Source organism: Oreochromis aureus, linkage group 15 (assembly GCF_013358895.1).
Source record: "Oreochromis aureus strain Israel breed Guangdong linkage group 15, ZZ_aureus, whole genome shotgun sequence".
Taxonomy (NCBI): Eukaryota; Metazoa; Chordata; class Actinopteri; order Cichliformes; family Cichlidae; genus Oreochromis; species Oreochromis aureus.
Genome location: NC_052956.1, coordinates 41,194,650 through 41,266,738, shown reverse-complemented (window position 1 = coordinate 41,266,738; position 72,089 = coordinate 41,194,650). Strand labels below are relative to the sequence as shown.

The 72,089-nt window shown below is 42.7% G+C and overlaps 2 protein-coding genes across 3 annotated transcripts; one reads left to right on the top strand and one right to left on the bottom strand.

The window, feature by feature from the left end:
- The first annotated feature begins 25,482 nt into the window (after positions 1-25,482).
- On the top strand, positions 25,483-69,140 carry LOC116319559 (NACHT, LRR and PYD domains-containing protein 5-like). The gene is made up of 11 exons (XM_039598470.1): positions 25,483-25,539; positions 36,236-36,339; positions 36,660-36,870; positions 37,040-37,227; positions 38,401-38,503; positions 38,792-38,843; positions 56,991-57,164; positions 57,429-57,602; positions 58,053-58,099; positions 58,263-58,268; positions 68,914-69,140. The coding sequence occupies exons 2-11, from the start codon at positions 36,271-36,273 to the stop codon at positions 69,138-69,140; spliced, it is 1,251 nt and encodes a 416-aa protein (XP_039454404.1). The 5' UTR covers positions 25,483-25,539; positions 36,236-36,270.
- Positions 48,848-56,991, bottom strand: LOC120433181. Of its 2 annotated transcripts, XM_039599033.1 has the most exons (5): positions 54,056-56,991; positions 49,758-51,491; positions 49,585-49,654; positions 49,416-49,449; positions 48,967-49,042 (listed from the first exon to the last, which is right to left on the bottom strand). In XM_039599033.1, exons 2-5 carry the CDS (start codon positions 50,688-50,690, stop codon positions 48,982-48,984), a joined length of 1,098 nt encoding a protein of 365 aa, XP_039454967.1. In that variant the 5' UTR covers positions 50,691-51,491; positions 54,056-56,991; the 3' UTR covers positions 48,967-48,981. The 2 variants fall into 2 exon arrangements, with proteins under 2 accessions (XP_039454966.1, XP_039454967.1); XM_039599032.1 differs by lacking the exon at positions 49,416-49,449 and having other exon boundaries at positions 48,848-49,042.
- Positions 69,141-72,089: the final 2,949 nt, after the last annotated feature.

Genomic DNA, 72,089 nt, shown 5'->3' with positions numbered 1-72,089 from the left:
ATCCCACATTTTCTACTCATAAAATGTTCACTATTTTCCCAAAGCATATCCTTTATTCCCACAATTTCCCCTTTAATTTGGTGTACAACTTCTTTTCAACCCCAGCAATTTATCTTCTAAACAGAATTCAGTTCATTTTACTCCTTTCTTTAGAATTAACAATCTCTGCCTCAGTTTTACCATATCTAAATTATCAAACAACCCCAATCGTTATAAAATCCTAGTAAAACCCTTTCACATTAAACAAATTAAATCTTAAATCCTCTCTTTTTGACACATCTCATGTGGCAAAAACTCAACATGCTCCACCCAAGCTTAACAAATTAAAAGGAAAAAAGGTTAGTCATTTCATTTCCCAGAACAGCTCAGCAATTCTCCTCTCCGGTGTTTTGCTTTAGCCCTGAAAACCTGTGTTTAAAGAACAAAATCAATTTAATCATCATGTCAAATCTTCTCCAACTCGTTGCTCCATTGAACTCTGGATCCTTGGAATTTCCTGAAAACAAAACCTGTAGTTTACATTTCATACTCAACTCTCCCTTTATGATCCCGTCTATGTCATAACAAAAATAAACTTGAACAGAACAGTTATTAATCCTGAGTTACCTCAGTTAATGGTAACTTGAATCTCATCAAACAATGTTTCCCTTTTAGCATTTAGCATTCTCCCAACAATATAATGTAATCCCATAATCTAACCCCGTAAAAGAAATTTTCTCAAAGCAAACATCAGCATCCCAAAATCAGCCTCCCCAGATTTAAGTCTCCCACTTGTCCTGCCTATGGCAAAAGCAAAACAAAGCATCCTCTTTCTTTTCCTCACATGATAAATCTGTCCACATTTATTCATTCCCACCTTAGTCCAGTCACTCACATTCACTCACATGCATTCACACATGATATTTTTGCTGATCTGCAGCCTCCTGCGCACGTCATCAGATGCTCCACATCAGCAAAATGAGCTCAATCATTCGTTTTATTTCGTTTTCCTGTTTAGGAAAATAGTTCTCTATACTTTTGACTGGATTGAATCGATACAATCCATTTTTAGACAGAGACTTGCCGCCAATCAGTCTCTGATTGTAATCAATTATAATTCTGTAAAGCCCACCTGATTTTCGTACTTGGTAATTTTGTCAGCGCCGTCCGTTCACTCTCTTCCAGGCCTGCTTAGAACAAAAATGAAAAAAGAGAGCTGATTATTAGCTCCTCAAAGTACAAAACAAAATCACCTGACAGGTTTTTTCTAAGTGCACTGTTATAAAACTATGGGCCCTTTTAGACATGTCCATGTTTATCAAAACTCCCTCTATTAAAAATAAAACAACAACCTCAAAAATCTTCAACAATCTTAAATTTCACCCGTTCAACACACGAAAACCTCGTCAAAAGATCAAAGACCGTTTTCATTCAGCACAAGATAAAAACCAATTTCAACCACATATCATCCTTAAATTATAAATTTCCTGTCCAAATCTGCCCCTCTGAACAGACCTGACCACCGTAATCAAATATCCTGATACTTTACCATTATATATTTCTCCCAATACTCTTCAACAGCCACTGCTCTCTCTTGAACTGAACCGAAAGCCTCCGACACACACGCACACAGGAAGTGTCTTTGTCACTCACTCACTCCAGCTAATTTGCATAAACCCACAGCTCAACAGCCAACTTAACAAGAGAATAATACATGTTTAAACTTTATCACGTTATTGAATTATTTTCATTTTCTTTCTATACTAATCACTTACTTTGATAAATCAGTGCAAGAGCACTCCTGAGTCACTCTTATAGACACTTTTCTTTTGTTTTTGTTTTTTCCATAACTCACTCCCTTGTCATACAGCTTCTTTTGAGTTATTCCACAACCACTCTATTTTATCCAAGTGTGTTTTAAGTGTATTTTCTTCAACATTCACACCATTTTAACACTCATGTAATTAGCAGGCTGATTTAATTACATATGTTTGTGTTCTTTGCCAAGTTTTAATCACTATCTATGCATTACTCTTCATGAGCTTATCTCTGTAAGGTTAGTGCCTTTTCTGTTTGTATGTGTGATTCTTATAAATGTCTCTTTATGATCTTTGTGATCTTGTAAATGTTTCTTTTGCAGTGTTTCAAACTCCTTTTGACAGGGTGTGTTTTCTCTCTTTGGCTCATCACTGGTCATTGTGAATGACATTTCCCCTTCGTCTGTGCCCAGTGGCCTTACCTGTTAAATCCGTCTCCTCCAGTGACTCCAAGGTCACTCCGGGACTTAGGTTCGAGCAATCGTGACTGCGCCTTGCCTTAGGTTGTCCCAGGGTTTCGAGGTGGGATCTTACCCGTCATGGGCTGTCCAGCCTTCCATGCCCGCCTACTACAGGAGCCAACTGGGCAAGGGTGTTATCAGATCTAGGGGACACACTGGTTCTGGAAATTAAAGGAGTGTAAACTGCTTTCTTTATTAAACTTTCAACAATAATTTCACATGTAACAGTTTGTGTACGTGCATTTTCAATTCATTAATGTAATTGTTAGTTCCTGTATTTATTTCTCTCAGTCTGTCTCTTTTCTAAAACCTGTAATTAATATAATTTTATTACTTTATTACTTTTTCTTAAAACATGCATTCGCTTCATCTTCTTAGAGTTTAACTCATCTGTCTATTTCTCTGGGTGCTCCCCTGACATCATCAGTCACACACACACCTTCCTCTCACACACACTTTTAAATAGAGCTCTTCCAAACATCAGGACAACTAACACTTCTCCACGGACAGGACCATTCTTTAGGTCAGTTTTATAGCATCAGTCACCCAATAATCTCTTAACTGGGCTTCCCAAGTACATATACTTATGTATTTTCAATCGGAAAAAATACACTCAACCTGTCATAACATCTCTCATGGATTTCTTGAATTAAAAGCACTTTCAAACTTTAAAACATCCTACTTTTCCTCACACAAGAAATATATTTCATACCCCTTTCTTTCATACACACTTTTAAAGGTTCTAACCTCTTTAGTCATTCAGTAATCGTCTCACACACTGCCTTTTCTCTCTCAAACTGCCATTTTCCACTCACTCAGACAAATCATGCAGAGTCACTCAAATCAAATACTGACAGCATTCACACAGTTAAAATCACACAAAATACGCTTTCATACGAGTATTTTGGACATGCCTTCCATGATCAGAAAGAGCAAGTCAAAAGAAAAAGAAAAAGAAAACTGAAACCTCTCATCATCCTCGCAGCTTCTCCCCACACACACATAACTGAAAAATAAAACACACCAACATTTATGGCTCACGAAATGTACATCTATCAAAATTCAGTCATTTACTATACATCCACACTAATATATTCACACTGTATTTACACTCTCATAATAAGCTCTTATATACAGGCATTTAGCAAAAAGCTCTCAGTCCTCTCAAAATTGAAACCACCCTCTCTGCGCGTCACTGCTGCTCATTTGCATTTACACACACAATCAGTGCACTTCCGGCTGTGCATGACTGACACAGAGACTGATCCTACTCATAGATCTCATATTTTATATTACAGACGTCTTAAATTACAACTGCACAGATTTTTTTTTTAGGCCTCTTAACACCTATATAATTTTGATAAATTTACGTAACGGCTCCAACCGATAAGTCCTAGACTTTTTTGCTCAATTCACCGGACCAGCTCCAACCGTTCCGTCCACATTTCTAGCCCTAACTTAATTTACAGGTAGCCAAAAAAGCGCAAATAGGAGACTCTAACTCCTAGCAATTTCAGAGGTTCCCAAGTTCTCTCCCGCTGTCGACGGTACTATCCCTACTGTCCTAGTAGGCCTAAGGTCAGCGTCCTGCCTTAGTGCAAGCGTTACCAAGGAGAAAATGCGCTTCTTAACAGACGCCGCTGTCGTTCTACAAAGATTTAGAATAATTTGAACCAACCATCTACACTCCCACACAGGAGTAAGAATCAGGCAGACCTATCCTTGTGGACATAGGGGCTCCAACCCACAAAATGACCATCACAAAATAGAGTCCATGACCCATAGGGCTCCAACCCTCAAAACAACCAAATTCCCTAGCACACTAAATTAGCAGCTCCCACTGCTTTAATTCTCTCAACGGCTCCGACCGTTCTTAATTCTCTCAGCGGCTCCAACCGCTTTTAACTTTCTCAGTACTGTACTTTATTACTTTCATTATCACCAAAATCAAAACAGACTTTCCCCAGTAATTTTCAGTGAGTAGACTTTAATTTCTCATGTCCAATCTGGCACATTTTGGACAATTCAACAGGTATGTGCCTTACCTTTTGTTTAAGCCGGCTTATGTCCACTCACTTCAGACCACTGACTCCTATCTGCCCATCCAATCACCACAGACCCTGGATCTCTCCATCTACACCAAAATTAATTCCCTCTCTTCACCGGAACGAGCCCCCAAATGTTAGGGTTCAATGTTGAGAGAAGAATCCATAAAAACCACAGATCCAGGCGTGTGCAATTTAGACGGCATTTTAATGAACACATGTGTGAGTTCAACAACCCAATCAGTGTTGAACTGAACTTACAATCATGAGACAAGGTTTTATATGGGTACAATAACAAAGCCCCCCTCTTTTACAAAAATAGACAATAGTACAGCTTACGTCAATCCGAACCACAAAATGTTCCCTGACCTTTAACATTGCTCTAAAAACATTGTCTTCGGTCGGTGCTTCCCCTCTTCGCTGTCGCCGTCTGGTGCACTTCCTCTAAGTACGTCGGCACACTTCTGCATTTCTGTGTGTATGTGTCTGCAGTGTATGCTACGTACGTGTCATGACCTCTCACTATTTGTCTGTGTGTACGTGCAGAGTTTGCATCTGCTTTCTGAACCTTAGTTGACCTCAACTTAAGCAACCAACCAGGCTAAGGCCATCCTGTGTGTAATGATCTTGACTTATATGTGAAATATATAAACAACTGTTTCAATCTACCACAACTGCTTAAGGCTTAATCCGCAATAAATGCATACTAAACACCCTTGCACTTAAACTTCTGGCTTCAGTTTCACTTCTGCAAAACATGCTCTGCAGACGCGTTTTGTTTCCTGTCTCATTTTGGCACAGAGAGTATTTTCTTGTCTCTGCCCTCTACACAGAGATCATAAAAGCATTAATAACTTTTAAATTATAGATTCAACTCAACCCTTTAAAATGGTTCTTCTTTGGACCTGTAATAAAGGCTATAACCATATATTTGAACATCTGAATGCATCTAAATGCAACCTCACTATTAATACTGAAATGTTAATGATGATTATAAAAATAGCAGCAACTAATAGCAGGACAATATTTCTATTCCTGACCTAATGATGCTGCCTAAGGGAAGCATGTATAATGTAAATAGAATTGGTCCTAGCACTGAACCCTGTGGAACACCATAATTGACCTTAGTGTGTGAAGAGGACTCTCCATTTACTTGAAGAAATTGAAGTCTATTAGATAGATATGATACAAACCACTGCAGCACAGTACCTGTAATACCTACAGCATGTTCTAATCGCTCTAATAGGATATTATGATGAACAGTATCAAACGCAGCTGTTAAGAGATTTTTACATTTACTTATGTAACCCAGTGAGTTTACACGACTCAGTAATGCACTACGACATGTTATTGTTAATTTTGATTCATCATTACTCTGTTAATCACAGAGTTGAGCTAAAGTAAATCAATAATAAAGGATAAATAATATAAATATAAAAATAAAACCCCAAAGACTATATTTAACACCCCCTACTGGTTAGGAGGTAACAAGCCCCGTCTTCCCCTGCTCTGTACCGTCACTTGTGCTCAGACACAGAGAGACGGAGGTGCACGAGACCATCGCTGATTTTCACCGCCAAGCTTGTTGCTGGAAAATAACTATTAACTTGATAAATTGAGCAAATATCCATACCGGAGATCTGCATGGACCTTGGAGAAACGGACCTGATCTGTTGTGAACATTTTGGACTTTGAAACCACCGCGGTGAGTCGGAAGCTGTTAAGCTAACCTTGAAGCTAAAAAGCTAACAAGAAGTTAACGGGAATATAATGGCCCAATTTCAATGTTGTAGATCTGCACGGGTGCGGATGAAGCAGACAAGATCCTCTCTGAGAGTTGAACATTAGAAGCGTGCTGGTGAGTTAAACTGGGACTGGGCGAATCAGGCTAATTGAAAAGCTAACTAGCCTAATGCTCATAGCTGTAGCTGACCACGTTTTCACTGTGGGAGAACACACGGGGTTTCTCACGGAGTTCAGCTACTCTGAGCACTCAGCTTGTGTGCTGATGATGGTTTAGTATTACTTGTTGAATATTAAATGCACTAAAATAAGATGATGGGATAAGTTAATTTTGATCTTAAAGGTTATGAATCTATTTTATTTTTTTGTTACATTTGATGCTTGAGCGACATTATATAAATGTCCCTGCATATTCTTATTGTGCCAATGCCTTACCACATACTGTAAAACTACAGCCTGTGGGCTTTTGTGTACTTTTTGGTAATTTTATTTTGTACATTGACTGTAATTAACATATTGCTTCATTGCTATGCAGTGCAAAGCAATGCTCCTGTAATTCAGTTAAAGGGGCAGTACTATAAAAAATAATCTACCATAGTTCATGGTTTATTTATGATTTCTGATAGAAATGTGCACCTTGATGATAGAATAAGCTGATTGTGATTTAAAGATTGCATTCATGATTAAGATGCACTGTAGACTATAGTTAGAAATTAGAATTAATGTTTTGTGCTTGTTTTGTTATAGCACTTACATTATTTACATATGGCCATATATATCATTAGAGTGTGAATTGAATTAGTAATAGCCCTGTTGTTTACAGGCTAGGTTTTTTTGTGGGATCGTGAGACCTGGATTTCTTCCTGACGAGGAAGATGGCGAGCCTTTCCCTTTGAACCGAACCACAGCCATTCTGAGTTGGCCCAGAAGGGCAGGTTGCTCTTCTCTCACGAACAATTGCAACAGTGCGGTAGGACGAAATCGCACCAGTCACAGACTTTTGACCTTTTGGATTTGACTTGACTGAACACTGACTATTAAGCCGGCAAGACTGACATATCGGAGCTCAGATAAGATTCTGATTGTTATTATTAATGCTGTCACTGTATTTTATTTTTATGTTTTCATTTCTGTTTATGAAGTGCTGTTAAATTGTTGCTAAATAGTTTAATACAATTCGAAGCAACTTTACCTGTGGCTCCAGTCATTCTTCTCTACGCAACTCACTTTATCCCTCCTACGAATCTAGCTATTGGCCCATTCTCTCCATCTTACTTTAACTTCCCCTACCCTATCCTGTACTTGGCTACACTTACTTTGATAACCTTTATTTTGCTTAAGTATAATTTCTTGTGAGAACATGTGTCTGTAACCTACAGATTAAGGAACAGAAGCATGCGTAAGGAAGCCTAACCATATCTAGAGATGTTTTTCTATTACGTATGCTCCACCTAGAGATGCTGTGTAATCTATTCTCTGCTATAAAATAAAGAATGGACTGAGGCTCTGCGCGACTTGCTTGTGTCTTGCCACGCAGTAAGCTTCGCCCGTGTACACGAAATAAACTGAGTTTGTGTTTCTTGCTCTCCTTCCAGGTTTTCCTTTGACATATCTCTTGGTCCTCCGAGCCGGATTGGAAACAACAGCTGATTGAGCTGTGACTCCAAACCACAGACCCTCAGTGCATCCCGACGTCGGAAAAGACCCCTCAGGCAGAGATATGTGGGGAGGACCAGACCCGCCTGGTCCTAGTGCCAATGTGTTTCCACTAATAGCAGTACCAAATCCAAGGTTTGGCCAACCAGTAGGAGAGGGAGGAGAAAGGGATAATAATCAACAACAGCTCGTTTTCCGCCCGTGGTCACAAAAAGATAGGCAAAATGTCCTAAAGGACGTCCCACCACTGAATGAGGGTTTCATACCATGGAGAGACGCTGTGGAAATGATTAGAAGACAGTGGTATCTCAATGGTCATGAAATGCTCCAAGTCATACAGGATCTCCTAGGCCTAAAAATAGGAACTGTGAGGGGGAACTTCACAGGCTCCACAGACGAAGGGGTAGCTCTTTTGCCAGGAAGCAATGAACTAAATCAGGCACTAAATGATATGAGCACATTAGAGTAAGACTAGCTCCTAGAGCAGATTATTGCAAAATAGCAGAGGTAAAGCAAAAAGAAGCCGAGACAGCCTCTGACTTCTTGGACCGTTTGCGTCCAGTCTTCAGACAACACTCGGGTATGATTTATGAAGAAGCCCCAGAGTCCCCATACCAACAGCAACTCAAAAATGCTTTCCTAAATGGCCTCCTGCCACCAGTTAAGTCTCATGTAGAAAAACATTGGGTGACCATGAGCACAGGCTCACTACCTGATGCACTGCAATATGCAGAGCATGCAGTTCGCGTAATAAAAAATAAAAACAAGAGTACAGGAACATTTACTGTTGACCCAGAGACAGGATTCATTGCCTTTTCAGGAGGTTATAATGGAGGAAACAGGCAGGGGCACAGGAGAGGAAATAGAGGAAGGGGAAGGGGAGAATACAAAGGAAAGGGTGGAGACAGATCCAAACGCCAGCACAAAGAAAGAGATAACACTTGCTGGCAATGCGGGAAAGAAGGACATTTTGCAAGGGATTGCAGGTCAGGAGGAGACAGAGAAAAGGACAAAAATTGACTAAGCCAAGAGCAGGGCAGTAACAACGGTGTTTTCAACGTCCAGAAACTGCTCTCAACTTCTGAAGAGAAACCCACACTAGTGATTCATGTAAATGGCCAACCTATGATGATGCTGTGTGACACTGGCGCATGTAAAACTGTACTAAATCAAAAACCAGCAGATTTAAAATTTTCAAATGACACCCTACTAGTCAAGTCTGCATCAGGTCATACAAGTGCTAAAACCCAACAGCACCACTACTCTTAGTGCACAGGGAAAGTGGAAGAAGTTGTAAAAATCAATGCATATTTGACCCATCATGTCCAGTCAACCTTTTAGGGAGAGATGCACTAGAAAAATTAAGAATTGGCGTAGTGCCAGGGTCACAGGGTATGCATGCAGAACTAATGCTAAATGAAGAACAGGAAACCAAAGAAAGTCAGATAAACTACAGCTGTGAGGGACAGGGAGAGCCCCACTATTACTGGACCCTAGATTTACCCCAATTGGAGCCGCTGCAGCATTTAGCTAGCCGATACCTGCCAGCACACTCGAAACTACTCGCTCCTGATGAATATCATAACACCCTAAGGTTTAAACGAAGCCCAGGTCCTGACCCTCTATATGATCAACAAGTCCACAGACTAGGCCCGCAGAAACTCACACTGCAACACCTTTATGTCACTCAAAGCGGCAACGCAGTATGCTCTGTAATACAGCCAGAAAAAGTACAAGAAGTAAACAGGATGCCAAAACCACATGTGTCAGTAGCACGTAACGAAAATACAAACTGGAAAGATTTAGGCCGCATTCTAAAACAAGTTGAAAATGATAGATATCAAAAAACTGAAGAAACATATGAAGGATGGCTCCAGGGTAAAAGAACAGGATGCATGAGATACACATTAGGGTGGGTACTCCCAGCGAAACCAGCAACCCATATGGTTGACTGTGCAGATGCACACATGCATGAAGCCAGTGAGGACTGATACACACTCTCTTTAGAGCAGTATCCAGAGCTGCAAGATCTGCCTGAAAGACTGTGGTCTACAGGACCAACAGATGTAGGACTAATTAAAGAAGCAGATCCTGTTGTAGTCAAAACCACCACCACATACAGACCCGTAAAACCACAGTACCCCCTAACAACAGAAGCAAAGGCAGGAATAAAACCAGTAATTGCAGATATGGAAAAAGCAGGTATCCTAGTAAAAACTGACAAAGTAACCTGTAACACACCTATTTTTCCAGTAAAGAAAGCAAACACGGGAAAATACCGTTTAGTGCATGATCTCAGGGCAATAAATGAAGTAACAGAGCAAATCCCACCTGTGGTAGCGAATCCACACACGATCCTAAATCAAGTGACACCTAAGGAACAGTGGTTCTCAGTTATAGACCTGTCAAACGCATTCTTCTCCGTACCACTGCATCCTGAGTCTCAACCCCTTTTTGGTTTTACCTTTGAGGGTCAGAAATACACATACACAAGACTGCCCCAGGGTTTTCAAAATAGCCCAACCTTGTATGCAGAGGCATTGAAAAAGTCCATGTCACTGTGCACACTCCCCGCTCCAGGGCAGTTCCTTTTGTATGTAGATGACATACTGATCACAGGGAACACACAGGCTGACTGCAAAGTAAACACCATGGCTGTGCTACATCACCTAGCTGAGGAAGGCCACAAGGTTTCACAACACAAGATACAACTGTGGAGTCCAAAGGTTACATACCTAGGACACACACTCACAGGGGAAGGAAAGACACTGTTAGACAGCAGAAAACTGGCAGTACAAAACGCTCCAAAACCACTCACAAAACAACAAATGATGAGTTTTCTAGGACTCTGCAAATTTCTGTGGAAGCTGAATACCGGAATACGCTTCCCTGGTTCAGCCCCTGCAAAACCTAATCTATGGTAAAAATCTTGCACTAAAAGACAAAATAGAGTGGACACCAGAAGCAGAAGGAGCATTCAGCAATCTAAAGCTTGCACTTCAAACACATACAGTTTTAGCATTGCCTGATTATGACAAACCCTTCTACTTGCATGTAGATGGAGGTGCAGGTTATATGAAGGCTGTTCTAACACAGGCCTTCGGGGAAAAACAACGCCCACTTGCATTTTATTCGTGTAAATTAGACTCCGTTGCATCGGGTCTGCCTACGTGCATGCAGGCTTGTGCAGCCGCAGCAGACGCAGTTAAAAAGTCCGCTGATATTGTTTTAGGACACACATTGATCATTAAAGTCCCACATGCTGTGACCTCCATCTTACTGCAAGCAAACCTGTCATACCTCACACATGCGCGACAGCTTTCCTATGTTGGCATTTTACTCTCACAGTCCCACATCAGAATTGAGAAATGTGGACAGCTAAACCCTAGCACACTACTTCCTACTCTGGAAGATGGTGATGCACATTGCTGCATAAAAAAGCTAGATGAAGAAACCAAACCACACACTGACATTTACAGTACACCACAAACAGGTTTCATAGATATTTTTGTTGATGGCTCAGCATCAAAAAATAGTCTAGGTCGAAACCGCGTAGGTTATGCTGTAACCTCAGTAGACAGAATAATAGAAGCAAAACCCCTCACTTCCTCCCACTCAGCTCAAAGTGCTGAATTGTAATACGAGCATGTGAATTACACAAAGGTCAAGACATAAACATACACACTGACAGTCAGTATGTTTTTTCAGCAGTACACCACTTTGCAAAAATCTGGCAAAATAGAGGCATGGTTACCTCCACAGGACATCCAGTACAACACGGAAATCTTCCAAAAACACTTTTAGAAGTAATAACTGTGCCAAGACAGCTAGCAATATGTAAATGTGCAGCACACCAAAGAGACAACTCAAACATAACAAAAGGCAATAACTTCGCAGATCAAGCTGCAAAATCAGCGGCACAACAAACTGTAGACACACTAATGTCAACATCACCCTCACAAATATCACTTGACGTTTTAAAGGATGAACAAAAAGCAGCTCCCACAGCTGAGCAAAAGAAATGGCAGAAATGCGGAGCACAACTAAAAGATGACTTGATGATTTGTGAAGGAAAACCAATACTTCCAAAATCTCTACACAAAAGAGCAGCCTTAGTGACACATGGAGTTACTCACGTGTCAACAGGAGGGATAGTAGATATAATTTCCAAACACTTCTATACTCTAAATTTCGAAACTTCAGCAAAAGAATTTGTCAGAACATGCATGATTTGCCAAAAACACAATGCACAAGGGAATCTCAGACCAAAAAGAGGTCATTTTCCCACACCACCTCATCCTTTCCACACAATCCACATGGATTTTATTGAACTAAATGAATGCCAAGGCTCAAAATACGCTCTAGTGATCATAGACGTATTCTCAAAATGGCCACAAATCTACCCAGTAAAGAAAGCAGATGCCATTTCAGTAGCAAAATGCTTATGTAACCATTTCATTCCAACATATGGCATCCCCACTCTGATAAGATCAGATAATGGGACACACTTTGTCAATGAGGTAATCAGCAAAGTCTCTGAAGCACTAGGATTCAGCATCAAAAATCACTGTGCTTATCACCCGCAAAGTGCAGGATTAGTGGAAAGAACTAACGGCACAATAAAACAGAGACTTAGAAAATGTTTGGAAGAAACAGGGAGACCATGGCCTGAGTGTATAGGCCTGGTAAAAATGTGGATGAGACTAACACAGGGTTCTCAGAAACTCACACCTTTTGAAATCATTCATGGCAGACCATTTCCACTGCCAATCACAAGTGAACCTTTAGATAAATCAATCAGAGAGACCACACTAGCAGAATGGATGTCGAAACTACTAGAAAACAAAGATATTGTTTTGAACAATAAACTGCCTTCTGAATCTTCTCCAGTATCTTGCAGGTTGAAGCCAGGTGATTGGGTCCTGATTCGAGTTCTCCATAGAAAGAATTGGAGCTCACCCCGCTGGGAAGGTCCCTACCAAGTGCTCATCACCACACCAACCGCCTGTAAGATAGCAGAAAGACCATCTTGGATTCACCAAAGCCACTGCAAGAAAGTGAGTGACAGCCTAGACTCATAGACTCCAGCACCCCTACCTTCTGATGATCTACCTGGTGAAGAGAGGGCTGATTGGGTATATCCCGCCCTCTACTTCTCGCCAGTAGTCTACTCACCCGAGGATCTAGGTGTGTTTGGCTGTCATGAAGACACTCGCCGTCCTAGCAGCTGTCCTCCTGCTCCTAGCAGGACTCCTCGCACTTTTCGAGGACAATAAAGAAGACAAACAACACCACCTACAGACAAGGTGGACACATGACAACTCACATCTTCGTGACATGACACAAGACCACATTCACCCATGGATGAATAACGCATGGTATCGCTACGTGCATGACAGAACCAAGGAGAGCCTAACAACACTGCGTGTTACGCCTGCTCCCACATGCCAAGCACCTCAACGCATCCCACCTTTTATGGAGACTACATGAACAAAACACAAGCCAAATGTGCCGCCAGCTTTTCGGGCGTTGGCTATCAGCATAATAAAATCACCATCAACGAGACAAGCTCTTCTACCATCTACTCGCTTAACTTCCTTAGTATCTTTCAGGGACCACCCCAACACGAGATAATCACCATTGAAGACGCTGGACTTGACAATGGAACGTGTGACCAACTTTTCTGGATCAACTTCAACATGACAAACCGGAACACATCCATTCACTTCCCAGTGTTCTTGGACCAAACCCCAGGGAAGAACCACTCCATGTGCTACCAGCAAAACAACGGTAACAGACCGCTTGGAAACACCACTAACTGTAATCAGACCGCTGGAAGTGGAGAAGGTGCCCCTGTGAACATGACCGGCCCCTCAAATGGCACTTACTGGGTCCAAGGAATGGCCTGGCTATGTGGACAACGTGCTTATTTCATACTACCCCCAGGCTGGACCGGAGTTTGTGCCCCCATCTTCATATCAGACCACACCTTCAGGATGACCGCTGTAAACACCACCCCAACCACACGACGGAAAGGAAGATCAACATCTCCAGGTATCCAACCACACGACCCCATGTATGGCAGTGATGTGCCCGAGGAATTCAAACTATGGACCACTGGACAGAAGGTCCTCCACTCACTGTTTCCGTGGGTTGGAACCGGAAAAAACATGTTAAGGATTGAAACATAGGATTATCGCTTTGGACTCTTTCTGAACACATCATGTAAAATCAACGACGAACAAAACCAAGAAATCGACGCTCTGCGCATTGCAGTAATGCAACACAGAGAAGTATTGGATATGATTCTCGCCGAGAAAGAAGGACTATGTGTCCTCTTCGACAACACCTGCTGTACCTACATCCCGGACAATGTGCATTCCTCAAACATGACTGATGCTCTGAATGCCTTAAGGCAACTGAAGGAAGCCCAAAGTCAGGACTATGTGAAAAACACCACTGACTGGTTCACCTGGCTTTTCAACGGCTCATGGCTACAAGTACTGAAGAGACTACTCATTGGAGTTGGAGTGTTTTTAATTTTGTTCTGCTTCTTTGCCACATGTATTATCCCATGTCTAAAAGCCATAATCAAACGAATGATTAACACCTCACTTGCAGCATATGTCAGTATTCCACTTGATTTAGAACCTAATGATGAGAGTGAAGATGAAAATGATGAAAATACCACTGTTTAAAATTATAACGTGAATATAACCATGTTTGACTAAAATCACATGCACAATGACGAGCTACTTGAAAATGCAGACAGCAAGAAAGTAGACTTTGATGTTTTAAGCATGTTTCATGAAGAAATAAAATCAGCAAAAACAGGAGGGAATGTTAAGAGATTTTTACATTTACTTACTTTGATAACCTTTATTTTGCTTAAGTATAATTTCTTGTGAGAACATGATGTGTCTGTAACCTACAGATTAAGGAACAGAAGCATGCGTAAGGAAGTTACAACGTCACACACGCTCAGGCAGAGACAGTTCCAACCTGAAGCTGATATGACAAAGGATACTAGTTCCTCTTGTCTTATGGATAACGGCCACTCATGCGATAACCATATCTAGAGATGTTTTTCTATTACGTATGCTCCACCTAGAGATGCTGTGTAATCTATTCTCTGCTATAAAATAAAGAACGGACTGAGGCTCTGCGCGACTTGCTTTTGTCTTGCCACACAGTAAGCTTCGCCCGTGTACACGAAATAAACAGTTTGTGTTTCTTGCTCTCCTTCCAGGTTTTCCTTTGACAGCAGCACTAAGGTCTAGCAGGACAAACATAGAGATGAGTCCACTGTCTGAGGCCATAAGAAGATCATTTGTAACCTTCACTAAAGCTGTTTCTGTGCTGAGCTCTGAAACCTGACCGAAACTCTTCAGATAAGCCATTCCTCTGCAGATGATCTGTTAGCTCTTTGACGACTACTCTTTCAAGGATTTTTGATATGAAAGGAAGGTTGGAGATTGGCCTATAATTAGCTAAGACAGCTGGGTCTAGAGATGCTTTTTAAGTAAAGGTTTAACTACAGCCACCTTGAAGGCCTGTGGTACATAGCCGATTATTAGAGATGGGTTGATCATGTTTAAGATTGAAGAATTAATTAATGGCAGGACTTCTTTGAGCAGTTTTGTAGGAATGGGGTCTAAAAGACACGTTGATGGTTTGGAGGAATTAATTATTGAAGTTAACTCAGAAAGATCAATTGGAGAAAAAGAGTCTAACTTAACATCGATGGTACTAAAAGTAGCTGTAGATAATATTACATCTGTGGGATGATTATTGGTAATTTTTTCTCTAATGATAAAAATTTTATTTGTGAAGAAGTTCATGAAGTCATTACTAGTTAACGATAAAGGGATTGTTGGCTCAGTAGAGCTCTGACTTTTTGTCAGCCTGGCTACAGTGCTGAAGAGAAACCTGGGGTTGTTCTTATTTTCTTCAATCAGTGACGAATAGTAAGATGTTCTGGCTTTCCGGAGAGCTTTCTTATAAAGCAGCAAACTATTTCTCCAGGCTAAATGATGATCCTCCAAATTTGTGACACGCCATTTCCTCTCCAGCTTACAAGTTATCTGCTTTAGGCTACGTGTTTGAGAATTATACCACGGAGTCAGGTACTTCGGATTTGAGGCCTTAGTTTTCACAGGAGCTACAGTATCCAGAGTCGTACGCAGTGAGGAGGTAAAATTATTAACAAGATAATCGACCTCTGTTGGAGTAGCGTTCAGATAGCTGCTCTGCTCTATGTTGGTACAGAGCATTGAAGATGATAACAGTGGGCGGATTATATTCTTAAACTTAGTTACAGCACTTTCAGAAAGACATCTACTTTGATAAAGTCTACTCTCCACTGCTGTGTAATCAATTATTGTAAATGTGAATGTTATCAGGAAATGATCAGACAGCAGAGAGTTTTCAGGAAACACTGTTAGATGTTCAGTTTCTATGCCATATGTTAAAACAAGATCTAGAGTGTGATTAAAGTGGTGGGTGGGTTCTTTTACATTTTGAGAGAAGCCAATTGAGTCTAATAACAGATTAAATGCAATGTTGAGGCTGTCATTTTTAGCATCTACATGGATGTTAAAATCACCCACAATAATTATTTTATCTGAGCTGAGCACTAAATCAGATAAAAAGTCTGAGAAATCAGAGAGAGACTCTTTGTAAGGCCCAGGTGGATGATAGATAATAACAAATAAGACTAGTTTCTGAGTTTTACAGCTGGGTTGGACAAGGCTAAGCATCAGGCTTTCAAATGAATTAAAAGTCTGTCTTGGTCTTTCGTTAATTAATAGGCTGGTGTGAAAAATTGCTGCCACACCGCCCCCTCGGCCTGTGCTTCGAGATTTCTGGTAGTTAGAATGACTCGGGGGTGTTGATTCATTTAAACTAAAATACTCATCCTCCTACAACCAGGTTTCTGTAAGGCAGAGTAAATCTATTTGTTGATCAATTATTAAGTCATGTACTAACAGAGACTTGGAGGAGAGAGACCTAATATTTAATAATCCACATTTCACTGTTTTACTCTTTGGTTCAGATGTGGATACTGTATTGTTCTTTCTTTGTGATTTTTATGTTTAAGTTGTTTATTGCTGGTTTTTGGTTTGTTTTTTGTCTTTTTGGGAGCTGACACAGTCTCAATGGAGATGGGTTTTGGGGGTAGCAGGAGGAGAGAAGCTGCAGAGAGGCGTGTAAGACTGCAACTCTGCTTCCTGGTCCCAACTCTGGATAGTCATATTTTGGGGGTTAATAAATTGGTCCATATTTCTAAAATGAGAGCTGCTCCATCCAAAGTGGGATGGATGCCGTCTCTCCTAACAAGACCAGGTTTCCTCCAGAAGGTTTGCCAATTATCTATGAAGCCCACATCGTTTCTGGGACACCACTCAGACAGCCAGCAATTTAAGGAGAACATGCGGCTAAACATGTCACTCCTGGTCTGATTGGGGGGGGACCAGAGAAAACTACAGAGTCCGACATTGTTTTGGCAAAGTTACACACCGATTCAATATTGATTTTAGTGACCTCCGATTGGCGTAACGGGTGTCATTACTGCCGACGTGAATTATGATCTTACTGTATTTACGTTTACCCTTAGCCAGCAGTTTTAAATTTCCTTCAATGTCGCCTGCTCTGGCCCCTGGAAGACAATTGACTATGGTTGCCGGTGTCTCTAGCTTCACATGTCTGAGAACAGAATCACCAATTACCAGAGTTTGACCCCGCGGGTGTGTCGCCGAGTGGGGAAAAACAGTTGAGACACATGAACAGGTTGGTGGTGTACCTGGGGCTTCAGTTTAAGACTATGCTTCCTCCTCACCGTCACCCAGCCGCCCTCTTTCCCCAGCTGCTTGGGGTCTGCCGGGGAACAGCTAGCGGGGCCTGCGCTATCTTCGGCTGCACCAGCTACAGGGGCCTGGCTAGCTACGGGTGAATGAAGGGTGCGAAGCCGAGTCTCCAATTCAGTAATCCTGGCCTCCAGAGCTGCAAATATGCTACATTTGTTACAGGTATCATTACTGCTAAAGGAGGCCGAGGAGTAACTAAACATCTGACACAATGAGCAGGAAAGTGCAGGAGGGACAGGTGAAGTAGCCATGGTGCTAATGAGTCGGCTATGAGCTAAGCTAAGCTAGCAAAACAGTACAGAGACAGTGAGTGAATACTTTAGCTATAAATTAGGTAGTGAGCACACAGAAAGGGTGAATCAGATGAAGCACGTTAAGATTATACTATGCAAAAGGGATGTATCAAAAGATTTAAATTAAATTGCTAAGCAGAAAAGCTACTCAGAAACACCACTGTTTCTATGAGTTCGCGGTCCCCGACACCGTACCGTTGCTGCGTGGGAGAAAATTTCCTGGAGAAATAGCAGCATGGGTGAAGTTTTCCATCTGGGCCATGCTGGGAAAGGACGGCGCCGGCGCCGACATCAGAGGCATCCACCTCCACCACAAAAGCTCTGGCAGGATCAGGGTGGAGTAGGATGGGGGCCGTAGTGAACCGGTGAATAAGGCCCCGGAATGCTTGTTGTGCACTTGGGGAGAGGCAGAAGGGTTTAGGCAGGTTAGCTGGTTTAGTGAGAGATGTCAGCGGGGCGACAATGGTGCTGAAATTTCGGATAAAGCGCCGATATAAATTGGCAAAGCCCAGGAAGCTCTGAAGCTGCTTAAGGCTGGAGGGCTGAGGCCACTGGGTCACGGCTTGGACCTTCTGCAGGTCCATGGTCAGGCCGTCGGAGGAGATGGTGAAGCTGAGGAAGGTGGTGGACTGCTGATGGAAAGCACACTTCTCCAGTTTGCAGAACAGCTGGTACTCGAGCAGCCTGTTCAGCACGGCCCTCACATGGCGAATATGGTCCATTTCGGTGTGGGAGTAGCTCAAGATGTCGTCTAGATAAGCAAACACCCACCGGCCTATCATATCACGCAAGACATCGTTGATCAGATGTTGGAAGACAGCAGGGCTATTGCAGAGGCTGAAGGGCATCACGAGGTACTCCCAGTGACCGTTAGGGGTGATGAAGGCCGTCTTCCATTCGTCCCCTTCCCTGATGCGCACCAAGTTGTAGACGCTGCGTAGGTCCAATTTGGTGAAGATGCAGGCCTGGGAGAGGGAGTCGAGTGCAGTGGATAGCAGGGGAAGAGGATGGCGGTTCTTGATAGTGACTTTATTCAGACCCTGATAATCAATACAGGGGCGGAGCCCGCCATCTTTCTTCTTGACAAAGAAGAATCCAGCAGCAGCAGGAGAGGTGGAAGGGCGAATGAAGCTCTGTTGGAGAGCCTCAGCAACATACTCCTCCATGGCCTTAGTCTTTTCAGGAGACAGAGAGAACAGGCGACCGCGAGGGGGCACCGCTCCCGGGAGGAGCTCAATGGCCATGTCGTAGGAACGGTGAGGAGGTCGTGGTAGGCCGGAGGGATCTTATCCAGATCAATGGGCTCTGGGGGAGAGGCCTCTTCCGACTTGGAGTTCACTTTGGTCCAAGAGAGAAGGCAGTGGTGTGGACATTGGGGACCCCAATCCACGATCTGGCAGGACGACCAGGAGATGTGGGGGTCATGGTGACGGAACCAGGGGTATCCTAGGATGAGAGGGGAGGAAGTGGCCGAGACCACTAGAAACCGGATCTCCTCCTGATGATCCCCGATAGACATGTGAACCGGCCGGGTCTGGAACTGGACCGGGTAGGGTTGGAGGGGTCGCCCATCTATGGAGGTCACTGGGAAAAATCGATCAACAGGGGTTAACGGAATGCGAAGTCAAGAGGCTAGTTTCTGGTTGATGAAGTTCTCGGCTGCTCCGGTATCCAGGAGAGCTTCAGATGAGAACTGCTGGTGCTTCAGGTGAAATATTACTGGTAACAGAAAACGAGAGGGGTTAGAGTGGGATGGGCCAGGTGGGACTCCCCCGCAGTCTACCTGGCGTCGTCGTTTCCCGGGCGTAGCGGGCACTGGGGACGATGGTGTCAAGCTGATCCACAATAGGCACAGAGACCCTCACGCCAGCGTCTCTCTCTCTCCTCTTTAGACAGTCTACCCAGCTGCATGGGCTCCCCGCTGGACGTGCTGCTTGGGCTAGCAGCTGCTGCTTCAGAGGGGGGAGGAGACTGCGAAGACGTGGCCCTTTAAAGGCCCGAGGGGTGTGGCGAGGCCGCGACATCACTCGTTGGTCGATCTTCAGGGCGAGGTCCACGGCCTCATCCAGAGATTTGGGGGCCCTCACGACCGGTCATCTCATCTCGGATGTAATCAGCCAGCCCCTCCAAAAAGATGGATCGTAGAGAAGCATCTCCCCAATTTAGCTCAGCGGCCAGGGTACGGAATTGTGAAGCAAAGTGACAGACTGGTCGGTTGCCCTGGCGTAAATGAAGCAGCTGTGACTCCACTTCCACTTCACTGCTCGGGGGAACAAATGTCTTCTTTAATTCCTCCACGAACAGGACGTAGTCATTGCAAGCTGCTGATTTATTGTTGTAGAGAGCCGCGGCCCATTCCTGGGCCTGGCCAGACAAGAGAGAGGTTAAGATTGCTACTTTTGCGTGGGCGGTGTCGTATTTAGTGGGCTGACATTCAAACAGCATGTCTAGAGTGGCGAGCAAGCCATCAGGTCGGCCATCAACTCCGTTCCACTTATCTGGCAGTCCGATCTGGGGTTCCGCGCTCACCGGCGTTGGCTGACGTTGCAGCGAGGTGACGGAAGTGGAAAGTTGGAGGACAGTTCCGGTGAGAGATTCCATTTTCGTGCTTAACCGATCCACCACGCTGTGAAGGTATATCACTTCGGCTTTCAGCCGTTCGAATTCCGCTGACTCTATGACGGGCTCAGACATCCTGTCACAATCGGGGGAAACGCGCGAATTAAACACAGCAATTCGGCGTGCCCGTGTGGCGTGCTGGCTAGACCCAAACGCGGCCAAGGCTAGCGGTGGGTTGGAACAGGCACGCAGTTACTTTAGTAACGATCGGTGCACAAAGCACGGCTTCGGAACCGACGTTACAGACGGAGAGCGAGCCGAGTCGGGATGAGCAGATGAGTCAAAAGAGAAAACACTCACAGTTGCTGAAGCAGGTGGAGACTGACGTCGGCAAGGATTCGGAGCTCCTGACATGAAGAGATCGATGTCTGAGCGGAGAACAGGTGGGTGGTGTCTCTCTTTTAAGCCCGACCCCGTGATCAGCTGATCACTGCCTGACAAGATTAGGCTTAAAACATTCCTTTTTGCTAAAGCATATAGTTAGGGCTGGACCAGGTGACCCTGAATCCTCTCTTAGTTATGCTGCAATAGACGTAGGCTGCTGGGGGATTCCCATGATGCATTGAGTTTTTCCTTTCCAGTCACCTTTCTCACTCAACGTGTTAATAGACCTCTCTGCATTGAATCATATCTGTTATTAATCTCTGTCTCTCTTCCACAGCATGTCCTTTCATCCTGTTTTCCTTCTCTCACCCCAACTGGTCGCAGCAGATGGCTGCCCCTCCCTGAGCCTGGTTCTGCCACAGGTTTCTTCCTGTAAAAGCATGTTCATAATATTCACAGTGTATTATTAAAATCTGTAGTTAAACATGTAACAGCAGGCCAACATGTTGATGTTAAAGGATTTGATGTTAATGAAACTGGAATAATCCACAGTATCAGGCTTAGTTCCTCCCTCTCCTGCAGTCTTTGAAACATCACCCCTCCTCCGTTCTGAGTCACAGTTCACCTAAACACCAGAATTTGCTGTGGTCTAAGTGGGCCAAACCTGAATGTTGACTTCTTTGAAAAACTGTTTTTATCTGTTTTTTTCCAGTAAAAGGAAAGTAACCACAGATTTACTGCAGGCTGAGACTTGCACTGTGAACTGTTTTAACAGTTAAACACAGAGAGAGAAAAGCCTGGAGGCTTTCAGGGGTCATGGGAATGTCTTGTAGTACGTACATCAGCACAGAGTCTGAACCCCAACTAGTCAATCGTGTTCAATTCAATTTTATTTATACAGCGCCAAATCACATCAACAGTCACCTCAAGGTGCTTTATATTTTAAAGTAGACCATACAGTAATACATACAGAGGAAAAACCCAACAATCATATGACCCCCTATGAGCAAACACTGGGAAGGAAAACCTCCCATTTAACTGGAAGAAACATCCAGCAGAACCAGCCTCAGGGGGGCATCTGCCACGACTGGTTGGCAGAGATTAATAGCAAGAGATAAGAGTAATAATCGTGTAACATTCACTGTTTGGTGGATCTGTGTGCTGTCAGCCTGGTAGCATGAATCATCTGAGCTGAAAGGAGTCAGCTCGGCCTAGGTGGTCACTGCAACGGTTCGATAATTGAGAAAACTGTGACGCAGTGTTCAGACTCAAGCTAAGAACCAAACCAGAAACTGAAAGTCAAACTCAGAGTAAAGAGAAGAGAGCAAAGTTCACATGCTGATGTGTGAAGACAGTCTGACTTTTGAAATATATGATTTATTAAAAAGACAGACATCGACAAACAGATTAAAAGAGAAAAACGAAATGAAAGTATTTCCGGATAACTGTTTTAAAAAGATTTAAAGTTAATGTTCTTGTTAGACTGTATTAATAAAATCTAATTGAGTACATTGTTTTGCTTGTTATCTGCTCTTTTTTGCCGTCTCTACAATTTACATTGTGCGACAGAGACATTTTGGATTTCCAGTCAGCACGTAAAATGTGGATATGTTTGATTCCGCTTTTGCTTTACCCTTGCTAAACTGCTTCAGTAAAATATCCTGAATTCAAAAAGTCTAAATTGTGGATGTTCCCTTTTTAACTCTTTGTGAAACAGTAAAGGGATGAATCTGAGTATTAATTACTTTTATTGTAAATAGCTCTGACATATTACTGCAGCCTTTTTGTCCTTATCAGTAAATTGCAGGAAAGACACTTGGACATTAAGGCAGTCAGGCTGGGCAGGTATAATGTTGGTATTATGTTCGTTGGCCATTTTAAGTACCAATGGGAACCAGAACCATAGAAATCTACATTTCAAAGTGGAGAAATACCTTTAAATGAGGACATGTGGCATTGTTTTCTTTTGTGTTTTTCATTTCATATGGCAACACTGGTAAGTTTACAGAACATAGTGAAACCTATAGTTTTCTCCCAATTTTATTGATGTTACTGGTATGACCAAGTCTCACTTTTCAACTCTGTGTTAAGGTTGGCTGTGTGGCAGGCAGGCAAGGAGGAGTGGTGGACCCAAAATGCAGGACTCAGACTCAAGGGATGAACTCAAAATACTCAGCTTTATTTACTGGCACGGGAAAACAAGCATACAAAGCAAAGCAAACTAAACTAAACTGGGAAACAACACAAACTCACGGGAAACACAGGGAGACCCACACAGCATGAGGGACGATGTGACACTGACTCAAAGAAACACAGGGTTTAAGTACACTGGGAAGTAACGAGGGGAATGAGACACAGAAGGAGGGCACAGCTGGGAGAAATCAGAACTAACGAGACAAGGAAGTAAAGCCAGACACATTAACATAAGACACGCACCTCCAAAGTAAAACAGGAAACATAACACAGACTGAACTTAAAGACACAGACTCACAGGCAGGCACTGCAACAGAGGGAACAGAGACGTGGGACCAGGGCAGACACAGACACTGACTGGACACGGGGATATAGCAGACAGCAACTAAGGATTACACAGACACATAAACCATAAGACAGAACTCCAACTAAGAAACCAAAGACTAGAAATGATAAATAACATAATAACCTCAAAACCCTGGGTCAACGACCCAGGCATCCTAACACTCTGGGGCCAATATTACCAGAGCACTCCATGTTCACTTTTCAAGCCATCGCTCCTTTGAGAAATACTTTCTCAGACTATGCCTTCACTTTTGTGTTTGCATTTTTTTCATTTTTTAAATTTCATTTTACATAAACACATATGAATGTATACAGGTACATTACATATATAGTAACTTAACCAATTCATTTGATGGCACATTTACTGTGTTTATTTGTTTTTGTCTGGTCACATGGTGGCTTTCTTAAAAGTTAATTGCCGTATTTTTCAGACCATAAGGCGCACCAGATTATAAGGCGCACTGTCAATGAACGGGTCTGTTTTCATGCATACGGCACACTGGATTATAAGGCGCATTAAGCAAAACAAAACAGTGAGATAAGTCAGATAAATTTGCCTGGATGTTAAACATAATTGTTACTGCTGGTAAAGCAGCGACGCTGATCATTTTATTAAAGATGAAAGAATTTAGACAGTTTTTAACTCTCAGTGTTCGTTTGACTTTGGGATCTGAAGCGGACGGAGTTTTGGATCCAGATTACTCAGCGAGGGTCCTGACTACGGTAGCCGTAACGCTCCAACAATCCATCAAGCGGTGCGGCTTCGTAGGCTACTAAATTCGTACTAAAACATTTTTTGACAGATTTTTGAGTGCCGTGTACCACATAAAATCGGTTCTAGGGTCAGTAATTACAACCAGAATTCATACATAAGGCGCACCGGATTATAAGGTGCACTGTTGATTTTTGAGAAAATTAAAAGATTTTAAGTACTCTTTGTAGTGCGGAAAATACGGTAATGCATTCTTTTTATATGGACAACCATCTTCAAATGCAAGATGTATTCCCAAAAACAGATTGCATGTAACTGCCAGCTCTCATTCAATTCAATTCAGTTCAATTTTATTTATATAGCGCCAAATCACAACAAAAGTCGCCTCAGTCACTAAATGATTCCTATCTCGGTTCACAAAAGTCAGTTTGACTACAAGTGGTCACAATTCTGGTCTGAGTCCCTGAAGCAGTTATTTCAAAGGCTGAAAACAAATTCTATCAGGGATACCTATCTTGGCCAAAGGCAGGATATGCTTCACCATATTTTCTAGTCTTTGGCTTGGAAGGACGTTGGTTTGGAAGCATATTTGGTGATGCTTCAACCTCTGCTTTGTGTTTGTGTGGGAGCCCCATCAAAAACCTGTCCATTTCTTTTTTAATGTTTTATTTTTATTCATACCGTGCTGCCCCCCTGCAATGGCTCTGCGCCCCCCACTTTGGGAACCTCTGAATTAACCAGTGAAAACACACATGAACATGAGGAGAACATGCAAACTCCACACAGAAAGACCCCTGGTGGCCTGGTGGTGGAGTCAAACTCAAGACCTTTGTGCTGTGAGGCAACAGTCCTAACCATCGTGCTGCCCTTTAAAAATAAAAAATAAAAAACATAAAAACAGAGCTGTCATAACTGAATTGGAGATCCTGGAGATGTTTTTGAGCCTCTTTGTTGTGTATTTTTTTGGATGGAGCTCTAAAAAGCTGAGAAATTTACTCAGAGTTAGACTCAATCTGGCATATTTTTGGAGTGAACACCTGAAGGTGTGGCCTGCACACACACACACGCACGCACGCACGCACACACACACGCACACGCACACAAACACACACAGAAGTGTGCACATGCATTTAAATCCAGTTTGAGTCAGTAAAAAGCTGCATTTAGATGCTGTGGCAGAGATCTTCATTCATGTGATTTGTCATTAAAGGGACATTTTTTCTGCTTCAGACACTTTTATTCTAAAAGTGTTTGAAGGATGATTTTTGTTTCTGAATAATGAGCTGGAGTAAAGATGATCTCTGTTCATCACATTCAATGTTCACATGTTGTTAAATGAACTCGACTGCTGCTGCTGAGCCCCTCCCACCTGTCCTCCTTCAAGTGGAGTCCCACCTCCATCCAGGAAGCAGCTCACCTGTGTGTCTCTGTTTAGTGCCTAGGTGTGGAGTGGAGCTCCTTGTTCGTGTGTCCATTTGAAGAAACTGTAAGTTTGCTTTGGTTTCCTCCTTCAACAGTTTTATTGTTTGTTTCTGCTCTGTAGTGTTTAGACCAGATGTTCAGCTCTTTTTTCAGGACAAACTTTGGATCACTCTTGTGTTTGTTTGAATTTTCAGAAAAAAACACAAAGCTGTTGCATTTTTATTTTGTGGAAGAAAACCATTGCCTTTCCATAAAAGTCATACACAGCAGTGTGCTGCTGTTTTCTGTAAAAAATAGATTACAAAGAATGTTACTTAGTTTAGTCAGTGAATAAAAAATGTCTTACTTTTCATAGAAGATTTATAAAAAAGGTGATAGCAGTGTGCTGCTGAGAAGTTAATGCAAGCACTCCCATACCTTCCGTATGCACTTATGCACCTTGTAGCACAGACGTTAATGTGGAAGAATTGGTTAACAAAGGGGACAAACAAAAACTAAAAGTCTGAGCTGAAAAGCTAAGAGCGAAAAATAAACATAACCAACCATGATTGCACAAATTAACCAGTGTAAGTTGTCCGGAGTGCTGCAAAACTCGTAACAAGTCCTTGCTGTTGCCAGTACTAACCATGAACGGAAGGAGCGGGCACAGCAGTTCTAGCAACAGGAAGGGAGAGAGCGAGGCGTAATAAATGTAAGAAATTAGATGCAGGGACATAATTAGGAAGGTTGAGATTCAAGTAAAGTAAATGACCTATTTATTATAGACCTGATTTTTGTATCTAGTACTCAGCTTTATCACTGCTTTGAAGAACTGTACAAATATATGTGCATGTTTAATGTTATCTGCACTGTTTTCGACTGACTGAGAGGAGCAGTGTTGGGGAGTAACAGAATACATGTACCGACATTTCGTATTTAAAAGACAAAATATGAGCAACTGTATTCCGTTACAGTTCCGTTTAAAAAGGTGGTATTCAGAATACAGTTACTTTGTTGAAATCTCGCGGCCCACGTCACCTCTACTTACGGCCCGCATAATGACCTAAGGAAAGTTTTGAAAAAATTATTCACAAAAATGATTTAATATAAAGGCAATAGGCAGAGTGTTACAGGCATAGCCCAAAAGAATGTAGCCTCATGGGCAGTGTAGTCCATGCTGCAGGGAGAATGGACTGCCATACCCGTTATGTGTCTGTGAGCGCTAGGGAGGGAGCAAAGGACTCGCTGTTTCTGGTGGTTGTCACCGACCAGAAACGGGAGATGGAAGCATGTAAATATAATAATAACCACTGCAGCCAAAAAGGCTGCCTGACGAACCCAGTTGTAAGTAAGCTATTAAGACTCGACTGTACACTTTTTTCGTGTTTTCCTCCGAAACAATAAGTTCTGTTGGAGCAGCCTTTCAACACATCTCTCTGTCTCTCGCTAGCAAAGTTGACCAAGACAACAAAGTAAAGCTAGTTTTCGGCTACAAGCCTGACACGGAACCTGGCATATTAGCCAGAGGTCCCTTTACGATTTTATGCCTTTATGGTTCGGAGCCGCGGACCTGTTTTATATACGCTTGGAATAGTTTTCAATACGAGATCGCTTCAAAAAGTGCAGCCTTACCTTATGTCCACCCCACTGTTGCTCATTTTACTGTATATTAAGATTTAAAAATCTAGTTGGTATTGGTATGGTGAATAACCTTCAGTAAAAGTAATAAATCACAAAGTAATAGTACATTTATGTAGTTGTAAAAAGCATGATAATATATTAAGTAATCCAAAGTATTCAGAATACGTTACTCTCATTGAGTAACGTAACGGAATATGTTACAAAATACATTTTGGGGCGTGTGTTCTGTAATCTGTAGTGGAATACATTTTAAAAGTAACCTTCCCACCACAGGAGAGGAGGGAGTCCCTCCCTCTAAAACCACTCTGTGTGGGGAACATGAGAGCCAGACCAAAGCTCAGAGGTGAGATGACCATCTCTAACTGTCCATGACTCTTCTCCATGTCACACAGCCAATATTGACCTGAACCCAGCTGTGAGTCCTTAAAAAGTGACCGGTCTAATGGTTCAGCTTAGTTTTATTTATATAGCTCCAAATCAAAAATCAAATATTTCATAGTTCAGCAATACTTATCAGTCTAATAAATGTAAACCTACACCATCCTCTCTATTCTGGTTTTTTAAAGAGTACTTAGCGGAAATATTAAACAACCTAACTAATAGAGTTGCCAACTCCCAGCAAAAAAAATAGGGAACCACGTCCCACCCTCCACCTCATAATGCTTAATTGACGTAATCAACTTTAATTTAATGCATGTGTAAAACAAATGCACTGAAATCAATTATTTTTCTACAATAATTAAAATGATTCAACATCTTTCTTCAACAGAACTGTAGACTGCACAGATGGTACCTTCCCCAAGGAAAAAGTACTATAGCTTACTAGGGCATATATTAAACTTAATAGCTACTAAGATGAGATAAGATAAGATAACCTTTATTAGTCCCACACGTGGGAAATTTGTTTTGTCACAGCAGGAAGTGGACAGTGCAAAAGTTATATAGCAAAATTAGAATAAAATAAGAATAGAATAGAATAGAAATAAGAATACTGTACACAACTGTAAAGAATAGAATAAAATAAAATAAAATACTATATACAGTAGAATAAATAGAATAAAATATACAATAGGATAAAACAGAATGCAAATGCTTTATACAACTGAGTAAAAAATATAACTTTTTCAGAAAAAGAGTATTGCACTTAGTGTTATTGCACATGTGTGTGTTAGATCAGTTGAAGTCTTTGTTGTGGAGTCTGACAGCAGTGGGGAGGAAAGACCTGCGAAATCTCTCCGTCCCACACCGTGGGTGCCGCAGCCACTGAAGGAGCTGCTCAGTGCTGTCAGAGTCTCCTGCATGGGGTGGGAGATGTTGTCCAGCAGTGATGACAGCTTAGCCACCATTCTCCTGTCACTCACCACCTCCACTGGGTCCAGAGGGCATCCTAGAACAGAGCTGGCCCTTCTAATCAGCCTGTTCAGTCTCTTCCTGTCCCCGGCAGAGATGTTGCCACCCCAGCAGACCACACCGTAAAAGATGGCTGAGGCCACCACAGAGTCATAGAAGGTCTTCAGGAGTGGGCCCTCCACTCCAAATGACCTGAGTCTCTGCAGCAGGTACAGCCTGCTCTGCCCTTTCCTGTAGAGGGCGTCTGAGTTATGAGTCCAGTCCAGTTTGTTGTTCAGATGAACACCAAGGTACCTGTAGCTGTCCACAGCCTCAATGTCCATACCTTGGATGTTCAGTGGTTGCAGTGGAGGATGTTTGTGCCTGCGGAAGTCTACCACCAGCTCCTTGGTTTTACTGGCGTTGATCTGGAGGTAGTTCAGCTGGCACCAGTCCACAAAGTCTTGGGTTAGTCCTCTGTACTCCTTGTCGTCCCCATCAGTGATGAGGCTGACTATTGCAGAGTCATCAGAGAACTTCTGCAGGAAGCACTGGGTGAAGTTGTGGGTGAAGTCTGCAGTGTAGATGGTGAAGAGGAACGGAGCCAGAACCGTTCCCTGTGGGGCCCCAGTACTGCAGACGACCCTGTCCGACACACAGCCCTGAGTCCTCACATACTGTGGTCGGAACGGTGAGGTAGTCCAGTATCCATGCTGTGAGGTGGTGGTCCACTCCTGAGTTCTCCAGCTTGTCCTTCAGGACCGTGGGAAGAATAGTGTTGAAGGCACTAGAGAAATCAAAGAACATGATTCTCACAGTGCTCCCAGCGGTCTCCAGGTGAGCGAGGGAACGATGTAGGAGGTGAATGACGGCATCATCCGCTCCAATGCCAGGTTGGTAGGCAAACTGAAGTGGGTCCAGTGATGAGCTCACCAGGTGCCGAAGCTGAGCCAGGACCAGCCGCTCCAGGGTCTTCATCAGGTGGGATGTTAGAGCGACCGGCCTGTAGCTGTTGAGGTCCTTGGGGCATGAAGTCTTTGGCACTGGTACAACACAGGAGGTTTTCCAGAGCTGTGGGACTCTCCCCAGCCTCAGGCTCAGGTTGAAGAGGTGCTCCATCACCCCACACAGTTGGTCTGCACAGGACCTGACGACCCTTGAGCTGATGCCATCTGGACCCGCTGCCTTCTTGGCTTTAATCCTCCTCAGTTCCCTCCTAACCTGGGTGGTTGAGAGAGACAGGCTGGAGCCTTGTGTTGAGTGTGTATTGGATGCTGTTGTTGGGGGTGGGGAGGAGTGAGCAGGGTGAATAGAGGAGGTGTGAAGTGTCTGATGTGTCAGAGGTGGAACAGCAGCAGTGGGGGTGGGTGAGTCTGCAGCCGATGTTGGAGACTGCCTCATGGATGAATCAAATCTGTTGAAGAAATGATTCAGTTCATTTGCCCACCTCACATCCCCCCCAGGCAGAGAGTTCTGATGTTTGTGGCCTGAGATGGTTCTGAGGCCTCTCCAGACTTCACCAACGTTATTTTGCTGGTTCTCCATCTTCTGCCTGTAGCTGTCCTTCCCATTCCTTATCAGTCCCCTCAGCTCTCTCTGCACCCTTTTCAGCTCCTCTTTGTCTTTGGATTTGAAGGCCCTCCTCTTCTGCTTGAGGACAGCTTTAATTTTTGGGGTAATCCAAGGTTTGTTGTTGGAGAAACACCGTACAGTCCTGGTAGGTACGGTGTTATCCACACAGAAATTAATATAGTCAGTAATGCATGTAGTAAGGCTGTCGATGTCCTATACGTGGTCATCACAGATCACCTCCCACACAGTCGACTCAAAACAATCCTTAAGAGTCTCCTCGCTCTCCTCCGACCATCTCTGTACTGTGCGGGTGGCTGGTGGCTCCCTGCGCACTAAGGGCTCATACACAGGGACAAGGTGCACCAGGTTATGATCAGATCTGCCCAGGGGAGGGAGAGGTGATGAACTGTATGCCTCTTCTGCATTGGCATACAGTAAGTCCAGTGTTTTATTGTCTGTGGTTGGGCAGGTCACATACTGGGTGAAGGTGGGCAGTGTGGAGTCCAGTGAGGCATGATTAAAGTCCCCTGATATTATGAGAAGGGCTCTCGGAGATTGTGTTTGCAGTCTGCTGACCACAGAGTGGAGAGAGTCACAGGCTCTCTCTCTCTCTTATATTTAAATGTTCATTGCTACTTCTTCTAGGGTTTGAGAGTAACGGAATTTCTATTCTCTGTATGTCCTGTACATATGGCAGAATTGACAAATAAAGTTGACTTTGACTTTGACTTTGAGGCTGCATCCGCGTTGGCCGAGGGGGGGACATACGCTGTTATTGCGATAACATGCGAGAATTCCCGGGGCAGTTAGTACAGATGCATGCTAACGGCTAACAGCTCAATGTCTCTGCTGCAGAGTTGTTCTTTTACAGTGATGTGCCCGGGGTTACACCATCTGTCATTCACAAACACTGCCAGTCCCCCGCCTTTCCTCTTACCGCTGTCTCTCGTCCTGTCCACTCGCAGCAGCTGGAATCCCGGTAGTATCACGCTCGTGTCCGGAGTTAGCGGTGTTAGCCACGACTCCGTTAGCATCATGATGCTACATTGCCGGTACTCCCTCTGTGACCAGGTTAGCGACGTCAGCTCATCCATCTTATTGGGCAAAGATCTTACGTTTCCAATAATTACAGAAGGAAGAGATGGTCGATGTCTCCTTCTCGGGCGACGGCGCTTCTTCACAGCATGACACCCCCGTCTTTTCTTCCTCAGCTCACTGGGAATGTCGAGTCTGTCCGCCGGCAGTACCACTGCAGGACGCAGCGCTAACAGCTGATCCTTACTGTAAACAAAGGATCCCTGCTCTGGGTCCCCAGACACGGATGAAAAAAGTAGAAAAAAATGAGAAAAACGACCAGGACTAGCACAAAACGGTAGAACATGGTTGCAGAGTCTAATTACTAATACGTTAGTTATAAAAAAAAATTACGAGGAGAAAAAAGATAAGAAAGAAAGAAACTCAGAATGAGCAGAGCTGCTGTAACAGGCTGGCGCACACGGGGGACGCCGGAAGACACTATACACAATAATGGATTTCTATACATTTTACATCAGATGAAAAGAATTCCTGTGATGCTAATGATAGTCTGCACTGTCTTAGCTGTCTGTAAAAGTTATTTATGGCCTTAAAATTACTGCAGCGGTTTACCAGTGATTTGCAGAGCACGGAGAAAAAGAAATACAGGTGGTTCACAGCTGCATTTACTGCATTTTACTGCATTTTAAAATTATGAAATCCATACATTGTTATCAAAAGTACCATTAAGACATCTATGTAATATACTTAACAAATGCTATTTTTAAAGTTTTTAATTATTTAGTCATTCTCAGGATTGAGAAGGTTCTGGCCGGGTCCTGCACTTTCCCATAAATTTACGTGGTTTATTTCCTACATTGAGGTGGAAGGGTCATATGATGATTATCATTATTTGATTGCATAGTCCCAAGAATTGATATAGAAATTGTATAAAATCAGTATTAGCTGTTGATAATCTCATAGATTGCATAGTTAAAAAAAAAAATCATACTGTTTGGGGGCAGGGAGTCTAAATAAAGACTCTAAATCAATATCAATGGTACTGAAAGTAGCTGTAGATAATGTTACATCTGTGAGATGATTATGAGTAGTTTTTTTTCTAAGGGTTAAAATTGTATTTGTGAAAGAGGTTCATGAAGTCATTACCAGTTAACCCTCATAATGTCCTCCCGATTTCCATACAGCTGTTGTCCTCAGGGGTCAAAAATGTCCCCACTTCATTTGAGTGTTTTTTAAAGTATAAAGTATAAATTGTCAATCAATTCAGTGTTACATCTTAGTTTTACTTAAGACCAACACATTAACACAAAATTTACCCAACATTACACATTTTAGGGCCACCAGACCTTGTTTACAAAAAATACACCCTGTTTTTTAAGCGGAAATAAAACAAGAAAATAAAATATTTAATTGTTTAGATAATTTTGACTATCTGACTAACTACAGAGTGCTGTATGTTGAACTTTAGTGAAAAATTGTTTTTGAACCATTTAACATTTTAAATGGCAGCACATAATCACACCTGTTGTCCTCAGGGGTCAAAAATGTCCCCACTTCATTTGACTGTTTTTTAAAATATAAATTATAAATTGTCAATCAATTCAGTGTTACACCTTAGTTTTACTTAAGACCAACACATTAACACAAAATTTACCCAACATTTTACATTTTAGGGCCACCAGACCTTGTTTACATAAAGTACACTGTGTTTTTGAGCAAAAATAAAATGAGACAATGTAATATTTAATTGTTTAGATAATTTTGACTATCTGACTAACTAAAGAATGCTGTATGTTGAACTTTAGTGAAAAAATTTTTTGAACCATTTACATTTTTTAATGGCAGCACATAATCACACCTGTGGTCCTCAGGGGTCAAAAATGTCCCCACTTCATTTGACTGTTTTAAAATATAAAGTATACTTTGTCAATCAATTCAATGTTACGTCTTAGTTTTACTTAAGACCAACACATTAACACAAAATTTACCCAACATTTTACATTTTAGGGCCACCAGACCTTGTTTACATAAAATACACTGTGTTTTCGAGTGGAAACAAAACAAGAAAATAAAATATTTAAAAGTTCAGATAATTTTGACTATCTGACTAACTACAGAGTGCTCTATGTTGAACTTTAGTGAAAAGTTTTTTTGAACCATTTATAATTTTTAAATGGCAGCACATAATCACACCTGTGGTCCTCAGGGGTCAAAAATGTCCCCATCTGGTTTGATTGATACTTAATTACTATGAAGTGGATTTTTCCCCCACTTTTAATTAAAACTTAATTCAAACATTCTGACACATTTTTTTTATTCCATTTCAAATTTAAGTCTGTTAAAAACCTCATAAAAATGAATTTTTTCTTTGTTTTCGGGTAAAAAATAAATCAAATCATCAGTTATTGTGATTATCGTTTCACAACCAGAGTCAGTTGCTTTAGCAGATGATCACAGACGGGTATATGTCAAAGTTAATTTAGAAAGCTGTTTTTAAACTACAAGTTTTTACTGGCAGCAAATAATCACATCTGTTGTCCTCTGCGCTCAAAAATGACCCTGTTTGCTTTGACTGTTTATAAAGCCATAAGTATAAAATATCATCCATCTCTGTGTTTCAAGGTTTTATTCAACTTTATTCCAACTCATTACCTGACAGTTTTCTATATTTTGGCATGGTAGGACACCAGGGCATGGGTCTGAGTGAAGGCAAACTTTCATGTCCATATTTGACACAAGTGCAGGAGGAAGTTCAGGTTTATTCCTCTGCACTGGTCCCATCATGGACAGCTTTCTTTCTGCAGTTGCAGGCAAGGGTCATATACAGTAAACAAGTTGTTACAGATGATTGTTTTCTTTTGAAACCTGCAATGTTAGGGACAACTCGCGTGTCCTGACTGCAGGCCAGACGTTTGCCATCGGTACACTAGCATGTTCCATGTACAGCTGGACCTGGCATGACATACTGCCATGTTTTTATCTCATAGGTTTACTTGGGATGTTCTGTTGGAATGGACAGAGTCCTCTGAACGGGACTTTGTGCTCATACAGTCACATCAGTATCAGGATCTTACATCACAGCAGGAGAAACACCCACTTGTTCCATACACCTCAAATGGGAGCGCGTTTGTGTCATGAACGACAGGGCTCGCAAAATCGCTAGCCCAACGTCGCGGAGCTAGTGATATCTCCAGTCGGGCGATCATATAGCCCGACGGGCGGGCCCCTGCACGATGATCATCTATTGTGTCTTTATCAAGAAATTATATCCTTTTTGCGCTTCTATGATTAATCTTGTGTCACCTTTAAAACTGCTCTACCAGACTCAGGATGTCATAAACTGTCCGTAGCGACTCCACCGGATGTAGAATCAACATACCCACATAAGACTACAGCTGCATTCGATCCATTTTTTCCCCTCTTGTTGTCCCTCCTTGTTCGTCATAGAGTTAGCTGTAGAGCAGCTCATCTGCTAATTGGATGGTTGTTGGTTCAGTCTCTGTGTGCTCTAGTCTGGAGTTCTTACCAAGGTGTCCTTGGGCAAGTTACTGAACCCCAACTTGGTCTCTGATGCATCCATTGGCATGTGAACGTTAAAAAGCAGAATACAAGCAGAACACTGTGTATAATGCGTTCAGTGCTCGAGTAGAAAAGCCAATGAAGGAGTATGGGACCTGGCATATGTGCTTGGACTGTGATAGATTATCTTTCTCTGTGGCACATGAGAGAGTCATGCATCGTCTGTCATTGGGATGTAGAAGACCAGATCAATGTTTCCTCACATTACTGCAAATATTCCTCCGTCTCAGCTGACTCCTCTTTCCTGCTTGATTCTTTGTCTTCATCATAATTGAAATGGATGATGTGCAGTCCTCTGACACATCTTCTATTCCAGTTTCACATTCTGAAAACTCAAGAAACTTCAAGAAGCCCAGTCACTTTCTTTCCAAGTTCCTCAGACTACAATGCCCTGGATGCCCAAGAACCTACTTGAACATAGTTCAGATTCTTCATCACTTTTCTTCACTTCATAGCCTTCTTCCACTTCTGCAGGTGGGTGATGTGCTTTTTCAGAGAAAGGGTAGCATGTGCTCTAAATATTGACAATATTTTCTATATCTTCTAACCCTGGATCTTCCTGAACATTGATTCTTCCTCCTCATTATACTAGAGGACAATATGTGCTTTGTCCTACTGGTCATTGCTTTGCACAACATGGTAAAAAAAAGTATGCTCATCAAAGTATGCAAATCTCTAGTGCAATGGAGGCTTGTGAGCATACTTTCTGTGTATGTATTATTGTAGGGTCGACCTTACAATACGAAGCACTTTGATGCGACTGTTGTTTTGATTTGGCGCAGTATAAATAACATTTTATTGAATATAGAGCACCTGCCTCCTCATTGTGCTGCCTGTTGTTGTTGTTGTTGTGGTTGTTATGACCAGTGCTTGACCCCAAACATCAGTGATCCAAGATCAAAGATGTTTGATAGCAGTATGTTGTGAAAATACGGCCTTTTGCAACACTTTGTACTTTGGGGTCATTTTTGTCCACGAGGACAACAGGTGTTATAAAATCGAATAAAAACCCCATAAATAAATCAAATTACTTAAAACTTATTCCAATCATGCATAGTATAGTAATGAATAACTTCTGTTATTTTCAGACCATTTGATGAATAAAAAACATATTTTTGATAGCAAAAGATTTCTGTAGAGGACAAAAATGACCCGTGGACAACACAAGGGTTAATGTTTAAGGAATTTTTGTCTAAACACAGCTCTGGCTACAGTGCTGAAGAGAAACCTAGCTTGTTCTTTTTCCGGACGGCTTTTTTTTTTATATAAAGCAGCAAACTAATTTTCCAGGACAAATGATAATCTTCTGTTATTGAAATTATTGAGACATAATTTCATCTACTTTATGGTGAGTGTTTGAGAGTTAATCCAGGGAGTCAAGTACTTAATTCACTAGTGAGTGTGTTTTACAAATTTAATCAAGTCAGATTTGTCCAGGGGGCATCCTAGGACAGAGCTGGCCTTCCTGATGAGCTTTTCCAACCGCTTCCTCTCAGCTATAGATAAGCTACTCTTCCAACAGAAAAGCCAGATAACGATGACTAGTGAACTTTTACTACAGGGAATCATGTAAGTCACTGTCTTTGTCAGAATTTCTCTTACTAAATCTTTACTCTGTTCTTAAGTGAATTCTCCAGGATTCCTCCACAGAGTGGACCAAATGAGCTCAGAGGTTCCCAGTGGTCAGTTTGCCCAGCAGTATCAAACATACCTGGACTCCATGTTTATGGTCTGTACATGTACAACAACTACTTTTACATCTTTTCTGATCACAGTCATCTCCATGCTGCTCTTTGTAGACTAGTGGGTTGTCAGTCTGTCCAGCAGTGGTTTGGGGTGGCTGTAGCCCAGGACGTATAACAAGTCATCTACTAAATTGAAGGCTATATGTTAAATGAAAAGCACCTGTTTAAATAGAATACATATGCTTTTTTGTGGAGTAGAAAAGGGAATGATAAGAATAAATGCGTTTAACCATTTAACATGGATCTGATGTTTGGCTCCATTGTTTAAGTCTAAATGAGACATTTATTAAGTATTCTCTTCCAGCTGCTCGAGGACAAAATCATCACTTTTGTAATGGATGAACTGAGGAAGATTCAGAAGGTTTTGAGTCCAGATTACACAAAATGTTCAGAAAGTCAGAGGGAGGATGTGGATGAAGAACAATGGAGGACCATCAGAGAGGCATTTGCAAAGATTGCAGTGCACTTCCTGAGGAGAATGAAACAGGAAGAGCTGGCTGACCGGCTGCAGAGCAGTAAGGGGATTACTCTAAGAATATACACTACTAGATAACTAGAAGATTTATTAATGTATCAAGAGATGAACCAATAGGGGTTAAAAGATTTACGTTTTATGAGAATAAGATTATCATGTAAATCTTAAAACATTTCCGTATATTCTGGGTGATTTTTCTTTTTATTTAGACCTTCCAGCTGCAGTTTGTCAGCGTGAACTTAAATCTAACCTGAAGAAGAAGTTTCAGTGTGTGTTTGAGGGGATCACTAAAGCAGGAAACCCAACCCTTCTGAATCAGATCTACACAAAGCTCTACGTCACAGAGGGAGGGACTGCAGAGGTCAATGATGAACATGAGGTCAGACAGATTGAAAAAGCACTCAGGAAACCATACAGACCAGAAACAACAATCAGACAAGAAGACATCTTTAAAGACTCACCTGGAAGAGATGAACCAATCAGAACAGTGCTGACAATGGGAGTGGCTGGCATTGGGAAAACAGTCTTAACACAGAAATACACCCTCGACTGGGCTGAAGACAAAGCCAACCAGGACATCCAGTTCATATTTCCATTCACTTTCAGAGAGCTGAATGTGCTGAAAGAGGAAAAGTTCAGCTTGGTGGAACTTGTTCATCACTTCTTTACTGAAACCAAAGACGCAGGAATCTGCAGGTTTGAAGACTTCCAGGTTGTGTTTATCTTTGATGGTCTGGATGAGTGTCGACTTCCTCTGGACTTCTACAAAACAAAAATCCTAACTGACCCTAGAAAGTCCACCTCAGTGGATGTGCTGCTGACAAACCTCATCAGGAGAAAACTACTTCCCTCTGCTCGTCTCTGGATAACCACACGACCTGCAGCAGCCAATCAGATCTCTCCTGACTATGTTGACATGGTGACAGAGGTCAGAGGGTTCACTGACCCACAGAAGGAGGAGTATTTCATGAAGAGATTCAAAGATGAGGAGCAGGCTAGCCGGATCATCTCCTACATCAAGACATCACAAAGTCTCCACATCATGTGCCACATCCCAGTCTTCTGCTGGATCACTGCTACAGTTCTGGAGGATGTGCTGAAAACCAGAGAGGGAGGACAGCTGCCCAAGACCCTGACTGAGATGTACACACACTTTCTGGTGGTTCAGGCCAAAGTGAAGAAGGTCAAGTATGATGGAGGAGCTGAGACAAATCCAGACTGGGGTCCAGAGAGCAGGAAGATGATTGAGTCTCTGGGAAAACTGGCTTTTGATCAGCTGCAGAAAGGAAACCTGATCTTCTATGAATCAGACCTGACAGAGTGTGGCATCGATATCAGAGCAGCCTCAGTGTACTCAGAAATGTTCACACAGATCTTTAAAGAGGAGAGAGGACTGTACCAGGACAAGGTGTTCTGCTTCATCCATCTGAGTGTTCAGGAGTTTCTGGCTGCTCTTCATGTCCATCTGACCTTCATCAACTCTGGACTCAATCTGCTGGGAGAACAGCAATCAAACTTAAAAAATCCCCAAATATTAAGAAAAAAATCTATATCCTCTAACCTCTACCAGAGTGCTGTGAAGAAGACCTTACGCACCCCAAATGGACACCTTGACTTGTTCCTCCGCTTCCTCCTGGGTCTTTTACTGGAGACCAATCAGAATCTCCTACAAGGTCTGCTGACACAGACAGAAATTAGCTTGCAGACCAATCAAAAAACAGTCCAGTATATCAAGAAGAAGCTCAATAAGAATCTGTCTGCAGAAAAAAGCATCAATCTATTCCACTGTCTGAATGAACTGAATGATCATTCTCTAGTGGAAGAGATCCAACAGTCCCTGAGATCAGGAAGTCTCTCCCCAGATAAACTGTCTTGTGCTCAGTGGTCAGCTCTGGTCTTCATCTTACTGTCATCGGAAAAAGATCTGGATGTGTTTGACCTGAAAAAATACTCTGCTTCAGAGGAGGCTCTTATGAGGCTGCTGCCAGTTGTCAAAGCCTCCAACAAAGCTCTGTAAGTAAACATGTGCTCATCTCTTTATTATAGTTGTATTACAGTTCAGTCTGCAATAGTTTTTATCACAGTTCTAAAATTAATCCTTACAACCTGTTCTTTTTTGTCATAATTTTTTTTAGCCCTGAGATTGTCTACTTCATTAATCTCTTAATTTAATTCAGTTTTATTTGCATAGCGCCAAATTACAACAACAGTTGACTCCAGGTGCTTTATAATGAAAGGTAAACACATTACAACAAGACAAAGAAAGCAGGTAAAACTCCAACAATCATATAACCCCTATGAGCAAGCACTTTGGTGACAGTGGAATCAGAGCACTTTTACATCAAGTTTACATCAATGCATTCCAACTTCAAAACAACTTCATGTTTACTTAGTGGCACAGAAACACACTGTTAGACTTTTCATCTCCACTTTACGGTAACATACTGGCGTCACTGTTGCCAGCGTCCATACCGTGACGCCAGACACTGTAGCTTACCGTTCTGCAGGATGATACCGTTTTTGCTGTTGTGGTATAATACTCTTGGACAAATTATGGTAACGCACCGTAGCTTTTTTTATGGTGTCTCACTGGCGTCACGGTCGCCAGTGAGATACCGTTATGTCGTTATGTCGTAAATTACGTCAACAAAGTAACATTATACTGTGATTAAGAAATTGGTATACTACCGTTTATTCACGGTATGTCACTGTAAGCCCGCTGCAAGGTAATAAACTGCAATATATTTACCAGTAACTTACCGTTATCACGCATCATCAGTACCAAAAATATTAATCTCTGCTAGAGGATACCGTGTCCCAACAGGCGGTCATTTACTGTTTAACACGTCGTAATTTGCCGTAATTTAAGGAAACAGTAACATACTGTAAGAGACTGGAGGGTTCAAAAATTTTTTTATTGTTTTAAAAAAAAAAAGGTACCATTTATTTATTTATATAAAAACATATATATACCCACTAAAGATCGATTGATTGAGATATAGATAGATACACACACACAATAATTCATGTACTTCACACCACTTTTTATTTCTGTTCTGATTTTTCCCTGCTGAAATACACATTTTCAAAATCAAAAACTGAAAAGAACTGAAAACATATTTTCATTGCGGAAGCACTTGTTTTTACTAAACCATGTAATCCATTTTTTTCTCAGATGGTTGTACAAACAATAACGATATTATGTCATATCCATATCATGGCAGACAACATATGCTCAAGTGTTGGGTTTTCTCAGTTACATTTTGTAGGGTCTTAAACCTACAATGTGAAGTGCCTTGGCATTCCTTTTTTTGGCACCATACAATATCAAGCCCACACTTCTGCCTTTATATACACTTTATCCAAAATACTGGCTCACACCACCAAATCAATGCACAAAGCAGGGTCCACAAGGACATGGATGAGCGTGTGTGGTGTGAAGGAACTTGACTGACCTGCACTGAACCCTGACCTTGCTTTGTGGACTGAGTTCATTGATTTGTAGGGTGACCCAATACATGTGACAATTAAAGTGTAAGTAGCTGAAATAATTTTTAACAAACGGGTAAAAGAAGGAAAAACAAATCAAAACTGTTGCACTCAAAAAACCTATTGGACAGAGACAGCATCTTGCAAGATGGCAAGAGAGCTTGTCTTCATTGTTGTTCATCTTGTGTAAATGTCCAGAAAGCATGGGCCATGGACCGTCTGTGGAGACACAGGTAACAACACATTGGTCACTTAAATTATACAAGAAATTCACTAAAATGGCAAAAACAGTTACCTAATTTGAAGTTTTCCACTCAAATTCAGTAAGCCGCTGGAGGAAAGTTGTGACATGAGGGTTAATGTGAACAACCCTTCACTTCACAGTGGTCCCAGTCTTTCTGCTTGTCCCAACCTTGGAGGTACATTTTGTTCCCTCTTCAGGGTGTATCCTTACAAAAAACCTTAAAACATGCAGTGTTGGGGAGTAACGGAATACATGTACCGCCGTTACGTATTCAGAATACAAAATATGAGTAACTGTATTCCGTTACAGTTACCGTTTAAAAAGGTGGTATTCAGAATACAGTTACTTTGTTGAAATAAATGGATTACACGGCGGTACTTCCCTGTTTCATATTGTCGCGGGTCAGGATTGTTTGGGTTTGTTTGACAGCTACGTTCTGTTGTTCCAGGCGGCAGCGTAACGGTTGCCATGGTTACAGGGTGACGCTCTCTCTCTGCGTGTTTCCTGGGTGAGAGAGCGCCTTTTTGTTGTTGTTGTTGTGCTAAGCTAAAAGGCAGAATGCTACAGGCATAGCTCTAAAGCATGTAGCCTGATGGGCAGTGTAGTCCGTGCTGCAGGGAGAATGGACTACCATACCCGTTATGTGTCTGTGAGCGAGGGAGGGAGAGAAAGGAAAAGTCCGAGCTGTCACGGAGCAAAAACGGGAGCTGGAAGCATGTAAATATAATAATAACCACTGCAGCCAAGAAGAGTGCCTGACGAGCCCATTTGTAAGTAAGCTATTAAGACTCAACTGTACACTGTGTTCGTGTTTTCCTCCGGAAAAAATAAGTTCCGTTGGAGCAGCCTTTCAACGCCTCTCTCTGTCTCCCGCAAGCAAAGTTGACCCAGACAACAAAGTAAAGCTAGTTTTCGGCTACCAGCCCGACAGGGAACTGGACGTATTAGCCAGAGGTCCCTTTACTACGTTTCGGAGCCGCGGACCTTCAGTAACAGTAATAAATCACAGCAATAGGACATTCATGTAGTTGTAAACAGCATGATAATATATTAAGTATTCCAAAGTATTCAGAATACGTTACTCTCATTGAGTAACGTAACGGAATACGTTACAGAATACATTTTGGGGCATGTATTCAGTATTCTGTAATGGAATACATTTTAAAAGTAACCTTCCCAACACTGAAAACATGCCATAATAAATAGTAACATACAGTAACATTGAGTTGTGATGTGAAAAAATGAATTACTTAGGGATAATTTAGTCATCATTGTTAAAATCTCCCAATTCTTTTAATCTTTGGGCTGAAGGAAGGACAATACTCGGTGTATAAATGCTCAATCAACAATACTTTATTTCCATATAATTCAACACTTAAGAGCATAAAAACCATCATGATGAGGAGACCTGCCTGCAGAGGGTCACAGCAAGTCTCAAAATGGTGACGGGTTACTCAGCCTTTTATAGCCCCTAGTAGCCCCCACCTAGTCGTAAAAGCCTAAACATTCACATTCTTTCTCTCTTACGGCGCCTAAGTTATGACCTCGGCTCCTTGTTTTTCTGCTCTCCGTAAAGGTGGGGGTATGGAATGTAGTCTGTTTCTCCCATTATCAGTACAAGGCCCTCTGCACCCAACATTCTCTTCATGATTCAGCAGTATGAAATGTCAAGAAACAGTGTAACACATTCAACAGTGTCGAGTAATGCAGGTCAATCCAATAGATCTAATGATTTTCACACTCTTTTAAGTCAGAAGTATAATGCAAACTAAAACTACATACTGATCACACACTCTATATTAAGGGGTATAATATGATCTACAGCAGTATCATAATTCAACTACTTTGATTACATATATAAGGTAACATATGATAACAGAATAATCTCACAATTCCCCCTTTTGATCTCTTTTTTAAGAGATCACTTATAACATACACTCCAGCGTTACAAGGTCCAGTTCTTCTTGGTCCTGAGACCCTCTGTCCCCCTTTATGGGTGGACCATATGTAGGATGACCTCTGTGTTTGCGCAGTTCAGATGCAAGAAAAATTAGATTTACAACAATAACAGCAGTTACAGATGACACTCCCATCACTCCCCAATTCTCCCACAGCTTTATTTTGGTGCTACAGTTTCCCACTCCCATTTTTGGTGCCACCTTATACCTTTCAAATGTGCTCAGACTAGAACCTCTGTCTAAGGAGCTTTTAACCTTTATTTTTTTTGCTGCAGCTACCAGTATCTTCCAGTTGGGTGATTCTCAGCTTCTTTCTTCGACCTCCGGGGTTAGACCACCCTTTAGTCGTTGCACAGATCAGGGGATTATTCTGCCCTGATCTCAAACAAAGATCTGTGTATTTTCGGGTCACCGCCGTGTCCCCCTTTTTGCCAAGAGCCTCTCGAACCTCGTTGGTCTGGTGTTCCTAGATTTTCGCCAACCCCTTCATGGTTATTGCTGTGTTTATGGGATCCATCTTCTCAAGGAGCCCAAACGCCATGACACTTGACCCCAGTTGCTGTCTCGGCAGTCCCTACATCTGTCTCTACTGTGAAGGGTCCTCATATCTCCGTGTCCTCGTCTGGTGTCTGTTCCTTTCTCTGTAAGAGACAGAAAACCAAAACACCTCTCTCCCTAGCCTTGATAATCTAATGTTGTTATCCATTGTTCTTCTAGTGATTCAAATTTGGTGTAGAATATTATGTTCAGGACTCTCTGACCCAGGGACTTATTCTAATCATAATCTATGTGTGTGTAAAAGAAATCAAAAATTAATGAACCATTTCTAAGTCTAACACACTATAAGCTTAAGTTTTACCATACCTAAATTATTAAATCCACAAATAAAGTCATAAAAATTTTTATATAACCATTGTTTGATGTTCAAACTCAACTTCCATTGTTTGATATTCAAACTCAACTTCCACTCCCCCCTTTTTGACACACTCCCATGTGTCAATTCACCGGAGCTAGAAAATTAAAAGAAAAGGTTAGTGACATCATATCTCAAAAAGCATCAGAAATTCTCCTCTCCAGTCTCTCTTATCCTCCTGCTCCTGCAAAAACAAAACAAAACAAAGCATCCACCCTTCTCTTGCCGGCTGGGTGAATTGTTTGTCAGCATTTACTAATCCTAAAGTTGGTGCAGTCATTGTCTCAGTATCAAGTCAGTCAAAACTTTTAGTCCGTCCATCACAGTCCAGTCACATGCATTCATTCACACACATTCATACCAGATGTTGCTGATAATGGAGTCTCACGCGCGACCTGTTCGAGCATCCATCACCAGCAAGATGACGTCATCATTTTAAAAGGAAAACAATTCCTTGTTTTTTGGACTGGATTGACTCGCTGCAATCCTTTTAGACTCAGGACTTCTCACGTGATCAGTGTCCCCTATAAGTGAATTTCTCCAGAGCCCATTATAATCATGGAGAAGCACACTTTGCAACTGTTTTCAGTAATAATATTTTATAGCGCTTTAAATTTCAATCTTTCAGGCCTGGTTTAAAGAGCTGATTGTTAAATCATGAACTCACAAAATATCACCATCGGTGGATCACACCTCTCAGATTTTCTTATCTCAGTGCACTGTAACAAAAACAAAAACAGATGTAACCAACAAAATACTAATAAAATAACACAAACTAGGGCCCGTTGCAGACATGTCCAAGCATAAAACCATCTCTCTCTCTCTTAGAGAAAGAACACAAGCCAAACCTCACTGATAAAATCAAGCTAGCGCTAAGCAAAACCCAAAAATCAACCAGAAATTCACAGGAAAGTTTTGCTTCCTGCCGGGACAATATTGTGTGGGAATGAGAACCTCAGGTACCGTAGCACCTTTGTTCCTCCTTGAATTAAATCTCAAAATCACAGAAAATGCAGTACTCCGACCTAAAACTTCATCATTTTCACTCTGTGCCACTGCTCCTCACCAGGCTGTGTGAAGCACAGCAAAGAATTCAGTCAAGGCCTTGAGCCATAAACAGACATCACGCACAGACATTGTTTTCATAACCAAACTGTTTTAGACCTTATTCCTTAATCTACATAAATGCCCTTTGGGTGACATAAAACACATTCTAAATAATCAACGATAATCAATGGCTCCTCATAAAAATTATGTATTGGGATATTTGTGTGCAGCATTTTGCATATCAGCATAAGCATTTATTAGCAAAGCATTCTTCATTGCATCAGCGTGTGTGTGTGTGTGTGTGTGCGCATCACTCTTCGTTGCACAAGCGTGTGCATGTGTATGTGTATGTGTATGTGTGTGGATCACTTCTCAGTGAATCAGCATTTCAATGTGTGTGTGTGTGTGTCCTTTTTCACTCAATCAACGAGTGCACATACGTTCATGTGTGTGTTTCTTTTCATCAGTGTATGTAGATGTGTGTGTTTGTGTGTGTGTGTGTTCATCACTTTCCTGTTCTGGTGTCTTGGGTAAACCACGGCCTGAAGCGTGCCCCTGGGGTCCTGCCCTCCTCCTTTTCAGTCTTTTTGCGACCATTGCTGCTGCTGCTGCTCAAAGTTCTGTCCATCCTGGTTCTGACCCCAATTGGGGCAGTCCTTTCTCCAGTCCATGCTCACTGCAGGTGAAACCTGCATCTTCTTCTGTGTTTTTGTCCATTCTGAGGTGCCTTTTGACCTCAGTTGCTCCTCCTGTCTCTGTCACGCCCATTTTGCTGCCGTGTTGGTCCGTCACTGTCCTGCACAGTGTTAATGCAGAGTTATCAAGGTCAGCATTCTTTTGCTCGGCCTTACTTTTCATTCGGGCTTGGCGGGCGTCTCGTCACAGCTCTGTCAGCTGAAGCTGTCTGAGAATTTTCCCCCGTGTAGTGAACCGGGCCTTAGGTTTTAGTGCTCTCCGTCTCTGCTGCATGAGATCGCATTCCTGCAGCACTGTTGACCTTTTCAGGTTGTTGTTGTGGGTCCAGCTGTTGCAGCATTTGGTCAGGGTCACGTAGAGGGGAGAGCAGGAGTCCAGGTCAGCCTCGGCTTTCAGGGCTGGCAAAGCAGCCTGTAATTAAACATAAAGAAAAAAAACAAAAAAACAAAAAAACAAAACAAAACAAAACAAAAACAAACAGAAGTGTACGAACAGGAAAATAATGTTGTGTTGGCTGTGTTACAACGAGAGGGGAGAAACACCAGGCCAGGCCCTGTGTCAGCCTTCTCTCCCCCTTTTTTTTTTTTTTTTCTTTTCTCATGATATAATCAACTCATAACCCACCAAGTTGACAGGACAACATGCACATGTTCAAATTCTTAAGATCATGTTTAAACTCACAAAAGAGAATTTTCTTTCCGTCAGTAATCACTTGTGTTGTTCAATCATCAGAAAACATCTCACAATTTGACTCTTAACCACTAAATTTGTTGTTTCCTCACTGGTTGGTCATACCAGTCTCTTTATTTTCTTTTTTCTTTGAAGTTAAATTGTTGTCCTGCAACCGAGAGGGTTTCTTTGTTAGTAATGGATAAACTTCATCATTTAACAACAGAAGTATGTTAATTTTTGCTGCTTTAACCTTGCTGGAAAATCTTCACATATTCATGAGTGTAAGCTGTTTTTTCATTGCATGTGTGTGCATTTTTAGGCAGGTTAATTTTAACTTTTTCTCAAACAAGGCGTTACCTTAAAAGGAGCCTTTCTCTCACATTTCTCTGCTTGTGTGTGTTTTTGTTTCACCTTTTGTTGTGATGCTCCGGACGCCTTCCCAACCTCCACAAGTCCGTTGGCCCCAAAATTCAACCCAATTTCATGTGCTCTTAAAACCTTCATTTCTCCTCTAATTCTCTCCTCGCTGCTGTCTGTTTCACAGCTGCTGATTCTTGCTGGGTGTGGTTCCCATTACTATAATTTTGCTTCGGCTGCTGTGCTTGTGGGGGCAGTTGGTCCAGGTCCGTAGCTTCCTGTATTAACACACTAAGAGATTTATTTAATATCATTTTCATCATTGTTAAACAGATAAGCAGGCAACACGCCCACCTTGACAGCGCAAACTGCACGTCAGTCTCCCAACACACTCCTCTCTCTGCTTCTCAATAATTCACCACTACACACCTCTTACTCTCTCTCTCTCCTTTTTTTATTATTTTTTGTTACACCACAGAGTAATACACCCAATTATGCCCGTCTATCTCTATGTGGCTCCAAATTCCCTCTTTATTCGTAATTTCACGCTATCAGGGGACAGGCACACAACAATTTTAACCACTGAAACGTCACTGAAACGAGGACTCTAACCTCTATTTTTCGACTAATATAGAACTCAACCTTAGATGTCAAAGCATTCTCTTGTTCTATTCCAGAATAAATGTGAACCCGTGATTACACGGCCGTTCCAGTGTTATTCTGTAGCTATGCGGGAGTCCTCAGTTCCCAAGTCGCCACCTCGGCACCCAGACGACGCTGGACCGGCCTGTGCGTCCACAGACAGGGGGGTTGCCACACCTTGAACAAAATTAATTTCCACAGGTACACTAGGCGTCAACCTTTGATCTTAAAGCATTCTCTTCGCACTAATGACCTCCTATTCACACATCAACCGCCACTGTCACTGTGTTCACGCTTCACACACGGAAACACACCCAGAGCGCGCCTCACACGCACAGCGCGTTTCACCAGCAGTGAGACCCACAGAGAGCGCTTTTCATCAGCGGAAATTTACACAGAAACCTCTGAACTCAACTGTTAGAACTCTTCCGAAGCACAACCGCACCATATACCAGGTACCCCTTTCACTGCGCTTATGACCGCCACCACGGGGCAAAATCGCATCATAAAACAAAAGTGATGCTCGTCCCCGAGGCTCAAAACCGACACCATAAACCAGGGTCTGCTTTACCTTTAATCGGGGTGAAGTAAATATTTTACTTATAATGTTATGACCGCAGCCCTCGAGGCTTAACCGACACCATAAACCACCGTCTAACCTCTATTCAATGTGCTGAAACCAGCAACCCCTCACTACTGTACTTACGGCCGCATCACCAGAACACGGCCGTATCATAAACCAAAACCTACGGACGTGTTTCGCATTACGCGTTGCTAGCGCTTAACCGACACCGTAAGCCAGTATCTGCTTAACCTTAATTCTGTACTAATTTTATGACCGCATCAACGAGGGCTTATATCCGACACCATAACCCACTTCAAAACCTCTATTCAATGTACTGGACATATGGCCGCGTCTCCAAAGATTCTAATGTATTATTGCTACAGAAGCCAGTCTTAGACAAAGTTAAATGTGGAAGGTAAAGTGGGCTGCAACTAGCTCAACGTAGTATATTATTAGTTTCTTGGTAGAAGCAATTAAACTGCAACTAGCTCAACGTAGTATATTATTAGTTTCTTGGTAGAAGCAGTTTATCTAACACACTGGAATTCAGCCTCAACTTTTGTTGTTAGTATCTCGTGCCAAAAACCAGACACCGACAAATTTAATGTGAAAATACGTGTAACTCAGCGAACAGATTAATTTGGAAAGCCCAATATGCACATTTGGTATTTATAATACAACAGGCTGTGCTTACCTTTCTGTTTAGGCCGGCCCTCTGTTCGCCTCGCCCCACGATCTCACCACAGGCCAAATCTGCCCTTCCTCAGCACACCAAAGATCCGGGTCACCAGGCACCAAGTTGTTAAAATCTCCCAATTCTTTGAATCTTTGGGCTGAAGGAAGGACAATACTCGGTGTATAAATGCTCAATCAACAATATTTTATTTCCATATAATTCAACACTTAAGAGCATAAAAACCATCATGATGGGGAGACCTGCCTGCAGAGGGTCACAGCAAGTCTCAAAATGGTGACGGGTTACTCAGCCTTTTATAGCCCCTAGTAGCCCCCACCTAGTCGTAAAAGCCTAAACATTCACATTCTTTCTCTCTTACGGCGCCTAAGTTATGACCTCGGCTCCTTGTTTTTCTGCTCTCCGTAAAGGTGGGGGTATGGAATGTAGTCTGTTTCTCCCATTATCAGTACAAGGCCCTCTGCACCCAACATTCTCTTCATGATTCAGCAGTATGAAATGTCAAGAAACAGTGTAACACATTCAACAGTGTCGAGTAATGCAGGTCAATCCAATAGATCTAATGATTTTCACACTCTTTTAAGTCAGAAGTATAATGCAAACTAAAACTACATACTGATCACACACTCTATATTAAGGGGTATAATATGATCTACAGCAGTATCATAATTCAACTACTTTGATTACAGATATAAGGTAACATATGATAACAGAATAATCTCACATCATCTATCACTATTAGCTAACTGTTCAAACATACCTCTGAATTAGTTCCAATGTTGCACACGCTGACTCTTGGTATTCCAGGTTCAATACATAGAATGAACCAAAGAAGACTGACATCTCATCAGCAAAGGTGTTCTCTTTGTCCAGCTCAACAATTACACGCCCCTCTGCGCTCACCATCCAGCAGGTGGCGGTCATTGAACTTTGTCCTTAAATGTATAGGGGCAACATGTTGTCATTATGCAACATAAAATAATTTCAATACTTCACTTCTTCACACTGTCTAGATAGTCATAAAGCAAATAGCTACGTACAGTTAATTATCAGTGGCCTTATGTACATAAGTCTGTTTTAACATATTATAATTGTACATAATTGGGAATTATTCTGCACATTAAACACACCTAACAAAGAGGCAGCCCAATTAAATTACCGGAGATGAATCAACTGTATGGTTATTTTGGAGCTTATAGTTTGTGCTGCTGTTAAACTTTACAGTATTGATTTCAGTATTTCTGCTGTTGGTGTAGCTAGACTACTATGTTGATCAGTAATATGTAATGTGAAATTTGATATTGTTACCTTGCTGGGTTCACTGAGACACATGTCCAACAACCTTGGTTTATAAAGGAAATACAGAAATTTGAGCTAACATAACAGAGACTGGATACCTGTGTCCACGAAAAGCTCCTGTGCCAAACAGAAATTTTAATATGGTCTAATCAGCTCTATTTCATGAGTGACTTCTCACCAAGCATAATCAGCCTTGGAGTGATTGGCAGGTTGCTCTCTGCTTCAAGGGACATCCTGGTAGATGTTTCCTGCCAGAAAAAGGACCAAGACATGTTATGTAACAAAAAACAAAAACACAAACAGGACAGCAAGCAACAGCATTAAACATAGAGCTGTATGAAAAAAGCTTACATCTGCTAAGACAAAGAGGGAGTCTTCATCTTCCTTGTAATACTTCATCATGAGAAGTATGGCTGCTGTGCCAACCTTGTTGTTGGTCAAAACTCCCTCACTTTCTATCTGCTGGATGAGTGTCCTTATACCAAGGTTCCATTTGAGCTTCTGGCTGGAGAAATAGTTAATAATCCTTCTGCCTTTGGTTATGAGGGCCTGACCTAAGCGCTCACTGATATCGATCCCTGTGAGTTTGTAAAAGTGGTTCGAAAGACCTTTCCGAGTAAACAAGAATGGCCACTGCTCCTGAATTTCAGCTACTGAAAGTGAGGGACAACTGTTGATAAGCTGCCACTGAGAAATATATGTGAGGCACATGAAGTCATCCACATCAGGTCTCTCCACAGCTCCAGGTCCTTCTGAATTAAAAATTGTTAACAAGATGTGCTTCTTTTCCTCTAAAGAAGCTGGCGTTTCCCCCTCAGGAAGTTCAATTGGTTGCCAATTTATACAACCATAGCTATCAACAAGGCATCTAACTTTTTTAGGTGAGGTTGCATTACTATTGGAACTGCAGTCTTCCTCATTCCTGGTTCTCTTTGTTTGACGAAGCCTATGTGTTGTATTATCTCGATTAACATGTTCAACTCTAGATTTGATGCTTCTCAGTAGTGAATAATGTCCACAACCCAGTCTTTCTCCCTTTTCAGTAAAATCTGCAAATGTTTGAGGGTATCTGTTTACAATGATTTTAGCAACTTCTTCACAAGATGCACGTTTAGGGTTCCTGCAGTGAACTTGCATGGCCTCCACAACAATTCTAACCATACTTCTCCTGTCCTCTGGATGAGCTCTGTCCCCTCTTGTGATTGCATGCCACAGTCGGAGTGGAAATCTTTCCCAAGGAATCTGTAAGTGTGAGACCCAAGAGCTGGAGTAATGGTTGTACATAGTGGTGGACGTGGAGGAGGAGGGGTGAGGTGGATGGCTTGATGTTTCAGCTGATGCAGCAGGGCAAGGCTCCAGAGTAATGGTGTCATTCAGGTTCTCTAGTCTGTTGCCGTCTAAAAAAATAAATAAATAAAGATCATTGGAAAAGTTACCTTAAAAAGCTACTATGTCAACAAATATGTCCTCACTAAAAAATGAACCCTTCAATTAGGATTGAGTAGTAACGGCAAGGCAGTTTTTGGGGACCTTGTCTGAAGATGAAAAGAAGCAATCCCAGGACTGCAAAAGAACTACAAACTCAAGGTCTTGCATTGAAAAGAGCTTGAGTCAATATATTTTACAGTATGTCACAATTTCAAACCCTTAGTTGTACCACTACCAATGACAGGTTAATGGTGTTAGATTTAGTGTCTACTTTTGTTTATGTTTTCCGTGTTAATTATCTACCAGACAATGTGAGCCCCAAAACGCTCTTCAATATTATACTGTCAAAGTACATGTGTAGTATGGTGAAGAGAAAAAAAAGCTAATCAGTGACATATGAGTCTATGAGTGACCTTCAAATCATAGACTCAACTCTATGATTTGTACAGAACCTACACAAACCTCCTTTAAATGCAAGAAGTAGTTTACGTATTTGAATTGGTGTGCGAAAGGGTTTGAGATCTTCCGCCTCCACAAACAAAAGATCACTTTTTTGTTGTACACCAATAACGTCCGTCAGATGTTCTACAATGCAGATTATTTTCTCTCTGTCTAGTGTCGGCAGGAGGCTTGTGAGTTCCTCTTCAATTTCCATCCCTGAAAGAGAATTAAGAGGAAACTGAATGGTGTAAGGAGACAACAAAAAGGCCTGCCATGTTATAAAGTGGTGGTGGGTAATAATCCATCAGACTTTCAGCATTTACACAAACACTTCTTTCTGTAGGGCAATGCAAGCAGTGAAGTCCAAGGTCAATGAGGAGTACTGAGTGATGCAACTCAAGCACAAAGTACAATTCAGAATCGTTAACAAGTATAACAGCTATCTTCCCAAAAACCAAGCCATCATCAGTGTCATCTACAATGGAAACATAGCCTTTGACATACTTGGTACCTTTGTAGACAACTGCTGACACATCCAAAGTTTGCCACAGCTTCTTGAATGAGAGCGTTGTAAAGATGATGATTCTAATCACTTGTTTCTCCAATCATTTGAACTATAGGTGGAAACATTTGGCCCACTGAGAGGTACGACTGCAGTAACTGATGATGTTCAGTCTTGGATAAGTTGACAAAGTTATGCAAGACTGAACTTGTACATGCTTTGAAATACGAGTGCTTGCTCTCAAACCTAACAGATTACTTCCTTCTCTTTCCACCCAGTCTATGTCCATTCTTGTCCACAGTCTTGTTACATCCCGTATTGACTATTGCAACTCTCTTCTGCATGGTCTCCCCCAAAAATCCCTCCATAACCTTCAACTGGTTCAGAACTCTGCTGCTCGCATTATCACCAGAACCCCCTCCTACCAGCACATCACCCCTGTTCTTCAGGAACTTCACAGGCTCCCTGTGAAAGCCCGGATAATATTCAAACTTCTTCTGCTCACCTTCAAGGCCATTCATAACCTCGCTCCTCCTTACCTTTCTGACCTGTTAACCACTACCTGTTCTGCCCGTTCACTTCGATCTTCCTCTTCTATCCAGCTTGCTGTACCTTCCTTCCGCCTCACCACCATGGGAAGCAGAGCTTTCAGCTGCTCTGCTCCCAGGCTGTGGAACTGCCTACCCCCAGAAATAAGAAACATTGGTTCTCTCCCCCAGTTTAAATCCCAACTCAAAGCTCATCTGTTCAAATCTGCATATTCACTGTGAATCCATTGTTTGTTAATTTTATCTTGTGCTTTGTTTTATTGTTCTTATTTTTATTGTTTTACTATGTGTCTTCCTATTGTAAAGTGTCCTTGGGTGACTTGAAAGGCGCTTATAAATAAAATTTATTATTATTATTATTATTATCAAACCTAAGGGTGCACAAACGAATGAGTGGTCCAAAGTGAAGGATAAGCTCTGCATAATGTAACAAATAGTGATGTTTTGATTTTAAAGCTTTGTCAGGAAACCTACTGTGTCTCAGATATATATATAGTCCTCTATGAAAAAAGTTCTTGATTGATTTTGTCCACTTCTGCTTGTGGAATATTAAATGAAGACAGTTTGTCAGACAGTATTGCAAGAACATCGTGCATTGCACAGCTGAGAAGATCCTGAAATTCCTCTATGATGCTCTGTATAGTGCTGGTTGGTAAGAGCATTTTAGCCTGCATTACACAAAGCCAACTGTCTCCTAATAGATTAACTGTGTCCTGTCCTTGTATTATGGCAAATTCCCCAATTTCTTGTTGCCTTGACTGCTGAACTGTCTACTTATGTTTTCGAGAAATACGGCTGGAAAATGATGTTCGGACACTGAAGTATTTAGAACAATCTTCCAATGGACATAATACTTTTTTCCCGTCTTTGATGTGAAATCTGAGATGGGCACAGAGTTGTAAAGTTTTGTGCAGCATACCCACATCCAGGAACTTGACAGCTGAGGTCACCAGTGAACTTATAAAACTCCTCCTCAGTGGTCTCCCTTCTTGTTCTGTGATTCCTAGGCATATGTGAATGAAAGGCAGAAAATGTTCTGAAAGTGGCAGGACAGTTCTCAGTTCCACAAGAAAGCCTATAGTTAGCTACATGTTTGTGGCTTTTAACATGCAAACTGAACAATATAAATTTGTGTGCACGGAAGCCACATAATTTATAAATACACATAGTTGCAAAAAGTTCAATGACCAATTACCTTTCCTAAATGGCATATGCAATGCAATGCAAAAAAAAAAAAAAAAAAAAAAGAAAAATAAGAGTATTGTCAATAGGGACCAATTCCCAGTTTTTACATGATCAAAATTATTAACAAAAGGCTTCAATAAACAGAAAATGTGTGCTGACAAAAGAAAAGAGAGCAGTGCACAAAAATGAAAAGATATTTGAGCTCGACGCTTTAATGGGTTTAACATGACTTAGTCAGCACTCCGCACCGTACAGGTAGTACAAGCACACCTGAAAACACTGACCAGCTAACAGCTTTAAGCATTTGGGCACAACCTCGGTAGTTAACCGATTCACCTGTTGCAAATGTCCAACTTTCTATCAAGTCTCATAAATTCATCGGCAACTATTACCTAACTAGTCTTTTGAGTCTCCACATTCATAGATATTGATATTTTGTCTCAGCATTTGAATGAAAATAACCTGGCACGGTAGCTTAAAAGTCAAAACAAACAGTAACAAGAACGCATTTCTGACTTCTCTTGAATAAGTGAAAAAGCACTTACCTTCAGACTGATTAGCTGGTGTCAATCCAACTTTAATGTTTCCCATGTCAGTCCGTTTTAGGGAAAAAGTGTTAAGTTTAGTTGTTTCATTTACTTTTGAGATACTCCCTCATGGACGAGAAATTTGGAGTCTAGCAGAGTTGTCACGAATAACATACGATCTTCAGATATAATCCAATCAACCGTGCATTTAACCTGACTGAACTCCATCCAGTTACCTCTGACTACTTCTAAGTTGCACATGTTAACGGTCCGTAAATTGTCTCTGTTGTACTTCCACCATCTCATCATCACTCTGTGCTGCAGCAAACTGGGACTGTGGCACAGAATAGTTGATGGTCATGTTGTTCTCCTGCTTTGCAGCTTTGTTTGAGTCTGAATTGTGTCTTAAACGTGCAAAACTAAGAAAAGCAGATCAATATTTTCTTCTTCTTGTTATTTAATGGTGGTTGGCAACCAGCGAAAGGAGCATTAGCCGCCTCGATCAATATCTGCTATCCGCCATTGTTGTTTTGAAAGTGTGCGCCATACGTCATGTTGTACGTCAGATAAAGGTGTGGTCTCGACTATTGCTCTCCCATTGAGATGTGTAACCAGTGCTACACACACCTGTCGCATAACATGCTTTAAAAACATAACATTCGCTTTAAAAACACAACCCAACACGCTAAACATGAACAAACAAAAACACCCGTGTTGCATTATCATGTATATCCAGGACATCTCTTCTGAACCAAGATGAAGTGGTGCTACAAGGAGAGTGCATTTTATAGCAGTCTGGCCTGCCACAAAATGCACCGCTAAAAATACAGTTTCTGCTTGTCCCAGAATTTATTAAATTTGAGAGTGAAGTTGTAGGACTGATGCTGGTTAGTGGTGTAGGTTTCATAGGTGTGACACCTGAACTTGTGTAAAATGACCACCAGAGCATATTCCGAGACTTCTGGTTAGTTCACTGTAGTTAGGCAGAGGTGTCTTAAAAGTACCACCTTATACAGAAACAATGAAGTTCCAGTATAAAAAAGAATAAGAAGAGTAAAAAGCTACACCCTGCTAAATGAAGTAACTTTTAAACATTACTTTAAATGTAACATATAGAAAGGAAATCAGTCTAAGTATACGTTACCTACATTGGCCCCCGTTTTAGTATATAGAAGTATACTCTGTACTAGCATAATGTCCTTTCCAGTCTATAAGAGTATACTTAAAATATACTCTACTCTAACACAATACTAAACTTACAAGTATACTATTGATTTACTTTTTAGTTTATATTTGGCTTACTTCTGGTTGAAACATAGTAATTAAAATCCAGTTGAAACATATTTTTCACATGTAACAAATCACTCCATTCCCCAGACAGTCAGATAATAGTTCCAACTATCAGAAGGCTTCCTTTGCAGAGAACTACACTCAAAGTTCACGTACCAGAATTGTATTGCAAACAGGTGAGAAAATGATTTGAGAGTTGAGGTTTATTAACTATTAACCCTTTTCACTCACGGTTTAAACATTTTTTTTTTTTTATCCCACTTACTCTGTTCAGAAGGTAAAAGACATTACACAAGAATTTGTGACAAATTCTTGTTTAAAAAGCACTGCAATGCAATTTCGTTGTACTTCTTAGTATACTTCAGTTATACTTCAAATACTTCAAATAGTGTAGCTGCAACTTACTCCTTAAGTTAAAAATGATGCTGCATATTGTAGTTTACATGTGATACTACTCTCACAATGAATTGCATTTTATGGTAATACACTCCGAATGAGGATTTAGGTAATTACTCTTAGATCTACAGTAGAAAACAACAGAAATCCAGATGGTGTAATAGTATAATCTCAGTAACATCACCAATTGTTACATTTGCTGTATTTTACAGCTGTTTCCATGAGTACAGTGAGTTACCGTAAAAATAATGTAATCTCATGGAATTTTCCCACAATTACATGCAAATTACAGTACTAAACTGCTAACATCCTTTAGAGTTTTTTACTGTTGATTTTGCAGTACTAAGCTATGGAAATTACTGCAAAGGCTAACAGTGCAGTATTAGGCATTATGACAATGAAATCTAGCAGTATTTCCTACCTATAACAATAATTATATTAACCAAATCTAAAACAGAAGTGTTTAAGTAAATCATATAAAGGAGACTATAGTATGTATCTGTCACGGTCCCTGGGTTGTTGACCCAGTATTTTCAGTTCATGTTCACTGTTTATCTTCCGTATGTTCCACTTCCTGTTTTATTGTGTTAGCCTTAGTCTGTGCGCATTGTGTTCTAGTTCTCTTCCCATTGATCATTAATCAGATTAAGTCCAGCTCTTTACTCACCTGCCCCTAATCACTCATTATTCAGTCTGTGTACTTAAGTCCCTCCGTTTCATCAGTTCATGGTCTTGTCATTGTTGTTGTCTTGCCATTGTTCCTGTGAGTGTTTTCAGTTCAGCCAGCCAGCTAGTCATTCAGTCAGCCAGTCAGGCAGTCCTCTGTTTCATGTTTTGTTCACCCACTCTTAATAATAAACACGGCCTTCAGTTTATCACTCATCAACAAGTCCTGCATTTGGGTCCTCTTTTCCTTCGCTCCACACCACAACCCCTGACAGCATCTCTGTCCCTAACAGAGTAACCAGAGTGAGCACACATCTGTACATTTTGAGCATGCGTAACATAATGGTACCTTAAACTTGGTCTGTACTTGGCTGTCATTGATGGTGTTTCACAATACAAATTAGATACCAATTAAGAGATGTCTTAATCAGGTTCTTATATTTTTCATTTACATATAGAGACATATCTTTCTCAGAGCAAATTCAACTGTTTCATTTTTGTTCCAGAGTTAACCTGTACGATATTTATTTAACCATCAGTTATTTTGTCTCGCCATCTTCAAAGGCGATGTATATAATCATAATTATCATTGTTTCTTCAGACTGAGTGACTGCAATCTCTCAGAGAAAAGCTGTGAAACTCTGTCCTCAGTTCTCAGCTCCCAGTCCTCTAGTCTGAGAGAACTAGACCTGAGTAATAACAACCTGAAGGACTCAGGAGTCGACCATCTATCTGCTGGATTGGGGAGTCCAAAATGTAAACTGGAAATTCTTAGGTATCTGTTTTTCATAATTACACATGTAAATAAATAACTGAAGCTAATTAGGTTATTTTATCTATGTGTTGTCTTGGTATTTCTAGGATTTGATTCTGAGTTACAGTAAAGTGAGCTTACATTTCTGAAGGGCTCAACTTAAGGCTATAGGGTTATAAGCAAGTCCTGAAACAATAATACATATTGTCAAATCTGATAACTTGTTACTGCACCATGAACACCATACTACACCAGCATTACTTGTCTTGTTCATTATTTTTTCAGACTGTGTGGCTGTAACCTCTCTAACAAAAACTGTAAAGGTCTGTCCTCAGTTCTCAGGTCCCAGTCCTCTAGTCTGAGAGAACTGGACCTGAGTAACAACAACCTGCTGGACACAGGAGTGAAGCTTCTGTTTGCTGCAGTGGAGAGTCCAGACTGTAAACTGGAAATTATCAGGTCAATATTTTGTAAAGTGGATATGAATAAATATATGTGACGCAGACAAATATTGTAACACTCACCCCATCCGGTACCAGCAGATGGCTGTATATGCCGCTCTGGCTAAACCAACCTAAGTTTGTTTCTGCCAGAGGATTCATCCTGTTAAAAGGAAGCTTTGCTGCTACTTCTGAAACATAGGTTAACAGTGAGGTTCTGGCAGTGAGGTCCAGTGCATGCTATTGTATTATTCAAGACACTTAATTGACTTAAAACTACCATTAAAAACAGAGGAACAGTTCATATTTTTCACTGACTTTAGAACCATCTGGACGGACATTTCACTGCACTGAAAATGTTAAACACTAATTAAGGAACAGTCTCACGGTGTGTGTATAAGAGCGATGTAATGCCCATGTGTGTATGCCGAAAGAGATTGTGCTTGTCTGACCCCCCTTCTCCTTTCAGGGTGGAGCCTGCTGGAGTCCGATGGTTGAGACCAGGTCTGAGAAAGTGTAAGTGTGTTTTTAATTTGATTCATGAAAACAAAGCAGCACACATTCAACCATCTTCAAACTGTCACATCACTCATTCACATCTCTGATTGTCAAAGTGTCAATCAATGAATAGATGATGGACCAATAACTGCAGCTGGATTGTGTTTGTTCTCTCCACCAGATTCCTGTCAACTCACAATCGACACAAACACAGTCCACAAAAACCTCAAACTGTCTGACAATAACAGGAAGGTGACACATGTGGAGGAGGTTCAGTCATATCCTGATCATTCAGACAGATTTGATGTTTGTCCTCAGCTTCTGTGTAGAAATGGTCTGACTGGTCGCTGTTACTGGGAGGCTGAGTGGAGAGGAACGGTTGACATATCAGTGACTTACAGAAGAATCAGAAGAAAAGGAGGCAGTGATAACTGTGTGTTTGGATGTAATGATCGGTCCTGGCGACTGAGCTGCACTGATGATGGTCCTTGTTCCGTCTGGCACTATAACAGAGAAACAATTATCTCCTCCTCCTCCTCTTCTGTCTCTAACAAAGTAGCAGTGTATGTGGACTGTGCTGCTGGCACTCTGTCCTTCTACAGAGTCTCCTCTGACACTCTGATCCACCTCCACACCTTCAACACCACATTCACTGAAACTCTTTATCCTGGGTTTACAGTTAGTCCTGGTTCTTCGATGTCCGTGTGCTAAAATGAGTCTAAAGAGTGTCCTTGTCATGCTTCTGGGTTATGGACCCGGCATGTGTTTTGGGACTCATGACTTCCCTTTATGCAGTTCAATTCAGTTCAATTCAGTTTTATTTATGTAGCCCCAAATTACAACAACAGTTGCCTCAAAGAGCTTAATTTTTTAAGGTAAGAGAATGATAATTTATTCTTGTTTATGTTTATTTTGACCCTTTGTCACTTTCTTTTTGTCCCACTCATTTCCTCTCCCATTGTTATCTCATGTATTTGTTGCCTGTATAGGTTGTCCGTCAACTAGGTCATTGTAGTCTAGGAGCTTAGAAAGAAAGCAGCTAGACTTCTTCAAATGTCATCAAGACATTTCAACTCTCCTCCAAGATGGTTCTTCTTCAAATTGTGGAGTGTCCCAGGCATTTAAACCCACATTGGGAGGTGTCCCTTAAGACGGTTGTCTTAAGACCCATTATTGATCATGTGCCTTATCACATGAGCCAAGGTACATTGTTAAGGTGTCCATCTCGCCTACCATCATACTGAGTTGCAATTCTACAAAGTCAAATTTTTCAGACAGTGTGAGAAATAAAATGATGTGTGTTCATCGGTGCTCCTTCAAACTGCTTCACACTCAATGAAAGTTAAGTAACACAGACTATAACATTAGATTTCTGTTAAGTTCTCTTCCTTCAGACAATAAAGGGTCCTTGGCTTTTGGTAACATTGATTTGTAGAAGTGCAATTATTACTCACACACTGCATGATGGCTACACACTGCCCTTTATTCTTAGCAGAGCTTAAACCATATGTCAGAATCTCATAACTCATAGCCTCATAACTTTGTTACACCCGGTTGTAGCTTACTTAAGAAAACTATGCTAGGACAACTTATTAATTGCAAGTAAACAGTGCTAACAATAAATTGATGTTTCTGACTGTGCAATAATAATTGTTTACCCACTGACAAACATTTCAGGGTCTACTAAGTTAAAAAAAAAAACCTATTTGTAGTAACTTACTTTTAAATTACGTTTTTTTCAACCTAGACATTTCTAGTTCAACACTTATAATAATATAACACTGTGTGCAAATGATTCAAAAAGAATAATTAACAACGCTTCTTGTAATGGTGTTAAAATCAGCCCAACTTTTATTTGGAAATGTAAAAAAGTATATGAGCCAACATACTGAACACTATTCTGCTAAGCAACAATCAATTATATGACCATCATTGTTATAATCTTACAATGAAACAAAGTCTCAGATTTACTTAATGTGAAACTAAGTTTAGGCTTTCCACAACTTTGTGTTGTAGTTACATTACTGATATAATCAAAATGTATTTACTGTTCAGTCACAAGTGCAGCGTGTAGTTTAAGCAACACATATGCTGGTATGTTGTAATATTTTAAGGAGGGCTTGTTTCCAGTCCAGGCATTACTACCTGAATGACTGTCATGGATTTAAGTGATCTAAATGTAAGTGCAGAAGAAAGTCTTTAACTTCCCTTAAGTACAGTGGCAGTGGATGTGGGCTGGACATTGTTAAGGTTCATTTTGAGGAGAGAGAGATGGTGGAGATCAGAATAACACACTGACCCTGTCAGGTGGAGTCAACGAAGATTTTAATGAAACACACGCAGCGTGGGAGATAGACACTGGACACAGACAGCATCAGATCTCCATCTCCAAAACTTCAGAACACAGTTTTATACATCGGGGTATTAGAACGCCCCCTCTTGCGTAAATTACATGGATACGTCAACTCAAAACCACAAATGTTCTGTTTGACAACTTGTGACACAATTAAAAGGACACTGGCTTCCATCTTCTCCCCGGTGGTTTCCCGCAAGCCAGCTCAGCTCTCGCATTGTGCACCTGCTTCTTCATCAAACAGTCACGTACACTAACATAAAACTGCAACCCTAGCAAAACATGCTTAAACTTTCACCTACAAATGAACCCACTAGCTGTATGTGTGTCTCGTCCTTAAATGCTCTCTCATCTCACCCATTGCAGTTCTGACCTTTCACCAGAACAGAGGCTCATCCTTACATGTAATAACCTAACTGGAACTATATATGTAATATGTAATCTACTGAATAAATGTTTTAATCCAGAACCTCTACTAAAAGCTTAATCAAAAGATATAGATGAATAAAAGATAATAAAGAATAACCTGATTGTTCATAACCTGCTCAAAATACTTGCACTCAGACGTTGCTTTTGGTTTCACTTTTGCAAAGCATGGCGTTTCCTGTCAGCCTGCAGTTTCCTGTCTCATTTTGGCACAGAGTATACTCAACGTTAGGGCCTTTCTTTTCCAATGCAGTCTGCATATAAACATTTAAGATTATAGATTCAAAAGCATTTCGGGTTATAGATTCAACTCAACAGTTTAACGTGGTTCTTACTGGACCTGTAATAAAGACTAATATGATACCAATATGTTTGAACATCTGAATGCAATATCAATATTAATAATAAAATGGTAATGATGATTATAAAAATAGCAGCGAATAATAGCAGCAAAATATCTTTCTACTCTTCACAACATACAATGAGCTTGAACCTGCCGGTGACCATCTTCACTGACCACACTATCTGTGATGGAGGACTCAGCTCTCCTGGTTTCCTGCAAGCAAATATCATATTTTTTAGAACACCAACTTATTTGCTTTCTTAAAACATTTTTTTCTGCATTTGCTATAGAACAGACCCCAATTTCGACAATCTCAGGCTCCCTCCCCACCGGAGAGGTGACTTTCAATGTCCCACTTGTCAGTCTGGATTGCCCTGACCACCACCCGACGCAGAATAATGTCATGAAAGCTTATCTTTAAAATGGGCTATGCAAACATGACCAATAACTTTTCATTCTGATGATCTGCAAAATGATTTGGGCACAAAACAAATTTCTCTGTTCAGAGACTTCACTAAATACAGTGTAGACAGTGTGGACCCTCTAAACTAAGTCTGTGGGATATGATCTTTGAATAAATGCAGACCAAACTAACGTTGTTTGTATTTACTTACACAGCATGTCTTGTAGAATTAACTATAGTCATCAGCAACAGAATAGAGCAGTCATATCTCAAATCTAATAACAGAAGGCAGTAGTGATCCGTCTCTTTTTAGAGAACCGGCTCTTTTAGCTTGGGTCACTAAAAAGAGCCGGCTCTTTCGACTCCCAATTGGCTCTTCAGGTTGTTTTGTTGCTTTAATTTATTTATTTTCAACAATGTAAAATTTTGCACCAGAGGAATTACTAATGTAAATAAATATGTGGTTTTATTTTTTTATATGTTTACATATAAATGTATACGGTGGCCCCTAGGCACAAAGCAGGTACAAACCCCCAAAAGCACGTACAAACTCCAAAACACAGTGCTAGCGTTAACTGAACTTCCAAAACACAGCTACCTAGATCACTTAAATTACACAATTAAAAGCATATGTATGTTGTTTGTGTATGTATGTGTTCATTTGTATGTATGTGTTCATTTACCTGTTACTACCACACACCAAATTCAGTTATTGGTACTTCCTGGCTTGTGTAGCCACTAGGTAACAAAACCTCAACACTGCCCCTAGCATCGTGGAGCACTTCTGTTGTGTTTTGGAGTTTTTTTGGAGGTTGCACGTGCTTCGGAGTTTGTACGTGTTTTGGAGCTTGTACGTTGTTGGAGTGATATTTTATGATTGTATCTTCTTACTCAGTTGTATATAGCATTTTTATTCTATTTTATTCTATTGTATATATTATTCTATTTTATTCTATTGTATATAGTATTTTATTTTATTTTATTGCATTCCAGTGTTTTCTAATTTCTGCCACATAACTTTGCACTTTTGCTGTAACGAAACAAATTTCCCACCTGTTATAGGAAACTTTCTACAAGTTCCCTCGCCACCTGACAATCCGGTTTGCTATGTTGATCCATTCAGTCACGTTCTCTGCACTAAATCCAGTTATGAAGTAACTGTGGCCACTCACCACCTCCATGAAACCTACCAGCAAAGCTCACAGCTCCACTCACGTTGCTCTGAAACACGCCCACAGACAAGGGTGAGTTAGCCAAAAAGCTGATGGATGTCAGCGCCGGATCCAGAAGCCATGCCATACCCCCTCTTCCGTAAGGTCTTCCAAATATTTTTTCATTAAGGATTCAGGCTCGACCGTAGCCCAGTTTGAACTGCTTCTTAACCTTGCATGTCTAAATGTCAATCCAAAGTCTTCTTCCATGTGGAAGCAAATTGCAGCTCCAACAGCAAGATCTAATGCGTCCTTTGTAGCTCCATTCCCCCATCATTGCCAGGTAGTAGGGACAAGCTCAGTTATGTGCACCTGCCTCCTAACACCATTCGATGCAAAGTTGGAAATCAGTCGCGAGTTCCATGGTGTAATGCTTCTCCATTGCTGTTTATGTCTGTTAGACATGGGATCCCAGTTTAGATCTTTTCTATCCTTCTTTTCGCAAAGTGCACAAGTAAGTTGGCACTGAGATCCCAAGTTCTTATCCGTCATACACAAATGTAGCAGCAAGCTTTCCACCACTGAATTGCACATTTTACTGCATACATCGAATAAAAATGGCACCAGGTTGCTAGTTCCCCTTCCCTCTATCCCTCTTTGCAAAATGCAGCAGCATGCTTTTGGCATTGAGTTGCCAGTTTCTCTGCATCTATCATCGGAAAAAGCTGCAGTGAATCCTGTTAGCACAGGACCGCCAGGTTCCTTCCATATCTGTCATTCGTAAAATGCAGTAGCAACCTTCCTACCAAAGAGTTTACAGTTTATTTGCACCTATCATCACAAAAAGCAGCAGCGAATCCTTCTAGAACTGGGATGGTAGGTTCTTTCTATATCCATCATTCGCAAAATACAGCAGCAAGCTTCCTACCAATGAGGTGCCACTTTCTCTGTATTTATCATGGCAAAAGGCAGAAACAAATCCTTCTAGAACTGGGATGGTAGGTTCTTTCTATATCCATCAGTCACAAAATGCAGCATCAAACTTTCAGCATCTGGATGCCAGATTCTCTTCCCTCATTTGCAAACGCAGCAGCAAGCTTTTCTACCACTGGGGTGCTTGTTTGTCCGCATGCATCCTTCATATGCAAAGCAGCAGTAAACCCTGCCAGCACTGGGATGCCAGATTTTTTCTCTATCCCTCATTCAGAAAATGCAGCAACATACTTCTCTGCATCGATTATTGCAAAAGCAAAAGGGAACCCTTCTACGTTGAGGATGTCAGTTCTCTGCCATCTATTCTTTGCAAAAAACAAAAAAACTACAACAAATTTCTTTCTCTACTATCATTCCTTTACGATATGCAGCAGCAAACTTCCTGACACCAGGATGCCAGGTTCTCATTCACTAATGCAGAAGCAAGTACTTCTACCACTGGGACAACAGTTTCTCCGCATCTAGCCTCCATATGCTGAGCGCCAGCAATTCTTTACGGGACTGAGACACCAGGTTCTCCAGCTCCATCCATTATTTGCGAAAGTGGTAGTTGCCAGGTTGCCAAGAGTCTCAACTTTTGAATTATTTTTTCCTCCAAACCCAGCAACTGTTTTATTTTTCTTCCTTCAGTTTCAAAATTAAATTAGATATGTAGATTATTCCCTAATGAATGAAGCAACACATCTCTAAAATGAAGAAATTCGGGTATACTAAGAATCAGAATGATTACAGTTCAATATTCTCTTAACTTGACTTGCTCTTATTATTATCAATACACTAATGACTAAAACTGTGTAGCCATGCTTTGACTTTATTCCTTGCTGTAACAGCAAATCCAACAACTCATTCAAAGCAGATCCAGGATCAGTCCAAATTATCAGCAGTTTGATCCACGTATGGATTGAAGTGTATTTGTGAAAATGTGGGACTGTTCCTTTAACAGTATGTGTATGAGATGTCCATGCTGAAACAGACTGTGCTAGTCTGACCCACCTCCTCCTTTCAGGGTGGAGCCTGCTGGAGTCCGATGGTTGAGACCAGGTATGAGGAAATGTAAGTGTGTTTTTAATCCAATCCAATCCAACTTTATTTATATAGAACTTTAAAAACAACAAAGTGCTTTCCAATAATAAAACAGAGATAGTGTCACGCCCGGTGTGGCAGGCGTGTGGAGTTTATAAAGAGGACCCAAAAGGCGGCAGCTCTGGTGCAGGTGAGTCTTTATTACACGCGTGGGTACAAACAACAAAGGCAGGTGAACGAGAACTGAAAAACCTAAACTGGGTGAAACTAACAAAACAAACCAGAAACGAAGATGCAGGGAGGTCCGGGAAATCACACATGGCGAGACGCAGGGAGAACGAGGGAAACAACACAGACGAACCAGCGACGAGGACGAGGTAACACACACTATAAATACACACGCCAGGAATCAGGGGAAGGGAAACAGGAGGGGAACACACCTGGAAGACATCACAGCTGACGAGGTGGAGGAACGTAAACAGGACACACTGACATAAGGCACAGACCGTCACAATAAAACAGGAAACACATACACACAAAGACACAGACTAGCAAACGCTGCATTTCTTAACACAAGGGTAGACGGCAGAACAGAACAACACTAAACCGGAGGAAGAACAGAACCAAAATGACACTAGTAGAAAACACAAAACGCTGGGTCAAAAGGACCCAGGATCGTGACAGTACCCCCCCGTCAAAGGCTGGCCCCAGACAGCCCAACAAGGAAACAAAACAGCCAGAGAGAAAAAAAAAAAAAAACAACAACAAACAACCCGACCAGGGCGGGCGGCGGGGGTCCAGGACGGAGGGCTCGAGGCAAAACCAAAACAGGAGCCCGGACAGTTCAGGGGGCCGGCCGTGAGGACGGCAGCGGTGCCGACGTGGGCACAGTTCAGGGGGTCGGCCGTGAGGACGGCAGCGGCGGCGACCCAGGCGGAGGCGGTCCGGGGGCCGCCCACGACGGCGATGTCGCCTGGCCAGTGGCCTGGAAGGTGGCCAGTCAGCTGCGGACCCCCACGGGGTAGGACCAGGCGACGCTGAAGACTCGGAGGCTGGACCAGGCGAGGCTGAAGACTCGGAGGCTGGACCAGGCGAGGCTGATGAGGCCGCAGGTGACGGCGTGGAAGCCGGGGACGAAGAGGCCGCAGGTGACGGCGAGGAAGCCGGAGACGAAGAGGCCGCAGGTGACGGCGAGGAAGCCGGAGACGAAGAGGCCGCAGGTGACGGCGAGGAAGCCGGAGACGAAGAGGCCGCAGGTGACGGCGAGGAAACCGGAGACGAAGGCACTGCAGCTGGCGGCGGCGTGGAAGCCGGAGGCGGAGGCGCTGCAGCTGGCGGCGGCGTGGAAGCCGGAGACGGAGGCGCTGCAGCTGGCGGCGGCGTGGAAGCCGGAGACGGAGGCGCTGCAGCTGGCGGAGCCGTGGAAGCCGGAGACGGAGGCGCTGCAGCTGGCGGCGTAGATGGTGAGGCTGCCGCTGGCGTGGATGGTGAAGCTGCAGCCGGCGGCGGCGTGGAAGCCGGAGACGGAGGCGCTGCAGCTGGCGTGAATGAAGAGGCAGCAGCTGGTGTGGAAGCCAGAGACGGAAGCGCTGCAGGCGGCGGCGTGGAAGCCGGAGGCGGCGGCGCTGCAGCTGGCGGCGGCGTGGAAGCCGGAGACGGAGGCGCTGCAGCTGGCGGCGGCGTGGAAGCCGGAGACGGAGGCGCTGCAGCTGGCGGCGTAGATGGTGAGGCTGCCGCTGGCGTGGATGGTGAAGCTGCAGCTGGCGGCGGCGTGGAAGCCGGAGACGGAGGCGCTGCAGCTGGCGTGAATGAAGAGGCGGCAGCTGGTGTGGAAGCCAGAGACGGAAGCGCTGCAGGCGGCGGCGTGGAAGCCGGAGGCGGCGGCGCTGCAGCTGGCGGCGGCGTGGAAGCCGGAGACGGAGGCGCTGCAGCTGGCGGCGGCGCGGAAGCCGGAGACGGAGGCGCTGCAGCTGGCGGCGGCGTGGAAGCCAGAGACGGAGGCGCTGCAGCTGGCGGCGTAGATGGTGAGGCTGCCGCTGGCGTGGATGGTGAAGCTGCAGCTGGCGGCGGCGTGGAAGCCGGAGACGGAGGCGCTGCAGCTGGCGTGAATGAAGAGGCGGCAGCTGGTGTGGAAGCCAGAGACGGAAGCGCTGCAGGCGGCGGCGTGGAAGCCGGAGGCGGCGGCGCTGCAGCTGGCGGCGGCGTGGAAGCCGGAGGCGGCGGCGCTGCAGCTGGCGGCGGCGTGGAAGCCGGAGACGGAGGCGCTGCAGCTGGCGGCGGCGTGGAAGCCGGAGACGGAGGCGCTGCAGGCAGCGACGTGGACGGTGAGGCTGCAGCTGGCGTCGGCGTGGAAGCCGGAGACAGAGGCACTGCAGCAGGCTGGACGGATCCCTCGGACCTCCAGCGGAGACAGGAGACGGCGGCGGAGCGGTCCTCGGACCTCTCAGCGGAGACACGAGACGAAGGCCGGAGCGGTCCCTCGGACCCTCCAGCGGAGACACGAGACGAAGGCCGGAGCGGTCCCTCGGACCCTCCAGCGGAGACTAGAGACGAAGGCCGGAGCGGTCCCTCGGACCCTCCAGCGGAGACTAGAGACGAAGGTCGGAGCGGTCCCTCGGACCCTCCAGCAGAAGCCAGGACCAAGCCAGCAGCCACGAAGGCCACTAGCAAACACGAAAGCAAAGGGTGCTGTGCTGAGCACTGGCTCTGCTCAGACAGCGCTGACACGGAGTTATTCTCTGAGGGCTGCTTAATCTTCAGGGGTCCAGAAACAGCTGGGGACTGAAACCTAGCTTCAGGGGAGGCCCTGGAGTGCATATCGGTGCCTGAAGCAGCTAAAGTGCGAGAAACTCCCTGGCTGGAACTTAGACTTTCTCCCTGCATGGAGTGAATGAGAGAAACTGGTAATACTGGAACCTGTACTGCAAGTAACGGTGACACTGGAGGCACAGGGACCTGAACTACAGGAGCCTGACCTACAGGGGGCACTGGAGACCGAACTAAAAGCGATACTGGAGACACTGGAGGCACAGGGGCCTGGACTACAGGCGGCACAGGGGCCTGGACTACAGGCGGCACAGGGGCCTGGACTACAGGCGGCACAGGAGGCACTGGAGACTGAACTACAGGCGACACTGGGGACACTGGAGACTGGACTACAGGCGACACTGGAGGCACTGGAGACTGGACTACAGGTGACACTGGAGGCACTGGAGACTGGACTACAGGTGACACTGGAGGCACTGGAGACTGGACTACAGGTGACACTGGAGGCACTGGAGACTGGACTACAGGTGACACTGGAGGCACTGGAGACTGGACTACAGGTGACACTGGAGGCACTGGAGACTGGACTACAGGTGACACTGGAGGCACTGGAGACTGGACTACAGGTGACACTAGAGGCACTGGAGACTGGACTACAGGTGACACTAGAGGCACAGGAGACTGGACTACAGATGACACTGGAGGCACAGGAGACTGAGCCGAAAGGGGCACTGGAGACTGCACTGAGGGTGAAGCTGGGAGCACTGGAGACTGCACTGAGGGTGAAGCTGGGAGCACTGGAGACTGCACTGAGGGTGAAGCTGGGAGCACTGGAGACTGCACTAAGGGTGAAGCTGGGGGCACTGGAGACTGCACTACAGGTGGCACTGGAAGCACTGGAGACTGCACTACAGGTGGCACTGGAAGCACTGGAGACTGCACTACAGGTAACACTGGAGGCACTGCAGACTGAACTGAGTGTGGCACTGGAGACTGAGCAGCTAAGCCAGCTACTGGGGGCTGGGGAGGTGTGGTGGAGCGAGACTGGGACGAGGAGGCGGGAAGTTTGTGTAGCTCCGAACTTGGAAGTCCCAAATACAAAGCAAAGGCTTGCAGCGGAGTAAGCCCAGTGTCTTCCACCACATAATCCTTCTTTCGCCGCTGCTTGCCCCTCCTGCAGGGCCTGGATTCTGAAAGCAGCGGTGGAGTGACACCAGAAACCTGAGCTGAGAGTGGCTGCGGGGCAGCAAACTGAGTAGAGAGTGGCTGCTGAGCAGGCGATGAGCTGTTCACATAATCATCTGCCGCACAGAAGACAGCCCCAGAATGAACAGTCACACAGTCTGAAAACGGAAAAAATCTCACTCACCACAGCCGGCGAATTAGAAGTCCGGACGACCGGCTGTGGGGTGGCGCGCCGGCGGCGCGATCGGCGTCTCCCCCCCGCAGACGGCTCCGACGAGCCGGGCAAGAACACATCCGGCGAGTCGGGCAGCGAGGCAGGAGTGGCGGAGAGAAGGTGTGGTGTGAGGTGGAGAAAGGCCTGCATGGTCGGGAAAGAGACCCCAGTAGCCATGGCAGGCCGGAAAAAACCGTTGTAGCCGGCTTTCCACTACGCGCGCAGCTCTTCCGGGGGATGTTCCAGCCACAGGCCGAGAAGATTCTCCACATTATAAATGATGTCGTCCCGGAGCTCCTCAGACGGATTTACTGCTGCTGGGTCCATGTTGGCTGGTTCGTGCTGTCACGCCCGGTGTGGCAGGCGTGTGGAGTTTATAAAGAGGACCCAAAAGGCGGCAGCTCTGGTGCAGGTGAGTCTTTATTACACGCGTGGGTACAAACAACAAAGGCAGGTGAACGAGAACTGAAAAACCTAAACTGGGTGAAACTAACAAAACAAACCAGAAACGAAGATGCAGGGAGGTCCGGGGAAATCACACATGGCGAGACGCAGGGAGAACGAGGGGAAACAACACAGACGAACCAGCGACGAGGACGAGGTAACACACACTATAAATACACACGCCAGGAATCAGGGGAAGGGAAACAGGAGGGGAACACACCTGGAAGACATCACAGCTGACGAGGTGGAGGAACGTAAACAGGACACACTGACATAAGGCACAGACCGTCACAATAAAACAGGAAACACATACACACAAAGACACAGACTAGCAAACGCGGACTTAACACAAGGGTAGACGGCAGAACAGAACAACACTAAACCGGAGGAAGAACAGAACCAAAATGACACTAGTAGAAAACACAAAACGCTGGGTCAAAAGGACCCAGGATCGTGACAGATAGCAGTTAAAAACCATACATTAAGCAGACAAAGAAATAAATATAAATAAATAAAGAATGAATATATGAAAGATAAATAAAATAAAGAAGAAGATAAAAATAAATCAGTAGATATATTAAATATTAGATCATGAGTAAAATAGACAATAAGATATACAATGAATAAGATTAACAAAATAAAAGGATTAAGAGTGAGCAACAGTTGACTAAAACTGACTACAGGTTGACTCTGGTACTACTCCTAAAAAGCCTTTGAAAAAAAAGTGTGTTTTTAAAAGTGATTTAAACATTTCAAGTGTTGGGGCGAGCCTTATATGGAGGGACAGTTTTTTCCATAATTTGGGGGCCACAACAGTGAAAGCTCAGTCACCCCGATGTTTCAGTCTCGACAGCAAGGAGTGACTGGTCAGTTGGTCTGAGAGACCTTTGTGGAGTGTATCGGTGTAGAAGGTCTGACAGGTAAAAAGGAGCCAGGCCATTTAAAACTTTAAAAGCAAAAGATAACATTTTTAAATGAATTCTAAAATGGACAGGCAACCAGTGTAAAAAGGCAAGAACACGGGTAATGTGCTCACGTTTGCATGTCCCTGTCAACAGGCAAGCAGCAGCATTCCGGACCATTTGCAAGCGTGATAGTGAAGCCTGATCAATACCAATATAAAGTCCATTACAGTAATCAAGGCGAGTGGTCAGAAATGCATGTAAAACTCTTTCCAAGTCACAAAAAGAAATAAAAGGTTTTACTTTAGAGAACTGCCTCAGCTGAAAAAAAGCTTTTTCTCACCACTGTATTTACCTGTTTGCCCATTTTAAGAGCTGTGTCAATTTTTACTCCAAGGTTGGTGACAATTGGTTTGACACAGGATATAAGAGGACCCAAGTCAGATGGTGGAACACCAGGTCCACTTGGCCCAAATATAATGACCTCAGTCTTCTTTTGATTAAAATTTAAAAAAATTCAGAGTCAGCCATGCCTTGATATCCTTAAGACATTCTAAAATAGGCCTGAGGGGGTCATTGTGTTTCAGGGGTAGATAAATTTGACAGTTATCCGCATAAAAATGAAATGAGACTCTATGCTTTCTAATAATATGGCCAAGGGGAAGTAAATAAATGCTAAAAAGAAGGGGCCCAAAAATGGATCCTTGAGGTACACCACATGGGAGGGTGGCGGAAGATGAATAAAATTTACCAAGTGAGACAGAGAAACTTCTGTCAGACAGGTATGACTTGAACCACTCCAAGGCAGTGCCTCTAATTTCGTCATGATATTCTAGGTGAGAAATTAAAATGTTGTGATCTACTGTATCAAAAGCTGCTGTGAGATCCAAAAGCACAAGTAAGACAGAATTCCCACAGTCAGCAGTTAGTAAGATATGATTAAAAACTCTCAAAAGTGCATTCTCTGTGCTATGAAGTGCTTTAAAACCTGATTGAAATATCTCAAAAATGTTTTGACTCTTTAAAAAAGTCTGCAGCTGTGAAGACACTACTTTTTCCAAAATTTTAGAACCAAAACGAAGCTTTGAATCAGGCCTAAAATTACACAACAAAGAGGCATCCAGGCCAGGGCGTTTCAGCAGAGGCTGGACCACTGCCTGTTTAAAAGTTACAGGTACATCACATAAAGTCAGGCTGCTGTTTATAAGCCTTTGAATATAAGGTCCAATAGTGCCCCAAACTTCTTAAAAAAAGCGAGGGGGAAGGACATCACTGGGAGAGCCAGACTTGATTTGGGTGACAATTTTACCCAGATACGACAGAGACACAGGTTCAAAGTGGCTAAAAACTGCTAAACGCTAAAAACTGCTAATGTGATTCATGAAAACAAAGCAGCACACATTCAACGATCTTCAAACTGTAATATCACTCATTCACATCTCGGATGTCAGATATCCTGATCATCAAGACAGATCTGATGTTTGCCATCAGACGTTTTTATATCAGTGAGTTACAGAAGAATCCAAAGAAAAGGAGGCAGTGATGACTGTTTGTTTGGTTGGAATGATCAGTTTTGAAGTCTGTACTGCACTGACGATGGTCCTCAGTCTTTCCTTCACAATAACAGACTGACATCCATCTCCTCCTCCTCCTCCTCCTCTGTCTCTAACAGAGTAGCAGTACATATGGACTGTCCTGCTGGCACTCTGTCCTTCTACAGAGTCTCCTCTGACTCTCTGATCCACCTCCACACCTTCAACACCACATTCACTGAAATTCTTTGTCCTGGATTTGTCGACTGGCCT

Bases quoted from the DNA above. Each gene is read 5' to 3' on its own strand.
- LOC116319559 (XM_039598470.1), top strand. From the start codon at position 36,271: ATGAGCTCAGAGGTTCCCAGTGGTCAGTTTGCCCAGCAGTATCAAACA. The intron at 36,871-37,039 runs GTAAGGGGATTA...CTTTTTATTTAG, and splicing joins GGCTGACCGGCTGCAGAGCA to ACCTTCCAGCTGCAGTTTGT. The intron at 38,844-56,990 runs GTAAGTAAACAT...TTGTTTCTTCAG, and splicing joins AAAGCCTCCAACAAAGCTCT to ACTGAGTGACTGCAATCTCT.
- LOC120433181 (XM_039599032.1), bottom strand. From the start codon at position 50,690: ATGTACAACCATTACTCCAGCTCTTGGGTCTCACACTTACAGATTCCT. The intron at 49,655-49,757 runs GTAAGCTTTTTT...TTTTTCTGGCAG, and splicing joins CCCTCTTTGTCTTAGCAGAT to GAAACATCTACCAGGATGTC. The intron at 49,043-49,584 runs GTGAGAAGTCAC...TATACATTTAAG, and splicing joins TCCAAGGCTGATTATGCTTG to GACAAAGTTCAATGACCGCC.